Source organism: Saccostrea cucullata, unplaced genomic scaffold, assembly GCF_032062105.1.
Source record: "Saccostrea cucullata isolate Sc308-1 unplaced genomic scaffold, CSIRO_AGI_Scuc_v1 ctg3701, whole genome shotgun sequence".
Classification (NCBI taxonomy): Eukaryota; Metazoa; Mollusca; class Bivalvia; order Ostreida; family Ostreidae; genus Saccostrea; species Saccostrea cuccullata.
Genome location: NW_026918355.1, coordinates 67,468 through 139,556, shown reverse-complemented (window position 1 = coordinate 139,556; position 72,089 = coordinate 67,468). Strand labels below are relative to the sequence as shown.

At 31.1% G+C, this 72,089-nt stretch overlaps 3 protein-coding genes across 3 annotated transcripts; all 3 read left to right on the top strand.

Annotated features, from left to right (window-relative positions):
• The first annotated feature begins 37,041 nt into the window (after positions 1–37,041).
• On the top strand, positions 37,042–41,116 carry LOC134263763 (techylectin-5A-like). The gene is made up of 6 exons (XM_062746146.1): positions 37,042–37,075; positions 37,645–37,969; positions 38,065–38,210; positions 40,104–40,200; positions 40,300–40,464; positions 40,847–41,116. The coding sequence occupies exons 2-6, from the start codon at positions 37,669–37,671 to the stop codon at positions 41,092–41,094; spliced, it is 957 nt and encodes a 318-aa protein (XP_062602130.1). The 5' UTR covers positions 37,042–37,075; positions 37,645–37,668; the 3' UTR covers positions 41,095–41,116.
• A 3,397-nt stretch (positions 41,117–44,513) lies between these two features.
• LOC134263742 (ficolin-1-A-like) lies at positions 44,514–47,071 on the top strand. The gene is made up of 5 exons (XM_062746129.1): positions 44,514–44,580; positions 45,001–45,146; positions 45,481–45,577; positions 45,787–45,951; positions 46,707–47,071. Exons 1-5 carry the CDS (start codon positions 44,514–44,516, stop codon positions 46,952–46,954), a joined length of 723 nt encoding a protein of 240 aa, XP_062602113.1. The 3' UTR covers positions 46,955–47,071.
• A 3,367-nt stretch (positions 47,072–50,438) lies between these two features.
• On the top strand, positions 50,439–53,631 carry LOC134263732 (techylectin-5A-like). Its single transcript, XM_062746118.1, has 7 exons — positions 50,439–50,499; positions 51,006–51,303; positions 52,058–52,214; positions 52,298–52,314; positions 52,472–52,507; positions 53,102–53,266; positions 53,358–53,631. Exons 2-7 carry the CDS (start codon positions 51,021–51,023, stop codon positions 53,594–53,596), a joined length of 897 nt encoding a protein of 298 aa, XP_062602102.1. The 5' UTR covers positions 50,439–50,499; positions 51,006–51,020; the 3' UTR covers positions 53,597–53,631.
• The last annotated feature ends 18,458 nt before the right edge of the window (positions 53,632–72,089 follow it).

The following is a 72,089-nucleotide window of genomic DNA, read 5'->3' as shown; positions in this document are numbered from 1 at the left end:
GTAAAAATATCCTTGATTCTCTAACTTTAGAAGGACATACAATATCCTCCATGAATTAAGAAGAAGAATTCCAGTCTTATACTTGGTCTGGATTGATGGCATCCATGACAGTCTTATCCTTTGACTCTCGCACAAGCCGATCATAATCATCATAACTGTCGACACGAAGATGCGTGCAGTTGGTCTTCCCGTCTTGAGAAACCAGGACCTTAATAATATATTCCGTCTTATTATCTGTTGGGTCATTGCGACTGATGTAGCAAAGCGCACGCGGAGGATACAAAACCGATGTGAAAGATTTCCTCCCACGATGTAAGTCTTCGACAATCCTTTGAAGATGTTTATCAGCATCCAGAACAGGACCAAAAGCCATTTTCTTCACCTGAAATATAAATCAATAAAGACATACAATAAACGTTAAAAAGAATTTAAAAATAGAAGGTAATACAACATTTTAAAAATAAACTAAATTGTTTGGTTTCTTTTTCAATTAAGCATGACATTTTTGCAAAACCGCATGTGATTTAACTGCCCTTAAATCAATTTAAGCCATAAGATCTTTAAAACTCAAGGTAGTTTATTTTACATTTTGCAAATCATGAAATTTATAAAATCAGATGAACGAAAAGAATAAACTTTATTTTCTTCAAGATTGTGCCATACAGTGCTAATAATGATGAAAAGCGAAAGCATTTTTACGGGTCCGTCAAAAAATTCTTCAAAAAAATACTGTCATATTCCTTGATTCGGTAACATCATTTTAAAATGTGACGTTATTGCTCTATCTTTTACAAACCGATTATCATGTTTATTGATGTTAAAATTACTTTCATAACAATCAATTGAAAAACAGATTAGTTAAAAAAGAAATGTTGTAGTTAACAAATTGTATGATGTGATCATTAAATAAATTCTAAATAAAAGCAGTTTATAAATATATTTTCTGAATTCTAAATTCTAAATAAAAGCAGTTTAAAAATATATTTTCTGTTAACGTGTAGCATTTGGGGGTATATGATAAATGATTTTACTGACTTTCTGCTGAGGTAAGAATATTTTAAACTATTAGAAATTATTTCAATTCTTTTAAAAGCATATATCGTAAACCTGGCCAGATTAGTAATATTATATATATATAATATAATATATAATAACATTATTATTATTATATATTAGTTCTAATGCAAATTCTGCAATTTTTACTAAAAACGAAACCATCTTCATCTCAGAATATGACAAATGGGATCAAATAAGAAAAAAGTGATTTTTTAAAATATATTTTAAAAAGAACAATAATAATAATAGTTACTTTTTCAATGTTCTGTAACCAAAATGAAATATGCAAATTCCAAACTCTGGGTTTCTTTTTTTATCTATTAAGCTTTACACCCAGAATCCTTTATATAAAGGGAAAAGGGTGTTTATCATCGTTTGTATTTACTATGTACATCATTGCGGTGAAGGGTCTAGTGGATTTTCGCTGAAGGCAGCTCTTCTTAATCGTTAGGCAAATACGTGCACTAAAAGCACATGGGGCGGCAATAAATGTATCCGTTGCAATTCATAGAAAATAAAAGAAAGTCAAGGCCACTGAGTAAAAAAATTGAGTCATTTCTTCTTCTAAAGTGTACGGACTTTTAAGATTCGAATCATCGTGAATAACTGTAGTAACCGGTTATAGAGTAATAAACAGGAACTATCATCAATCTCAAATATGCACTTTTACGTCGGATTCCAACCTACGTTTTCAAAACGCATCTCTTAGGAAAAGATCAACATGTATACTCTTAAACTTTTTTAAATACATGTATTATCCGTTGTTTTTTTTTGAGTTAATTTAGAAATAATTTTTGTTGTTTCATATCTTAGTAAGTGTGAAACAATTTCTCAATCTAGCTCAAGTATAAGACTGGACTTCTTGCTAAATTAGGAGGAAATTGTATGTCCTTCTCAAGTTAGAAAATCAAGTACATTGTGCCTCTTTTGAACTATGCCAAAGGTTTTCAAAGTTTTTTTTTATCAATTAGATAAAAAAGTATTTTTGTCTGTGCAATAAGCATTTTGGCAGCCCAGTTACCTAAGAAATTGCTGACTTCTTTCCATAATCTTATAACATTAAAACACCTCATTTCATCCTCCACTCATTATTTTGTTACTTTTCATAATTTGTTTCAAATGTCAAAATTATTATTCACAATGATATATAATTTTAGCAGACACAAAATCTAAAGATGAGAAATAAACCAATTATGTTAAGGGAGATTATCCACATTTCCAGTAGTTAGTACCTAGATTTTACGGAAAAGTAATGAAAATGGGTCTGAAAACTATAAAATATAAAATTAAAAACAAAACACTTGTTGGAGGCTTGATGGAAGGATGTAAATAATAGATTTGAAAAAAAACCCACCCGTCCTCCAAGGCTGCAGGTGGGAGAAGAGCCAGCAATCAGAACCTAACAAATAAAATTCCGGCCAAGCACAGTGGATGCTCATAATTTTATTTGTAAAGTTCTGATTGTCTAGTCTCTGCCTCCCCTAAGACATGAAAAAAATGACTATTTTAATACATTACTATACAATATTCCAGGTTTTAATAACCATTCTCTGTAACCACTTTAACTCCGTTGCCACGAATGGTCACCGAATTTGATGAAACTTCACCCATACTTAGTATTTGACACCAGAAACAAATATCAAACCACATTTCTTTGCTAAGTGTCTCGGTTGCTATGGCAACAGCCGGAAAAGTTTGAAAAATGGAGATTTTCAGCCCCTTTAAATCTTGACTGTGGCTTAATAAAAACTAGAGAAAGCAAACGAACCATTCTCACAAAAACATGACACATTGATGTCACTTATACTGAAAAGAAACTGTTTTAGAATATATCTCTAAGAAAGTGGTAACCAAGGGTACATTTGGATTACATTTAAAATGCTGAAATATGCTGAAAAACTCTCCGTATTCACTAATGGTAAGTGTTACACGCTCAAACTCAATCAACGACGTGAGAAAAACAATGAAAATGTTTGACCTTAAGTATATGAGTATACCCCAATGCAACTCTAAAAAATGATATTTTATTTCTTATATTTATATTTTACGTTTTCATTCATTTTACAAACAAACATAGGCATTATTTAGACTTAGATTTTGAAATGCAACTAAACGTTACTATGACGTTATGTGACGTCACAGTCGGAACTTTCCAAATTGCACGTGCAGTTTGCTTTTCATACGCAAGAAAGTCTGATCATGTGACCGACTGCATGTCATCGAAAATTGAATTTCATTTTTTAGTACTATCATATAAGGAAAGACATTGGCAAATGTAAATATATCAATATTAAACCCCGTGTACCACCTCCTTGCATCCACTTAGACATTGGATGATAGTCAAAATTAAAAGTCAGGTTAGCTTTTAATAAATATCAATCATAAAAGTTTTAGGAAACTACATTTAACGGTATGTATCCAAGGAAAGAAAATATTTTTCAGGTTTTAATTCATATATTTTCTGCTTATTTCCATAGCAACGCTCTATTTAAAGAATCTAATCTGAATTTTTTTTTCAAATGGGAAAACTAGGAGCACACTGACATCTTTAGAAATTGATCATTAGTTATGAGGAAATGTGCTTTTTTTAAAAGATAGGATCAGATTTAAACATACAGAGTGTTACTTTGACGGCTCTCTGTGGTATAAAAACCTTGGCAACCATTGCCAACCAAAATGAGATATCATATTTTGTTCTTGGTATATGTTCCAAGGCTCTTTTTTCTATTATTTGGTCAGATTTCATCCTATAATTGCTTCTCATTTTTACGTGTATGACATTATAAAATTCAATGAAATTTTTTTTTTTACTTTTGAATACTTTGTTACCGTAGTAACGTATGTAATAGTTGATTTACCAAACATGTTTATCATGCATTTGAGACATCTGACCTTCAACTTTTGGAAACAGTAATTGTCATTTGTTTGCTTTGCCGCAAATGTTAACTATGGGGCTCTAAACATGTTAAAAATTTTTTAGAACTTTTAGACATGTTGCCATGGTAACTATAAAACATAGCAACCAATTTTTGCCTGATTTCAGTTTAGGGTATCAATGACTTTTATCATAGAGAGTTTGGAGAAATTCTGAGACTATGCGTGCCACAGCTCCTATATAAAATTTCAAATCATTAAAGAGAATGGCTCTTAATCTTAAAGAAAGAGACTTGTTGATTACAATTATTTTTTTTATTTTTTATGTATGAGAAAAAATATCTACTTTTAGGCCTAGTGTATTATATAATTTAAAATCATGTACGCAAAATTAGAAATAGCACTACATGTGTCTTTGAAAAAAAAAATCATAGCAGCTAGATAAAAGATTTTTGATTTGAAAAAGCTACCACGTTTTACAAGTAGACGCTAAAAAAGAGTATTCCATGCAACCTTCAAATAAAACCCTAACAATTTATTAAATTATCATAAAATAAAATTCTCCCATAACATAAACAATGTGAATAATTATTGGGGAATACAGGAATGAATTAGCTTTCAATCTATACACAAGTTATTTAAAGAGTGCATTTATTTTAAAAACAAACAATTGAAAATACCGGCAATTGTGATTGATTACTATTTTGTTTTTGTTGTGTTTACTTGGCCGATTAATGTGTATAAAATGGTATGAACACCCGTGGTTTCAATTGCTTTGGGCAGAAAATCAGTGCATGTTATTGGGTACATCTATCGGTGTAACGCATTTTTGAACATGAACTACACTGACCCTAATTTCAATCTATCTAATGCAAAAAAAAAAGATAAATGAAATGTGTATAGTTAATAATTTTGAACATAATCTGATGGTTTCAATGTGGTGACGTACAGATGTACACTAGAACAGTTACAAATAAAATACTAAAATTGAGTATTATAGAGCTAGAGAAACTAACGTTAATTAAATTGACATGTCAGTAAAAATAATCAATTAAGGAAACTAGATGCTGTCATGCAGCTGTAATACCCACTACAAGGTGTTTGCCCATAAATGCACTCTCCTTTATCTTTGGCTTATCAGGTCAAAATAATTCTACGAATTACATAGTATATGTATTCGATTAATCAAGTATAAAATGCTCAGGTGACTCTGTGACCTATGAGCTTCTTACAGGTATTCCCTACAGCATAACTTAATTTCTAATGAAATGACATAAATCAAAAGAACAGTTATAAATTTTAGCTGTAGAAAAAATGGTCAATTACAATTCATTTCCTTACTTCACAAAATGTAATTAATTACAGACAATTACATTTTTTTTAAATTATCCCATCCCTGGACTTATATGAAACTTTACTACCTAACTTCTCATTCTGAATATGTAAATGATAAACCAAGAACAACATAAGTTTATGCTTGACTTACAAAATTTATAACTTTATCGCTTATGAATAAAATTTTTTGATACTTGCCTCAGAAATTTTCAAAGATATCGTTTATACTGAATTTATTAACACCAATAAACAGAACAAGTATGGCACTTTTCTCAAATATGACTTCTTGTTTGATGGAAGTCTTAAACGAAGATAGAAATATTACGTTTTTAAAAAGAATGCCAATATGAAAAGAAATATAAAACAAAAAATCTGATTTTTTGAGTCATTTAGCTGTAGGAATGATTCTTTTCTTGTGATAAAATAGTGGCATCTACATGTAATAAGCATTTATTTTGTAAATATTTTCCTGTTAATTTACTAGGTCTCTGGGGGTATTCTTAAATTAATGCAAGCAGTCGTTACTGTACACGGATTATTTTACCCAACATGTACCTGAAAATGTTAAAAAATATTGTCGCATGTAACCTTATATCTATATATATCGGCTGTTTTTTAAGAATTACTTTAGAGGTAATTCATCGCTTTTTCATATCTTATTAAATGTAAAACAACGAATGCCTACTATTCTGATTAGTGCATTGATTCATTTTAGAGAAAAGTAAACTTTTCTATTATAATCTTCAATGAAAGCGTGATTAAAAATGACTGCCATTTTACATGTAATCTTTGCTTATCCATGTGGACTTTCTTTGCTTTTTTTAAATCTTAAAAAATTCTTTTCTCAAAGAAATTTTAACAATTTGAAAGGGATGTTAAACAAAGTATGTTTTATTTGATGCCTAAGTTCGATATTCTCTTTCTATCATATTCTATTCTCAATATTCTATGTAATGATTTTTGTGAGAGTAGTTTGTTTGAGTTATTGGTGTGCAAAAAGATCAAAATTGAAAACAGATCTCAAATTATTTAAACTTTCTGGTTGCTTACATTTCAACAAGGTATAATCGTGTACATAACTACAAAATACATGACTTTTGCATCTATCTTTGTTGATTTATTTTTCTTTTTTAAGTCTAAAATTTGTCAAAGATCAATCAAATATTTATGACCAGGTGTGTTAATAATTTAAGAGTATTCATGTAGGTCTTTTCTCATACAAACTACGTGTTAAAAACGTGGGCGGGAATTCAGAACGTGTTAGAAACATTCATGACGAAGTACGGTCCGTGTGATTAAAGTGCATGTATTTTTCTAACTATTACGAGGAGCTGCCTTCAGCGAAAATCCACTTGACCCTGCACCGTAAAAATGTACACATTAACTAAAAGCAAGGTAGGCGGTGCTAGACTTGCATAATTTACAACCTTCTCCCTTACAAATAGGATTTGACTGTTTGTAATTGATTTAGAAAGAAATTTACGAAGTTATTGCTTATCCTGAATTTATAAACATCAATAAACAGAACAAGCACGTCACTTTTCTGAAATATGACTCCTTGTTTTATGGAGGTCTCAAAGGAGATATGACTTTTACATGTTGAAATAAATTATCCTTAACGCCTCATACTTTCAGATGAAATCAATAATTCAGAGGAAAAAAAAGAAAGTGTGAATATACATGTAACAGTCAATCTCGTCCACTGAAATTCGTACATGTAAGGACACACAAAAAATATAGATGTTATGGGCCAAACGATATCTTGCACAAGAGAATACAACGACAACAACATGTTGCTGTGTAGTTTGTTTTCAACTTTTCAACCAAAAAAGTTTTTTTCGGTTGTCAGGGAGTAACTTACAATTAAAAGGTTTCTAACCAACCATGACGTTGACGTTAGCGCGTAACAACGGCACATCAGGTTAGGAATTTTCATCATCCCACCTCGATTATAGTCAAGGCATTATCACTGAAACCGATATTTAGACAACACACAATCAAACTAAAATTTTTCACCCTAAAATTTACAGAAATTCTGCTCTAAATTGGTCCGCGAGCTTGGCAACTTTACGTCGATTTTACTCTCACACGCGAATGTACGCTTCGTAAGCGTAATGTTTTTAGCATGTTCACAATGGGAAAGTGTAGCCAGTGTTTGTCGAGACTTTCTTACAAACATTCAAGTATACCAAATAAGCTGGATTCTGAAAAATTCTATACTAAGTCGAAAATTTGCAAGATTAATTGGAATGAGGGATTTGTTGGCTTAGGAATGTTAGACTACTCTCAACCATAAAGACTACCGTCGGAAGGGTTGAATAAATATCTCATGAATAAATGCTCTGATGAACTCAAAGCACGGGAGATTCAATGCTGTTACTGATGCGCAAGGGAGATGATGAGAATTTTTATTTTCATTTTTTGACATATCAATTTCAATAACTCATGAATTATCAGTAAAAAGCAAAAAGATTTTAGAAACTTATTGCTTAAATGTGAATTAAAATATTTAATATCGATACTGGAAAACATATACGGAAAGGTAGTTTCAATTTAATTCAAAAGTTTACTATGCGTTTCCTTTTCCTTTCAGTATATGTATGACAAAACATTCAAGGCATAAATATCAAAAGCATATGCTTGTACAATAATCATAGATTAATTTAGCGATATATTGCAATGTAAAGATTAAAATGGGTTGCCGAAAAGGTTCCAAATGACGTACTAAAATGCACTCATTATTTTTAGTGCCCAGTGTATGTTTCCTGTTCCTAACAAAAAAATACTAAAGTAAACCATTGTAAACTATAGATTACTATAGTTAACTATAGTACCAAAGTTTAAACTTTAGAACTTTGATTTACTATGTCGAAAACTTTGGAACTTTGATTTACTATAGTGAAAACTTTGGAACTTTTATTTACTATAGTAATAACTTTGGAACTTTAATTTACTACAGTGAAAACTTTGGAACTTTGATTTACTATGGTAAAAACTTTGGAAATTTGAATTACTATGGTATAAACTTTGGAATTTTGATTTACTATAATTAAAACTTTGGAGCTTTGATTAAGTACTAAAAACCCTTGGAAATATGTTTTTGCTTCCCATTCAGTACATTTTATGAAATTTCAAAAATAAGATTCATTAAAGTTTCAGAGAACGTTTTAAAAACCCGACCTTTCCCCTTAAAAAACAAAGTAAAGAAATGAATTTTAATGTAAAAATTGTCTCTTGCACCGATAAATAAGCAATATTTATTATTATTTATGGATAAAAAATTCTATAAGATAAACATTACGTCATTTAGAATAAAAATATTTGCTTCCTTAACTTCAGATAACATTTTTTCTACTGTTAAATGTAAATACATGTCTTGCATTTAAATTAATTACTTTGCATATTTAAATTAAGATGAACAACAAACCCAGCCTAAACAAACCAATTCCGTCCCCCTTAAAACAGACTATTAATAAAAAGAAAACGTAATAAACCTAATACAAAAACTTTAATACTTTGATTGACTATAGTAAAAACTTTGGAACTTTATTTACTAAAGTAATAACTTTGAAACTTTGATTTACTATGTCGAAAACTTTGGAACTTTGATTTACTATAGTTAAAACTTTGGAACTTTGATTTACTATGGTGAAAACTTTGGAACTTTGATTTACTATGTGAAAACTTTGGAACTTTTCGTTAAGGGTGCCTCGTAACGCAGTTGCATATAAACTTACAAAAATAAATAAGATTCTGAAAGATTGATTGATTGATTGCATATTGTTTAACGTCCCTCTCGAGAATTTTTCACTTATATTGAAACGCCATCACTTGCCGATGAAGAGCTGCAAATTTTGTCCTATGAATATCAACTCTCTACTACGCGACTCTAAAGCAGACGCTCGTACCACTGCGCCACGCGGGCGACCATTATCTAATGAATTATTCTCCTCGTATCTTATCATCCCTGCATTGATTAAATGCAACATAAATTTAATCTGCTCTACAGACAATAAGAAGTTCCTTTGTTAAAAATTTCAGCTCCACCCTAATACCCCACCCCTTAAAAAAAGAGAGGAATAATGTTAAGTATTTATATAAAGCGGAATTTGGCCAAAATTTTATACATGAAAATATATAAAAAGCAATTGTTATGGCCTTCAGGTGGACATCCAAGGGATTGCTGGGCCTGCTTTTTGGAGCAGCCCTATAACAGTCCAAAATTAGTCCTGAGAATTATACTTTCTAAGACTGCTTTGGAGTCAGTTTGGTTCTGGTTTGTACTGTAATTGTCTGTGTTTGGATTGACATTAAAGGACATTTCAAATTTACCAAATTACAAGATTTTGTTTTATATTATTGAAAAGAAAACTGAAAACTTTAAGTAAACATTAATTTAATTTCTTCAAAAGAGACACAATTTCCTTGGTTCTCTAACTTAAGAAGAACGTACAATATCCTCCTGATTTAACAAGAACAAGTTCAGTCTTATACTTGATCTGGATTGATGGCATCCATGACAGCCTTATCTTTTGACTCTCGCACAAGCCGATCATAATCATCATAACTGTCGACGCGAAGATGCGTGCAGTTGGTCTTCCCATCTTGAGAAACCAGGACCTTAATGATGTATTCAGTCTTATTATCTGTAGGATCATTGCGACTGATGTAACAGAGCGCACGTGGAGGATGCAAAACTGATTCGAAAGATTTCCTCCCACGATGTAAGTCTTCGATAATCCTTTGAAGCTGTTTATCAGCATCCAGAACCGGACCAAAAGCCATTTTCTTCACCTGCAATATAATTAATAATAATAAACCTAAAAGAGAATTTAAAAAAAAGAGGACAGTGCAACGTTTTCATTATAAATTAAATTGTTTTTCTTTTTCAATTTAACTGACATTTGTGGAAAATGCCATGTGATTTCCCTGTTCTAAAATTAATGTGAAGCATAAAATGAGATCTTTAAAACACAGTTTAGTAATGCTAATGTTAAAATAAATGATATGTAGAATAATCTTTATTTTCTTTAAGATATTTTTATTATAATTTATTTATTTTATTTTTTATTATAAGATAAGATTCTTTTCTGCCAAATATAGTGCAAAAAAGGATAAAAAGCAGAGTCATTTCGATAGGTCTGTCAAACAGGCTTCAAATAAAATACTGTCAATTTCTTGATGTCGGATACATTACTAAACAATCATGTGACCTAATTACTTCCTACTTATACAAACTGACAATCGTACATATTGTTGTTAAGATTACTTTTATGCAACCAATTTCAAATTTAAATTATGCATGCATTATTTATAAATAAAAGTTTAATAATTGACAAAATGTTATATTATTATATAAATAGATACAAATTATTGACAGTCTGTAGAGATTTTCTCACAACTTGAATATCTGCTACTTTTCTGAAGTTAAGGGATCTGTAAACAACCAGAGTTTTTTTTTATTTTCTTTGAAGCATTTTTGGAGAGATAACACAAAAAATTTAAGAAATTCTTTGCGGAAGTAAAATTATTTCATACAGAGAATAAATTTAGACCTGCCAAATTAGTTATCAGTTCTAATGTAGATTGTGAAATCAATGCTAAAAACTAATTTAAGTCATAAAATATAACATAATCGAAGCAAATGTGAAAAAGATTTTACGTTATATATCTTATAATAATAATAATAATAATAATAATAACAATAATAGATACCTTATCAACTTGCTGTCGGCAAAATGGAAACTGCAAATTCTAAACTCTGCTCTTTTTACTTAAGTTTAACTTTCAGAATCCTTTATACAGAGGTCAAAGGGTGTTGATCATCGTTAGTGGTTAATGTGTACGTATTTGCGGGGCAGGGTCTGGTGGATTTTCGCTGAAGGCAGCTCTACTTTATCCGTAGGAAATGCATGCACTAAAACCACACTGTAATGAATAGATGTATCCGTTTTTCATGGAAAATAAGGGAAAGTCAAGGCAATGGGTGAGAAGTATGGTGTCCTTATTTTCAATGAAATATATGGAGATAACAAACAGAAGTCAAGTTCAAAGGTTTATTTAGCAAAACAAAATAGGAGCAAATCATACATGGATCTAGAATCATCTTAGATGGGCTTGGATCAGGTGCCATGGAAGAATGAAATGCTAATGGTTTTATTTTTTAATGAAATGTACAGACTTCTAAGATTCAGATAACCGTAAATAACTATAGTTACACATTTATTGAGTAATAGCCAGGAATGGCATAGTCAGTACTATCATTAAGGACATACCCAACGTAGTTAAAGAATCTTCGTCTTTTTATGGAGTTGAAGATATCTAATACTTGAATAATCAGTGTTCTATATTTAATTATATATTTCTTGTATAAACAAGTTTTGAGAAAAGAAACAACTAGAAAATATATCAATATTATTGTAAATTTCTCTTTGAATTATCCATGAATTTTCTTAAATTTATATCTTCAAAAACCTCTGGCAATGTATGCTGATTTTTCCCTATAAATATTCGCTGCCACTTTAATCTAAAAGTAGGAATTTTTAAAAAAAATTATCAGTAGGTAAGGTTTTTTTACTCAAGTCCTTAGTCTATTAACTTTGTATTTTTACTCTGGATTCCCGACTACTTTTTCAACACGCCTTACTAAGATATATATGTACATGTATGCTCTTAAACTTTTAGCACACTGGTCAGAAATATTTTATCAAACTTTGCCAAATTTTCAGCTTAATACCAGAGAAATAAATCAACTAAGATGCATTTGTTGTTGTTATGTACACAAGTATCTTGGTTGCAATGTACATAACCGGAAAGAGTTGAAAATTTGAGATTTTCTTTCACTTCTAATCTCATTTTTTGCACTTCATTTAATCAAACAAACTACTTTCATAAAAACGTTACACAGAATATCAGGAAAAGAATAGAATAAAAAGTACCGAACTTAGGCATTAAATGAACATACTTTGTTTAGCATATCGCTTTGAAATGGTTCAATTTTCTAGATAAATAATTATGGATGTCAACGAATATTCGAGTACTCGACTATCGTTCGATCATCCCGACTTTCGAGTTAAATTTCTTTAGTCGGTTATTCGTTAAAAATGTGTTTCATCAAAGAAATTTTGAATTCAATGCAATCAACCTAAATTGGCCCATTTCATTAAGATACAGATCAATATTTTCGTATGTTAAGTTAAGGGTATGGTTTAACTGTTCAAAGTAAATCATTGACGTTGATGAACAGGTATGTTCGGGAAACATGTCTTCAAAATCTACAGTTTTGGTATAGTTGGTGATTTTTCTACCTTTTACAGTTTTAAATGGAGAAGGCAATTGTTTAGTTTTGTAGATTAAAACTATGATCTGACATGATACAACTATTCAGAAAGAATATTAATAAGACAGCTATTACAAAATTGTAAATACATGTAAATTGGGGTCAGTTAGGAACGTTATTAAACCGTGTTTTCTTTTTCTGATATTAATTTCATAATTAAAATCAGCGATTGTTTGCACAAAATTTCATAATTAAAATATATCCAAAGCTCTCGCTCTCTCTTTGTTTTTATAAGAGACAAGCTTTAAATGTTTACCAGTCAAAAATCATTGACAGACACGTAGAAATGGCTTCAATTATGGGGTACATGTACTACCGTTATGTAAAAAAGGAAAAATGCGAGTGTTTCACTTTGATATCCTTCATTTAGATAAAATGTGCAGCTAATATATATTTTGAAATTAAATACATTGGATACATATTGTACAGTTTTCATTGTACTACGTAAATGTTTACACTTCAGAAATTTGTTGCATAATAGTGATAGCGTAGGTTAAATATTGTAAACTTGTCTGTAAAAGACAAACAGTAAAAATGACATGAAAAATTAAATTAAACGAATATTTGACTATCGTTCTACTAAAGCATACGACTATTCGACTAAGCTGTCCGGATAAAATTGACATCCCTATAAATGATCAATTATAAAGAAATTCCACATTGAAAAGCATAGACTATAATTCCAGTCATTTTCTTTAAATTACACATTATTTTAAGGAAATAATAGAAAACATCTTTTTTTTTTCTTTTCCTTAAATGAAACAACGCAAACTATGCAAAAATCAGAAAAGTACCCATTCATTGTTTTACATTTAGTGAGATATAAAACAGCGATATATTTTTTCTAAATTAACCCTAAAAAATCCAGTCGATCAGATTTAAGATTAAATTAAGTGTACATGTAGATCTTTTCTTGAGAGAATGCGTTTTGAAAATGTAGGCGGGAATCCTACGTAAAAGTGCATAATTTTTAAGATTAATGATGGCACTAATATGCCGATCCTGTTTATAAACCTGTAACTGTTAACTGTAGTAATTTACGATGAAAGGCTGTGCATTTCATAAGAGAAAAAGGACTCCGTATTTTTCACGCATTGACCTCGACTTTTTTTTTATTTTCCATGAATTTCAACGATGCATTTATTATAGCACCATGTGCTTTTAGTGCATGTATTTGCTTAACAATCAAGAAGAGCTGCTTCAGCAGAAATCCACTTGAACCTGCACCGCAAAGACGTACACGTTACACACTGTAACCACAAAAGATGATCAACACCCTTTTTTTACCCCTATATAAAGGATTCTGAGAGTAAAGCTTAGGTAAAAACCCAGAATTTGGAATTTGAAGTTCACGTTTTGGCGAAGAACGTTGAGAAGGTAATTATTATTTTTAAGATATATTACAAAAATCACCTTTTTTCATATTTGATCCCATTTGTCGTATTTTGTAACAAAGATTAATTCGTTTTAAGTAATTATTTCAAAATCTACATTAGAACTACTTATTAATCAGTCCAAGTTTAAGACATATCTTTAAAAAAAAATTAGAATAATTTATATAGTTTAAGATAATTTCACTTGGGCAGAAAGATTGTAAAATCGTTTATTTTTTCTCCCTAAAATGCTGCACGTAAGCATAAAATATATTTTCAAAATTGCTTTTATTTAGTATTTATTTAATGATCTTATCATGACTTTTCAATAATTATATATATAAATATATATTATAATAATGAATACATAATTTGCGTTTGAATTAATTATTATGAAAGTAACCTTAATATCAATATACATGATAATCAGTTTATTACAGAAGGAGCAATAATGTCACATCTTTTAAAAAGTAATGTTACCGAAATCAAGAAATTTGACAGTATTTTACTAGAAGCCTTTTTGACAGACCCATTAAAATGATTATGCTTTCTATCATTATTAGGACTTATGGCTTAATCTTAAAGAAAATTAATATTATACTACATATGACTGCCGTCATGAGAAAAGGGCCTTTATATGCTCAGAAAACGACGTCAAAGTCGCGGTATTGTCAACACGGAAGTAATTTTTGTTGACTGCGTTTTGTTAACGTAAACAAGGAATAAAATTGAATTTCAAAGCTTAACAAAAATTTGAAACTTGATGCGAACATTTTTAATAGGTATATTATATCATTACAATTGAGTACTTTTGCTTAAGTATTTACCGGTAACTTAATGTTATGCATTGGACAAGTACATATTGCTAGCTCAACAACAGCGACTAAAACCATGTCTAAGCATGACTAAATTAAAGATGCTGCATATTTATTTTCTGAGCAATTTACAAATGCTTAAATTTGAATTTATGTTAAGAAGTCTTAATATTAAAAGGTATATTCATATACATGTATATTTTTTTTAGAGAGAGAGAAAGACAGAGAGAGAGAATAGCGAGCGAGAGAGCACATATATAAATTAATTACTGTTCTTATAAGCGCTACTTTTTTTCTGAAAATATATTCGGATTATCTATAATTTCAAACGTATTTAGCCATTTTAACTTTAATCCAAAGTTAATCATACTGATATACCCCGATAGCCAGCCTTCGGTGAACTGTAGATTTTAAAATGTGTGCAAAAAAAAAGGGGGGGGGGGAGACAAGCGAAAAAAAGTTTTCGAATAAAAAGACCGGTAAAAGTTAAAGCTAAGAAACATAATCCCTCTTTGATTGAATAAATTAAGATACTGGTAGCATGGAAAATCAAAGCATTCTACATCAACAATAATTTTTTTTACTAAATTAACGGTTATAGAATATGCTAAGGAAAAAGTATGGATGATGGGGATGCCACAAAAAAATTGATAAAATAAATTTTGTTTCAAAAACTAATTTAAAATGATCAAATAAATACATTCAATGGAATTGTGTGGTAGAAATTACTATAGTTTCAAATTTCTGAAATTGTTCCGATAAAATAAATGAATGAAATCCCACTGGAACCTATTTTGCAATATGTTAAGATATATGGCTACATCTCTTGAGAATACATCACTGAAACAGCAAAAAGTATGCGACAAATTGTTATGGGTGTAATTTCCAAATGTTATGAAAATGTTTAAAATCTTTACAAACTTTAATGAACATGAAATATATATCCCTTACTACTGAATTCATGATATGAAATAAATAAGTCACATTTTGCGTTGAAATCTTCAACTCTGGTACATGTATCAAATTACCGCATATCTCGACCTTAATTTTTTTTATTTTGATATGTTTGGTATGTTCTGAAGTAATAGCTAGCGAAAAATGGTTTGCCTAAATATTTGAAGCGAAAGATAATCAAATTAAAGCGGTTTATTTTTACTTAATTAACAGCATCGCCTCATACAAAAAGCATTAACGTATACTGGACGTACATGTAATAGTTCATTATTGGATAAGACAATCGCATCGAAATGTGAAAAGATTATAATGTATGAAGTGAATTACCATTGCCACAACGGAAAAGAAATAGATGACCGTTCGAGGCCATAAAAATATGTTTTGTTTGTCAAGGAAAATTTGGTGGATAAAAGTGCCCACATCTAAAAAAAATATAGCTGCCCCCCCCCCCCCACACACACACACATAAGACTGAAAGGGCTTCCTGAGGGCCTGCCGTTCTTGCGTAAAGATATATTAGTATTCATTCAGTTTCAAATAGATTTCTTCAAAATTTTAATGGAACTGTAATTCCGCACAGAAAAGTCAAGCACCTTTTAGTGTACATATCATAAAAAGAGACAAGAACAGTACAAATTCCATCTCTTTGATTAAATAATACAATATTATACATAAATCATTTTTTTGAGATCATAGTAGCGGTTCTTGAAAGAAATATACAAGTGTTGTGTTTAAGTGAAACAGGGTATAGGTGCTACAAAATAAAAAAAAAGGGGGGGGGTAATGTGCAGAAATATTTGCAACAGATTTTAATTGTGATTTACTTTCTTTTAAAAAATAAGAAGTTAAAAGACGGTTTCAATTTGAGATATAAATTCAAAGAAAGTTTCAATTTAAGGCACAGTACACATGTATATAAATCACTTGTCCCTTACTTGCCTATGTACTACGTTTCTACTCTATAACCAAGACAGGCAAAGAAAACTTATTATATAAACAATGGAAACTTAGAGCTTTAAACATTTTTAATAGGATATTCAAAAACGTAAAAATTTAAAAATCCGCTTGCATGGAAGAAGGGAACGTATATTTTTTCGTGAATGTTTATAAAAGGAAAAAACGTTTTTAAAAACAAGTTTACATATCTTGGCGTATCTGATTTTATTTCTCAATTGAGTTTTTCGGTGATACAGAAAATACATGGTGTTTTTTATCGTAACAGTTATAGGGAATACAGCTAAATGCGCGTGTGTTGGTTAGTAAATGCTGTCTCATAAGATTTTTTAACATCGGGATTGGTGTGTTTTTTTTTGCAAGGGGTGCCCCGTTTTGCGCACCTTGAGTCCTTCTGCATGAGGTTCTGGCTCTCTCTCTCTCTCTCTCTCTCTCTCTCTCTCTCTCTCTCTCTCTCTCTCTCTCTCTATATATATATATATATATATATATTCTTTTAATCTTTATGTGTTACAACTGCTTTATTTATTTTATAAATTGAATAAGATTATCTTATATAAAAAGAAATAATTTGTATGGATATAAAGAAATATTATTTCCCTACTGATTATGTTATAAACCGTTCCTAGATTCTGTCTAGAACCCCCTCGCCCTATTACGAAATAACTAGATCTTCTTTAAGATTCTCATGAAAAATAGTAATAACATACAAACTTCCTTGGGAATAGTCACATACTAGTCGCCTGGAAAAAAAATTAGATACTTTCTGAAGTTTTTAATTCCCAAAACGGATGAGGCTATTTAAATAACATGTACTTTTAAGATTTTTTGAAAATTGAATTAGACGCAGGCGACGTCATTACGTTTTCAGTGAGTAACGTCAGAGTTATTTTTGGCTCGCTTGACTAAAATGCTCATAAAATACCGAAAAAGTGAGATATTTTCAAAATTTATGTATACTTTTTTTTTTTAAATTTATGTATACTTGCATTCAGAAAGAGTACGGCTATCAAATTTTACCAAAAAGTCATTTTGTGAAAATTTGGCCTTAAGGGCCCTTTCCTCGTGACGGCAGTCATATAATATATTATTACAGAAGCATATAATCAATGTATTTACAATTTTAATTAATCTAATATAAACTATCTTGGGTTTTGAAGATCGAATCTTAAGGTTTACATCAAGTTAAGACCAGTGGAATCACACGGCATTTTGCAGGGATAGTTTTTTAAAGATGTACAACACACCTACCCCAAAAAAAATCCTGTCGTTTAATTTTCGTTATTTTTGTATATTTAGTACATGACTATATTTACTGCATGTATGCACATTTTGGACAAAATTGTTCGAGTGGTTTTTGGACAGGAACTTCCAAAAGTTACCCCCCTTTAGTAGTTTACAAGAAGAGAATTTTTTTTTATCGATGAACTACTTAAACCTTGATTTTCAAAAAAGCCAGGTTAGATATAAATGTCAAATTTCATGAACTTATTCCTTTAACCATTTAACACAAAAAGATAGTCATCTTTTTGATATACATATCATCAAAACAATTTTTAAAGACGTTAAACTGAAAAACTATGAATTATCTAAGCCTTGAAAATTGTGTATTTTTCAAATTCAAAATTTTTTTGTTTAAAAAACCTGTCGTTTAATTTTGGTAAAAAACTTTCTTTAAGCAGCTGAAAGTAAAAAAAATAATCTTCATATTTTTTTGTATAATTTTTGTACGACCAGTTTTGATTTAATAGTGGAAAATTACCCTCTCCCCCTTTCTCAATAAATCACGTTCCCGCGTGTCTTTCAGACGGGGGTCGATCACTTTGCTATGAATTACAAATACACAGTTTAAAAAAAAAATCAAACTAGAATATTGCTTTTGCTTCAAAAGTATATTAACTTACAAATTTAAAAGTTCTCATATGTAAAGCCTATTTAAATGTAGATTTTTAGGCAATTTTTGAATACCCCTACCATCCCAACCCCTTCCTTTTTTGCGTCGCAGACCATTAGCGTTTGACAAAACGTCTTTTACAGTGCAAATATACTAGTATTTCGCGGAGGTATGCATTAGTTTTTAAATCCTTGAATGCAGAATAAATATTGACTACTGTTTTTATATGGATCAGGAAAAAATTACTGAAGGATTTTAGTGTTTAGTCCATATATGTATGCGTTATGCATTCCATATCACAGGAAACCTGGATACGAATTCAAGTATGTTGAACTTGAATATGTTGATTTTTAATTTGATTTCTTTAATATTATTTATAAATCAAAGTACTGAGACAGTACTGAAAGACGGGGTCAAAATAATCTTCATGATAGATTTCACAAATCTGATTTTTTTTTACGAGTTTAAATAACAACGTTATTTTTTCATTAACATACTAAAAACAAAACTATGAATAATATACATTCACATTTTTCATTTAATTTGATTTAATATAGAAATTGTAATAATTGCTCAGTCTGGAAACCTTTCTGAACTGCTCCGAATTTCATCATGTACGAACTAATAATTTTTCCGGAAGTAAACAATGGATGATACGTACACAGTCATAATAATACGCAGGATAGTACTTTGTCTACTAGTGTTATTTACAGTTAATATTTTCAGTTTTAAATTATCAAAATACTTTATTATAGTTGAGTTAGACAAAGGTTCATATCAATTTCTTCAGTTTGATACAAAATGTTCATGTTTTGATCGAAAAAAATTTTTGCACTCTTTCGTATGCGTAGATTTAATTCATGTGTTATCACCACGGCTTCCGTTTTCTATTTTAAGGCCTCTGAGAGTAAACTAAAAGACGGGGTCACGTGACCCCGTCTAAAAATGGTGTATGTTCAACTGTCCTGTGATATAAATGGAATAATTGTAGTTTCTTTCATGTTATGATTTCAAACGAGACAGTATCACTATGTGGCCGTGGGGATACATCGACATTTGCTTAGATGTACACCCCTCATGATATTGTACGCATTCTTTCAATGTCGTTGCTTCTAAAGTTAAAATGAGAATTCTGTATTGGTCCACATTAACTTCAAAATATCAAACATTTAACTCTTCATCTATTTCAATATATATCAAATCGCACATTGATATTTTTAAAAATCTTATAGGCTCCTTTTTTTTTGATTCGAGGAAATGCGAACGGACATTGTTGACAATGACAGAAAGTCAAACGATTTGCTGCAATAGGATATTCATAAATGCAGATAATTTCAGTACTGGTGAACAATTCTTTTCAATTCTATACTTACATTGTGTATATGAGGTCTAAAGTATTCAATTCTCTCGGATTTATCAGGTCTTGCTGTAAATGTATCTGATTCTATGGAAAACTGTGAATGAGGGGAGGAAAATAAACATCTCCTACATTTTCAGAGTTTTTCCTCTTTCATCAGTAAGGGTCTGAGAACACTATCGATTTTACATTGTAAAAGGTTTTTTGTTTGTTATTGTTGTTTTATTTAATTAAAGAAGAAAAACAATTATATTTATATCGTAAATACAAAAATTGTAATAAAGACCATTAATCGGAATGTTATATAGCCAATTGTACATAATGAGAATTTCGGCAATGTAAAATAAAATTTTCAGAATAAAAAAAAAACGCTGCGCTTTGATCAAGAATACAATTTATTGTATTTGAAATGAAATGAAATAAACATTAGGGAATGGTATTTTATGTCTTGCTTTTTACGGAGTTTAATCGGGTTAATTAAAAAAAAATACTTATTGATTGAATATGGTACGCATAATCACAGCCAAGCCCCATATTCCATTTTTCTTTTATGATTGATATACATCGGGATTGTTTTACTCGTCATTTTGACGCTTTATTTTTGACGTTAAATTTTACGTCACGTCAAACGTTCAATTGAAATCGCAAGAATTATCTCCCCCAGTGTGTTGTATGTCTTTAAATAGAAAAAGAAACCAAACAATATAGTTTGTAAAAAGTTTTCTTTTAGATTGCTATTTTTTTTTGTCTTTAATACTTTATATTGCAGATGAAAAGGAAATTTATTTTCAAAACGTTGTACTACTCTCTATTTCTTTTTAAAAAAAGTTTTCTTTTAGATTGTTATTGTATGTCTGTATTGATTTATATTTCAGGTGAAGAAAATGGCTTTTGGTCCTGTGTTGGATGCTGATAAACAGCTTCAAAGGATTGTCGAAGACTTGCATCGTGGGAGGAAATCTTTCCAGTCGGATTTGCATCCTCCTCGTGCGCTCTGCTACATCAGTCGCAATGATCCAACAGATAATAAGACGGAATATATTATAAAGGTCCTGGTTTCTCAAGATGGGAAGACCAACTGCACACATCTTCGCGTCGACAGTTATGATGATTATGATCGGCTTGTGCGAGAGTCAAAGGATAAGGCTGTCATGGATCCCATCGACCAAAATCAAGTTTGAAACTGAACTTGTTCTTGTGTAATCATAAAGGGAATTGTATGTCCTTCTAAAGTTAGAGAATCAAGGATATTGTGCCTCTTTGACAAAATAAAGAAGTTTACCTAAAGTTTTATTTCCTTATCTTTTTTAATGTGAAATTAAAGCGTGCTAAGTCATCAACCTAGTATACGCAACAAGTCATTTTAGAATAATATATTCCTAAATATATTAATAAAACGTAACAACCCCCCCCCCCCTCTCTCTCTCTCTCGTAAACATGTACGAGCGTTCGTCCTTATATAGGATTGTTTTTAACGTTTCTTTGAAGAAAAGAGAATACAAAGATAAAACATTGTAAAAGGGAATAAAAATTTTGAATGAAATATTAACTTTAGGCTTAAAAGCAAACATACATTTCTTGAATAACTTAGATAATTTACTAATGCCTACAATTTCACCATGCAGTTGTGTTATTGGTTTGCAGTGAATTTTGCTTACAATACTTTTCTGCAAATTGAAGAATTTGAAGAATACCCTAGATTATATATAAATCTTTAAAAAAAAAAAGATAAATTAAATAACTTTTAACCCCTTTGTCATTTTATCCACCCCTCATAATTTATTATGTATACCACATGATTAATCGGAAAAAAGTGAAAAATAATCGTTACATACCAAAATAACCTACTAAATATAAATTATAAGAGAGTATATATAGTAAGGTATAATTGTATGGTACGATTATTCTCTCCTTTCCTCCTCTTTTCTCATGTGGTATGCATAGTAAATAAGCATATCAAATATGGTAAATAATAATAAAATATGATAAATTAAAAATATGCAACAAGCCCTGTGACTTATATTTTTCCGGGAGGGGAGTCCTGTTAACAAGTACCTGTGACTCTGTGGTATCTTTATTCTAGCTCATAAGGATATACATGTATCTGTATAAAATATAAGACATTAAAAGAAAGAATTAACCATGTTGAAGGTGGGCCATTACACGTCATTTTTTTTTTTGTTAAAGGTAGCATTTTTGGTTATAGGATCAACAGTATAATAGCAATGGTAATTGAAAATGGAAAAAATTGAAAGGTTTACACATAAACGTCCAAGGGAGACTCCACTGAAGTCATATACCCAAACTATTTTTGTGCAAGTCACTGGTAATTTTTTTTGTCGTTATTGTCAAATAAAAAAAGTTTATTTAAAATTTAACCAATTCATAAGGATGTATGTCAAAACGAAAATTACAAGTCATTTTTAAAGTATTTATTAAGCTTTTAGAATAACATCTGCACATTTATTGAAAAAGAGTAAACTTATTCAACATTTTTTTTAAATTGAAAAATCTGGCATTATTTCACAATTACATGTTTGACATATTTTCTTATGCGTTTAAATAAGAAGATGTACATCTTTTCCACACATTTATGACAAAAGATCCACATCTTTTTCTATAATTCAAAATCGATAGCTTAAAAACGTACCGGTAAGTGTACTCCATATAAAAAATATCGAATCTGGCACTACACTGATGAAAATGTCTCACAATATATATTTAAAATAGAAACTTCATGTTTGGTATGCATACTTCACTTATTAACTACTTCCATATGACACCAAGGTCAATGACCTTGTGACATTGAATGTGACCTGTATGCTAAAAATAGCTTTTTCGAATCTTTGCCCTTACTTTTGAAACATTGGAGAAGAAGACTTCATATTTGGTATGCAGTCTCTACAAATAAGATTCTTTCAAATGAGACCAATCTTAAGGTCATTAATCTTGTGACCTTGACTGTGACCTTTATACTCATCAGAGCTTTTTCGAACTTAGTTGCCGCCGGGTGCATAGTGTTTCACTAAAACATCTTGTTTCTTTTTCTTTTTTTTTGAATTTAATATATAAAAGTAGCTGCGTAATAGACATACATGTACATGCAGCAGGCGAAATCCTGAAGGTATTTGTAATTTATATCACATTCAATGATAGAAATGTTGTCAACAGAATTCAATTAGAGCTGTGATGATCGTGTTATAATATTTCATTGCATATACATACCAAATGCAATATCGCTCCTTCAGGAATGTTTCGGGAAGCCAATAAACCATTTACTTGAGTTTCACCAAGTCCTCCATGAATTATTGTTAAAAATGCATTAAATTTACATATAAATATTTCATACATAGCAAGACTTAAGGTTATTAATGATTTTTTTTGGAAAGAGTGTAAAATAAAAAAACTGTAAAATAACCTGCTGCTAATTTGGAATTCACATTCTATGTGTATCCACCACTTGTTGTCTTGTGTTTTCTGCCTGTTGTTACTTCGTTTACTTTGTCCTAATTACAAGTGGGAGAATGTAAAGCAGAGCAAATTCTAAGAAAACAGCATTATTTCATCAACAGAGCTTTAATTGGGCAAAAAGTTTTAAAATTGTTGTTAAAGACAGAATTCGAGTTGCATTTTGATAACGGAGAATGTACTGACTATCAAATTCATTTGTCGACGAAAAGATAATTGAACATTCAACGTTCAAGCATCATTATTGGAAAATGTCAATTTTAGAGAACAAAACCTGATTTTGTCGGTAAACATCTAAAGAATGCCTTTTCTACGATACAATGGTTTATGGAATGATTAGAAAATAATTTAATTTTCTATGGGTAGAATAGTGTATTTAAATACACTGTAACGCACTACGTTTAAATTTCGTGTCATCTCCATTAATTAATCAAGTTTGTCAAAATTGAAAACGATTAATGCGACAACAGGGTATCTCTATTACATGCTAAATTTTTATCAAGATAGGTTAGAATTTTATTTTCGCACTTTCAAAGGAAAATCGCAAATTATTTTGTTTGTTCAAGTTATGTTAAAGGAACCCCAGGATTTGATTTTGAGGTTTAGAAACAGATACTTCAAAAATCTGGATTGGAATCAAAATTGAATGAAATTCTTACTGGAGGTAGTTGGGTTACCTTGGGATTATGTTTGCATATAATGCAACAACATTATATGATATTTCTAAATAGCCTTAGTAATATGAGTCAAAAACTAAAAATTCAATATTTTATTGGTTGACAATAGTTGCCATGATTTTGTTATCCAAATGAAATTCCTACAGTACCCGCATCGTTATTCTTTACAGGTTACACGATACGATAGGATACACGCACGATACGATAGGATACACGCACGATAGGACAGGATACACGCACGATAGGATAAACGCAAAACACGATAAACGCAAAACACGATAAACGCAAAACACGATACACGCAAAACACGATAAACGCAAAACACGATAGACCTGATCAACCATCTTCACGATAGGATAAACGCAAAACCTGATAGGATTGTTTCAAAATGCGGAACGTTTTCTGACAAGACGAAAAGATTATTTTGTTTAGTTACTGCAATATTTTAATTTATAATTGAATACTTGCAAAGCTTCAAATCTGAATTATAAAGTACATTTAATTATTATGATAAAAGAATTGAGATCACTGGTACTTTTACAAAAGCTGTTTATTTAATATATAAATTTTTTGGCAATGTTTAATGGATTATTATGAAATAAAAACTGTATTTTTTTTTATTTGTACTCAAGGATGTGGTTGTGCGATTATTTGAGTAAATGTTGAAATTATCATCTTAAGGTTGAACTATGACTCCTTTGAATTATGAATATTTTAACATACAGGTAAGTGTTGCACAAAAATCCCTTACATAATTATGTCCCTTTTCTCACGGATACTATTATAAATTTATGAAACTCTATAAATGGATTTATTATTTATGAAAAAATATACATTTGTACCTAATATATTTATCTACAAGTACTAAATTATTTCACGGATTAAATTTACGCAATGAATTAAATATTTGTTTTCAATGTCTAAAGCTTACAATCTGCGGTGTATCCAAAAATTGCAATTAAATATTAAAATAATAGGGAAAGCCGAAAGAAAGATCCAAAAAAATCGGTTTGAAAGAACTATATAGTTCAAGAAAATTAAATTCCTGAGTAGAAATCTAAATACTAGTAATTGTTAATATAATGGCGCTTTGCATTAATACATGTAAACTGTGTCACAGAATGTGAATCTGCTACAACTGAACATGACTTGTACATGTACGTTTACGCTAAGTTCTCACTTATATACATGTAAACATTCATATATCAGATACTTAAAACCTTGTATTAATTAACGAACATTGAATGATAAAATACTTTTTTTTCTTCATAATACAAAACACAAAAAATTATAAACAAATATTATTAATATTATTAAGGGTGAGATGCGACTTTTCCGACTAAATAATCATAAATCATTGCTATTATACTTTGTATGTACTGTTTCTAATGCAAATGAATTAATCTATTGAACCCTGAAAATTATTTTAGACTTACCGGTAATCTCATATACGGCATATTCAAAGGGCGGGATGTTGAAAGTCCGTAACCAATTTAAATTAGACAAACATAATCTAACCAAATAGCCAAAAATAAAATTAACTTCTTTAGTAAAGTTATATACATATGGAATAAAATCGATTAATATTATAAATTGATTGGGTGCAATACATCTTTGTCAGTAAATTTACTAGTCGTGCATGCTCACGGCGGAATCAGTATTCTTTTTTATTATTATAGTAAAATACCGTAGTAAAAAAAATAATGAGAGCAAATTTTCATAGTTTAGAATATTAGAATTATTCTAATCTTTTCTACGATAAAAAAAATGTTTCCTAGAAATAATTCTGTTTGTAACCCGATGAAAACCCGGTGATCCGAAAGAAAACCTGATACCTGATGATCCAAAAGTTCATGTTTACGGTGAACACCCACGGGCCGAGCTTTCATTTAGGGGGATAGGGGAGAAGGGGGAGGGGTGTTGACCGCACAGGAATGCAGTGTTTTGATTAGAGAGGTACACATACGTGTCAGTTTTATGGCAAGGAAAGCTCTTCGATTTGACACTCAGGTGCATTATATTTTCAGTTTATTTCCACGCCGAAAAGGTAAGCTGTTAAAAGTCATCATGTTTTTTTTTCCTTTTTATTATTTTTAGATTATCTAATGCCAAATAAAAATTTATGATAAACTTTTATTTAATAGTAACTGCCATGATGTGATAAATCGGGTACAGCATTTTCATGCATTACATTTTATAATTTTGATTTTTTTTAAATTCAGACAACTAATTAGATAGTGATAAAAATAAATTTTAAAAATTGAGTTTATACGGACAAAATCAGTGTTAAAGTTTTCTGGATCAGTGTCTTAAATGCTTCCTTATTATTTTTTTTTAAATCAAGATTTTAAATAGTTATGCATACATACATGTAAAGATCAGAGGCGGAAACACATTCTTAATAGTACCAGACAATTGATCGGGAGAAAATGAATATTGCATTTAAAAAAGCTACATATCAATCCCCTGCTAATTATTACTATAATATTTCGGGGGGGGGGGGGGGGTTACGTATACACCGTGACTTAACGAAAATCATCCTCTAGTGACTCTGACTAATTCTAGAAAATCTTATTAATATTTAATTTTGACCAAAAATCATACGATTCGATGAATCAAAAAAAAAAAAAAAAAAAAAAAAAAAAAAAAAAAAAAAAAAAAAAAACAAAAAAAAAAAAAAAAAAAAAAAAAACAAGGGAATCGATTATTTCATTTTCAAAAAATAATTTAGATTCTCTGTTTAACTATGATATGATTATTTTCTTAATTTGATTATCATTATTAATTATTTAATCTTTTAATAATATAATTTATATATTTATTCTTTTCCTTCCACGCTTTAACATTTCTTTTAATGGTGAAAAACTAAGGGATAAAAGTATCTTTTCTCTTTCTTGGTTAAAATAATCTTATTTTAGTTAACAAAACGAAAAAGAAACTCGGAATACCTCGGTAGTTTCTTCCTGTATTAAAGATAAAAAGCACGGGTATCCGAATATACACAATAAACGCAAAACACGATACACTATAGAACCTGATAAACGATCTACACGATAAACGCAAAACACGATAAACGGAAAACACGATAGAAAACGCAAAACACGATAAACGGAAAACACGATACGATAGGATACACGCACGATAGGACACGATAGATTTGTAAAGAATAACGATGCGGGTACTGTAATTCACTTTTCACACAAATCTAATCCTGTCTTCTAAAAAACCAAGTTTCTTTTTTAAGTAATAATCAATTTTTGATAATCATTACTGGAAAATTCGTAAACATTTCAGTGTTCACTAATGTTAGGAGATACATGAACTTCAAAAACTTTTTTTTTATATTGCTTTATACATGTATTTACATGTTAGTAACAGTGGGGGATATAAAATGAATCCAGAAGAATGCATCTAATTAAATCGATTTAGTTACGTAATATGTTTTAAAAATGTTTTATCTATAAGTTTTATTTCCTCAATTAAAAAAAAATCTAAAGCAAAATTATGCAATGTCCAAGAGTTGATAAATCTAATTATTTTGAAAGATTTATATCAGTTATGTTTCTGATATAAATAATTATGCCCGGAATAAATATTGTTAAACCTCAATCAAACACGAACAGGAAACGTAGGAAGCGTAATCTTTCTTCTCTAAGGACAAATCATATTTGAAAAATACATACAACTGGAACAAACATTTTTTGTCGTCTCTCAAAGAAGAGTCAAAACCATTTTCATCTATGGATCAGATCAATGGATCAGCGACAGTCCAGAATGTAACCCATGCCCAAACATCTACAACAATGTCGGCAGGATCTCCTAACAATCCATACCTTGGTATCTTATTGCCAGTAGCCTTGATTGACCTTGCCATAATGATAACTTTATTCTGCTTAGCACGGTTTATTAAAGGCGATAAAGAAAAAGAAGAACTGAAATCAAATTCGGATCAAAATGGCGTACTAAAAGGGCTGGACAAAAAGCGGATGTTAGGAACAAAAATGGCAGCAGAAGAGGGTTGTCTGCAAAATTCTCATTTCATTGAATCCAGCAGCACAGAGAAATACAAGAATGATTCTGGATCAGATTTCATAGAAACTGGATGTGACAAGAACAACAATATTTTGAAGAAATTTTGTGCAAAAATGAACAAAATAATGAATACTTTTCGACAATGGTAATACGTCAATTTGAATAAAAAAGAAACTAATTCTTTTGTTTAAAAAGTCATCCGCGTTATACAGCTTGTAATATCAAGCAGTGTTTTAATACAGTGATCAAATTATGTATATGTCTTATATAGATATAAGGGTATGTTTTGATCAATTAGATAAATTACACTATTGATTGTGTTTCATAAATTAAGTTATATCTACAACTTTTCCACTAATAAAAGTAAATCTCATAATGTGAAAAACCTCTCCGTAGCTTGTTCTTGTTGCCTAAACCACCAGAGAAAACATGAGAACTTGAGTTGAATGAGAATGTCATTTATTGACCAGATAAATGACGAAAGTGAACAAAAGCACATAAATATACAATATTACATACAACTATGTAAATTATAGCTGGGATAAGGCCAAATAATGAATAGTTTAAATTTAGATATAATATATTGCGACTTAGTGCTTTTCCCAGTTATTGGTATATCACACCTCCTAACCTCATTAGCATAAATTGGGAGAATTTGGAGATAAACGTAATAAAATATGAACAAAATCCTTAAACGTCCGAACAGCTTTCCTCGCAAGAATTCAGGGAGACCAACATGCAAGAGGTGAAAATCGAGAGAGAAATTCAACATGAAAAAAGAGGTAAAACTTTATGTTATCTCGATTTATAAAATTTATAAATTGCAAAAAAATAAAAAACAAAGGTTTCTTTACCTAAAAAGTGAAAGTAGGTTTGCAGTTTCTTATTCTGTCAAGTGCTATTGCACTTTAAAGTGTCAAAACAGCACCTCTCCATTTTGTAAACATGTTTCCAAGTGGAAGGGAGTAGACTTTGTGTCGGTCAAGATTAACCCACATACATTGATTTAGTGAACAAAAACACTCGTAAGCAGAATTTCGTTTATTTTTTCGATTACCTGTAGCACAAAATGGCTAAATATACTTGTAAGGTAGTCTATTACAGTGTATGCATGCATATGAGGAGTTACACCAAAGTCATTGTTCTTACTTTAGTTATCAATACTTAGTGATTTGTTAGAACCATATGTGTGTTTTTTTTTAAATACCAAGAGACTAAAATTTAATTCTATCCTTACTCGTGTGTATGCACAAGAAGTTCTTCCGAATTTCCTCTACACATATACATGTGTACCTGGATAAAGGTTTGTTTACATTTGTTTGCATTTTTTATATAGTATCAGCTGTTCATATCAATAATGCAGTTTTCACAAGAGCCTACTGATCAAAATATGGTTGTTACTTTTCTAATTTAATATCATAGAATTTATGATCAGATGATATGTCAATGCAGTTCTCACATACTTGTGTATATATATGTTACAGTAAATAAGTGTAATCAGGAATTTCATGTATTCCCTGAATTTTAGGAAATACACGAAATTCCTATTCTCCGTAGGGAATACACGTATTTACTTATTTCAGTTGGGAAATACACGTATTTACTGAAATTTTCAATACTTTTTACAAGTATTTACTGCCTGTATTTTGGTGAGATTTAAAATATTAACAGATGCATAATATATTTAATGTTAATACTAGTTAGCACATTATGTGAAGAATTTATATTTGAAATAAACCTCTATTTATTCATAAATTCAAAAATGCACTGTTTGTAAATATTAACAGAACAAACACACAAAAACATAATGATACGATACTTTCATTTTCTGGAATGTGTTTTCTTTATCACTGCATACTTTAAGAAAATTATTTTTATATTTTTTTTTTATACTTTTTTCATTTTAGAAAAACTAATCAAAGTCACTTACTGACATTTTCCTTTATTAGATATTCATACAATGCTACTTTGCAATTATTGACTGTGAATTTAAAACTCTGGATCATGTGCAATTAAAACAATTTTTATGCTGTCTCTTGAAGAATTCAATAAACAAAAAATACATATACATTTAATGTAACAAAATTAAAGTCAGTAATTCAAGATGAAACTTTACTATCAGGAATTTTCAAACCTCACAATTTTAATGGCTCAAAATAGAAAATAAATGTTTATCTATGTTACAATAATTTTAGAGATGCGAGACTCGAATAAACAGAAGTACCGTATACAGTACAGGCAACGCGGATCCCGTATTTCCCGCGTCCCCGCCGCGGTATAATCACAACGCGGTATTTGGCCAGGTAGACAGGTAAACCGCGTTCCCTCCGCGGGAAATTCATCACTTACCTGTCCCCGCCGCGGTTATATCATCGATCAATTACTGACAATTATATCGTAAACAAACGGGAGTTATCTCCCCGAATCGTAATTTGCGAATTTTCCCTGTAACAAAAAAAAAAAAAGAAAGAAAAAAAAACAAACAAACAAACAAACACACAAACAAACAAACAAACAAACAAACATGTGTTTATTAATTAATTTTGCTATGAAGAAGAAATCTGAAATTTGTTTATGTTCATAGACATGATTTTAGTAATTTTCGAAAAGAGCAGAAGATAGAAATACATTCAAATACTAGCTATGATATTATTGATATTCTGAATAGAAATACCTGTGATTATTTTATTAAAAAGAACCCCCCCCCCCCCAAAAAAAAAAATCGTCGATATTTTGTTTATAGTCTTACAGTGGAGCAACGGTATTCCTATACACTTAGGCGTGTTTTGTTAAAATTTAATTGTAATTATGTATGACTATCTATCATCGTTTTTCATGCTATTATTTATAACAGACATGTATACAGAAGTAACGGTACTTTTCTAAATGAAACCAAATGACTGATATAATCTCGCAGATAAATAAACACATATCTACATGTAACTGCAACTGCACGGGCTAATTGTGAACACCGGATTACAGTGCACATAAACAGAAGCGATATCACGGCATTCTTTAAATTTTAATTATACCTTTTTAGCAATTTGAAGATCATTTGGGGTGGCATTATTGATTTTGAAAATAAACTTAAGTTAATATACTGTAAATCACTTTTTATTCGCGAGAACTTTATTTTCGCGTAATTACGCGAGACAGTGTGCTCGCGAAAATTTAATTCTCGCGTATAATAGTATTCCTTAGGATTATATAGAGCAACAACCACAATTCGTGAAAATTTTGTCTCGCTAAACAAGAGCCAATGGCTATCTCGCGGAAATAAAGTGTCGCGAAAATTTAGTGATCTACAGTATTCGATAAATTATTCGACTTTATTTCATCCTATACTGTACATGTATTACTGTTAACAGACTTTTTTTGTTAAATCAACCAACAAAATTTAAGTTAAACAGCTTTAAAACTTGAAGGATAGGAAATGTTTCAGTGCGATGTAGAAAATTCTGAAGTATGCATGCCTGAGTAGCAACGTTTACAACATCAAAAATGTACAGATTCAAGTTTTAAATTGACAGTGAACACAGTTGTATTTTAGAAATTACATGTTGAGAAGTGCGTATTGACTACTGACATGTTTACATTTGGAAAATTACAACAATTGCAGGCTCTAATCTACACACTTACAAGTTTGGATTTTTGAACACGATTACCCTCCATACTAAGCTGAAGAATAACGGTAGCGGGCCCCGCCGCGGTGTAAACACGGTCTCAGGCAGCACCGCAATCAAAACCCGCGACGGTGTAACGCGGAAAGGATTAATACACCGCGGAGGGGACGCTGTCTAATACGGGATCCGCGTTGCCTGTACTGTATATCACCATTTCAAAACATCATACATTTTTGATAAAATTTTATGATAAAAATTATGTTAAAAACTAGTTTTAATGCACCAATCTGATGTTAAAAGCTCCACACCTGAAAAACATTCTTCCAAAAGATATTTTTGTATTAGGTATAAATTGAAATTTATAAAAGTTTCTGTAAAATACCTATAACATCACAAGAGGATAGCAACGTCCTTAAATGGAATTTTAGAAAAGCAATGCACTGAGTATTTAAAAGTAATGCATAACGTCAGCTTTGTAGAGACAATGCTTTAAAACAAGCATATTAATATCAATTTTGTTTTTCCTACTGATATGTTTAAAGGATATGCATATTCATCCAGCTTAGTTCAGTAAAAACGTGTAAAATTGGCTAAATTTTTCAGTAAATACACGAATTTACTGGTTATTCAGTAATTACAAGTATTTCCTAAAACGGCCAGTAAATATGTGTTTTATTTTCATAAATAATTTTTTAGAAAAAAATTAAAAAGTCTAACCAGTCTTTCTTTACATATTTGTTTAGGTATTCATGTGATGCATTCATTTACAGCAAAAATTTTACAAGAAAGCATCTAATTTTGATGAAATTAATTTTTTCCATTTTCTTTGAAAAAATACAAAAAAATTCATATAAAATAATTAAGAGTTAATGTCGGCCTCTCAATGCTGAAACCATTGTTTAAAAAGGATGACTCGGAGATCTATAAAATAAAAAGTTGGTGTGGCATTCCTCCTTAATACACCCTCCCTCTTTTCAAGCAGGGGGTATAATAAATTTCATGCATGCTCGCATCAATCTGTGTAATGAAAAGATATTGCTTAAGATAATATACATTTATGTTTTGCAGTTTGGTTTTTAAGAATACATGTATTTAATTTACATATTGTTTAATTATTTCAAGCCTGTGAAGTTACTCGCCCAACTATAATTGTATTTTGTTATACATACATAGGACTGACCAAAAAGACAGATGCCCCCTACCATATACTATGCGAGATAAAAAAAAAAAAAGATCACCGACCCCAGTCACGTGGGCCTTCAATTATTTTTTGCCTTGCATTGTAAAGTCAGCTATCGAGACATTCCGTCCTTTTTTGTTGTTTGTTTTGTTAATGATATGCACCATCCCACACAAATTATACACACAAGAAACATTTTTTCCACTTTTAAAATATGGGCTTTACTGATCTTTACATGTATACAATCTATATCTTTTCTTTTGAAGAATGACATTGTTGATTGAATTTAAAAATGGTCTTTCAATATGTATGCACATGATACTGTACATGTATTAAATGCACAAAATTATAATGTCATTAAAATAAAACAAAAAAGCAAATATATAAAAAGAAAATCAAATCAATTCAATTATAATGTTCAATGAATGTTTCTTGCAGGATATACTCTGAAGACTGAGTGATGTGCAAGTTCAAGGTTTGCCTGTTGTGAGTATTGTATATGTAACTATAAGGATAAATTTATAACATATTTAATATGAAACATTATTATTTAATTATTATCATCCTGATCGTGCTGATTGGAATAAACAGAGAAAAATATTAAACATGCCCAATTACTCCAATATCTACATGTACATGTATATCAATGTATAATAGAATCCTGTGTAAAGTAATAGAGAGAGAATTTATGAAGACTAGCTGGGATGAAACAGTACTTTTCTACTCTTATGAACCATATCTAAACATCATTTTAGGATCCCTTTCTCAGAAAAAAAGAATTTGCATATTCCAAGACTTCATAGTTTATTGTTTATTTGTACGTTGTTTAACATTCTTCTTGAGAATTGTCACTCATATGGGGATGCCAACATTTGCCTGTGGTGAGCTGCAAATTCTGTCCTTTACTTGGCGCATATGGCTAATTGTGCAATGAGGGATCTTTTTGGTGCTAGCACCTGCTGGAACACAGGACCTCTGTATATACAGTCTCATCTCTATATGTTCGACTGTGGGATTTCGAACCAGCAATATACCAGAGTAAGGATCAACTCCTTACTCATGACTCTCGAGCAGACGCTCTTGCCACTGTGCAATGCAGGTGACTTCATAGGTTATAAAATAATAAGATAAGATTTATAACTTAAAACTGATGTTTTTAATTCAATAGTGTAGAAATGTTTGCAAAAAAGGGAGGTAAAAGCTACATGTAGCTCTCACTGGTATTGCATGCTTAAACTAGATGAATTTCATATTTTAATTACACATGTATTTTAAACCAGATCAGTGAAGATAGAAACACTTGAATATTTTAACTATGAATTTTATTATAAGGATGATTATCTTTAAAAAATGGAAATTTATTTTTTTGAGTAGGAAGAAAAACATGTACATGTGCACTTACTTTTTATTAAATATGTTTATTAAATATAGTCAAAATTTGGAGATCTTGTGAAAGGGTATCTAAATATTTATTTACAATTTTTTACTTCATTATTAAACAGCATAATATTTATTATAACATATGCCTGTGATATACAACTTATTTGTCGTTGAACATTCCGTTGTATGTCTACATGTAGTGCTTAGTAAATTTCTTGTAAATACAAAAATGATTGCATGCTGTTTTTATCTATTTTATTTATTCAACATAAAAATTGACCAGAAGTGATCTTGAAGAAATAAAAACATATATCTCACAATATCCCCCCCCCCATTTTATCACAATTTAAATTATAAAAGAAACTGACTATACCATTAAAAACAACTTGAGTTATCTTTTCTTGTTTAAAGAAAATATCTGATTCAATGCATGCTCCCTTGGGTTCATGACCCTGAATATTAATAAGGTTAAGAGGTGTGATATAATGATTATCAAGATTGTGTAACAAGAAGGTGACGTATACTACAACCTCGTGTTTCCGCAAAATTAAATTAATTGAGCACTCGATCCCGATCAAGCCGAACCCGATTAAAAACATCACTTCGATCCCGATCCACCCATCTGCAATACCAGTATTTTGAAAACGAAATACTTGTACTCAGTCATTTGCACAGACAAGAACAAGAACTTTAGTCACAAAGGTCTTAGTACACATAAAAATAATATTAATTGATTTTTCGTTACATTCAAAGAAAGATTTCTTTCGAAGCGTTGTTTATTATGAGATTCATGAAATTAACCAATTGCATTACACGACGTATATATATTTGGATTTTTTTTTCTTTTATTTATATTTTCTATTGAAATTATATACACTGATATGAATCTCAGAGGCTTCTTAAAGCTGAAAACTACTTGTAAATATTTAGAGGACACATTTGCTTCCCTAAAATAGATGTTCACTTTGGGGCATACCATTCCCGCTCACTTCAAGTGTCTGCTTTATTGCAAAGGGAACTTGCGTGGGATGGACGATTCGTGTCCCAGCTTGTTATCTTACAATACATTTCTTTACATCTAATTTCACTAAGTTTTTGTTTCATTTATTTTTTGTGCTCCACTGACCAGTTTAAGTGTCTTTCAATTGGTAACTTTCTCCTGCTGATGCAGAAACATACTGTTCTGTTAAAAGTACTACTTAAAGTATTTTACGATAGCCATGTTGCCTACTTCCCCACACAAAAAAACCTAATTATACTGTACCTAAGTGATTAAGTGAAAGCCTTTATACTTGAAAAAGAGCTCTCAGACATAATGACTTAATTAAAGAATTTGGCAAATAAAAATTCTTTTACTTTTAAGAAAACAAAGTAGCTTACAAGGCAAAATAGAAAACCGTTGCTATAAAACACTAATAATACAATTTTTGCAGACCTGGTCATAATAGCCTGTGTAGATTTATGCAAGGCTCTGGGCAAAAACACACAAGAAGGTGGAATAAAATCACATCCAACAACAATATACAATTAATTACCCCCTGTGAGGTCAACATGGTGAAATAAGGACCCGAGACCTGGCCCACGAGGTGACCTGACCTGACCGAGGCCGCGTAGCGGCCGAGGTCAGGGCAGGTCATCGAGTGGGCCAGGTCGAGGGTCCTTATTTCACCATGTTGAACTCACAAGGGGTATTAATTGTTTTATTATACCGATATATATTGAAAAGTATGAATTTCTAACCGTTATCAATTCTTTCTTTGATCGGGATCGGGATTCGCTACAGACCGGATAGCGAAGTTGTTTACATTGACGTCTGCAAGTCGTGAAAGTTTTTGCATCATGATTTACTGATTAAAACAATATTTAGTTGATAGCGACATACATTGTTATAACTAACGATTACTATACACAAAATCTAACACAGAATTCAACTCTTTAAAGAGCCGCCTCTACATTCTTTTGAACTGAATTGTAACGATATATTGAAACGATTATATTCAAAATATTGTAACGATAAATTTTTACCGTATTCTGTATGGTATGCAAAACAGACCATACACAATTTTAAAATTTAAAACATTTTTTTTTTTCGAATAATTATTATTTTAACTTTAACTTTATTTTAACTTTACTCAAAAACGAATTTTTGATTAAGCGGTCATTTTTTGCGGTCATTAAAAATAATGACCGGGTCATTATATCCCACGTGCAATGATTCCTAGGTCAGTATTGCTGTAAACGGTAGCATTTGGAGTCATTGTTGTGTTTTAAAGTTTTCTTACCAGCCAATCAAATTCGAGTATTATCAATAGAGGTATAATAAATCATTTTTTAATCCAATGTTCATACATCACATATAAGTTTTACTCTATTTTTTTTTCAAAGGAATCCACATTGTTTTATATCATCACACTACATGTATCACTTCAAAACAATTCTTACATCAGGTTATATAAAATCCAATGAATGTTAAAAAAGTCAAAACAGGATAAAATTTTTCATTTAATTAAAATTTTAATTGTCATCTCATCAAAAGAGAAATGTATAAAAAGTCTCTTTAATGACAGGAATAAAACTAAAACACAACCCTTTTCAAAGTTTAACAGTTGATTACTGTTTAGCGTGACGTTAAAAGAGTATCACATTTTGAACATATGTTGCAAGTTTATTATAGTTAGGGATAGTACAACAAACATTCTTCCTTTTATTCACGTTAGTATTTATATCTTATCTGCATCAAATTAACTCTCTTTACATTGGACAGGTAAGTTCGCATTGAAAACAATTCCATTTACTGATAGCAATTATTTCACGATTTTATTTAATAAAGTCATACATGTAAGAAGTGAACCGAAGAAAGAAATAAATTTCCATAAGATTCTATTTAAAAAAAAAAAATCCTTTATTCAAAGTTTTTTATGCTGTAAATATCAATGAAAAATCTAATGGAATATTTTACAAATTAATGAAAAGAATATTGAAGAAAACTCAACATAATTTATTTTCAAAATATAAAAAAAAATATTGAAAGCTTATCCGGGAAAGAAATGCCTGATTTAATTATAGTTTCAGATCCCTGAATATTTAAATATTTATATTCCTTACAAACAAAATGGATACCTGTTTCTTGACTCTTAATTACACTTTTATTTATCTTGATTGTAGTAATATGAAGTTTTAAACTTATTTTATATGATTGAAAAATGTGAAAAAATGTAAAGTACATGTAATATATAAATGCAATTTTTGAATATATCAAAATTAATCCATTGGCAATTATTTGCTCATTTCTCAAAGGCAGAAACAAAATTTATTAATTCTTTTTGCATTAAGGTCATCTTTGAAAAGACAATCAAGATGGAATTAAATATTGTACTACTTGTACTTTTCCTGGTGCCAATAACTGTTGAATCAATGAAAGATACATCTAAATGTAAACAACCAGATCAATGTATGACGGAAATGAACTCGTTTAGTACACTGCTTAACCTTGCCTCTCAATTCGTTAACCTACAGCAAACGTGCTGTAATAAAAGTGAGACAGTTACGGACAGTAAATGTAAGGAAAACAATACAGAGTGGGCTACAAAAGAGGATATCATAGATATACAGCAGAAATTAGCATCGATTCATGACTTAATACAGAACTGCAGTCACGGTAAAAAATATTTATCTAAGATATGTCAGATTTTGAACTCAGTCCAATCTCATAACATATGATGTAATTAAGGTCAAATTGCATCTTTTTAACAGACATGAAAAATAGATTCTATCCACAAGACTGTCAAGATCTGTTGTTGAGAGGTTACAGAGAGAGTAAGGTGTACACTATTTACCCGAATAGAGGAACTGGGATCCAGGTCTACTGTGATCAAGAGACAGCTGGGGGCGGATGGACGGTAATAAACACTTTTATTAGACTTAAACTTGTAATTTTTTTTTGAAAATGCTGATACTTAATTGATATCAAATTCAAAAAGGAAATATGTTTTCTCTTATTGTATTCTTTGATCAAAAACTTTATATATAAAATTGAAAATTTAGAGTTTTTTATCATTATCATTTAATATTCAGATTATGTTTGTCTTTTTTCTCGATTACCTATAACTCAATTTAAACAGTTAAAGCATACATTCAATAGAATTCATGCCAGTGCCCAGATTAACAAGTAAAATTGAAGCAAAACATCAAATCAGCCGCAAAGATGTATTTGCATTTCAAAAAGTACTTTCACAAGTCTAAAGCGCTCTGGCATGGAAAGCGCAAGATATTGAAATCTGAAAAAGTGATTTTTTTTAATTGTCAGACCTCTTCAAATCAACCTAAACAATTTTGAACTTTGAATAAACAGAAATTTTAGCGCATCTTTTCTGCGCATCAGTTGGGTTCATCGATGTTATAAAGTCAATGATAATTGATAAGAATTTATTGTCATCAAAATGAAGATGTGGGTCTCTCAGGATGAACCACGTGGAATAATCTATATCTTTGTCACTTGATAATTCCCATGGTTTCTGTGAAATAGGCTAGGCAGCAAGGCGCCGTACAAAATGTAAAAAAAATATCTTTGCATCATAACAACTGTAGTTCATGAAAAAAAATTTACTAGTTGAAAAACTTCTGATTTTTTTAATTCGCCATTCACTTGAACCACATCATTATCATTAGGAACATTATGAATATTTGCTTCCATATCTTACACACATTAATGATGGGGTGTCCTTATTGTAAACTCTTCATATAAACATAAATTATCAATCGAATTAGAAATGATAATTTAAATTGAAACATAAAAGAAAACAAGTAATATTTAGTTTTTTACTCACATTATATACATTTTATCTTTTAAGAGTTATTTTACTGAACTTAATATCCATTAATTAATATAATGACTCATTTTCCCTATGTGCATTTTCAAACACAACCATAAATAGATCGTCTACTGCAGTCGATCATAAAAACGTTCTGCCAGATATCATGACCAAAAAAGAAGAAGAAATAAGTGGGTTAACGGAAATACAAGTTTTAAAGTAAAGGCTTTATTTGTTGTATTTTGAAAAAAGCATCGTCAAATTTCGAAAAAAATTATGTGAAGATGTACGTACAACTTGAATTCAAAAACATTTTTTTTATTTTAATCCAGACACCTCTAGTGAAGTCAAGGCAAATGTGAACGGACAGGAAGGGAAAGGTGTCATAAAAAACTTATTTTGAACCTCGTCGTGTTATTATGAATATGAAATATCTTCAGTTTGAGCCCGAATAAATTAGTTTTTATTTCATATTAAACACTACGCTGTTTCATCTCTGGGATGAAGTTAGATGTGTTAAAAAGTAATGTAATAATTTGAATTTGAATTGCTTTCGTTTAAAAAAAATGGTAGTTTTGAATAATTTTTTTCTTAATTGCCCTACCCAACCCACCCTAGAAAAATGTTGAGTGAAGTGACATAAACATGTAGATCATTGTAAAAAAAATCATTAAACTATCTTAGCTTTTGAAAATTAATTTGGAGGTAGGCCAAAAAATAAGAATTATATTTCAGTATTCTTTCAATTTGGTTTGCAATACACGTACATTTTTTCTAAATGTTTGATAACATTTTTTTCGATTGTTGTGCAATTTTCGAGAAAGGGAACATGCAGTATTGGAATAGTTTAGTCTTGAAATAAGATAAATTTTATTCCATAGAAGCATTTATCTCGTTAACCATTGAGTGTACGTAGTTCTGTATGAATATACTGAATTTATATAAACTGAATAAATATTTTAAAAAGATTTTTTTCTCTAGGTTATACAAAGGAGACAGGACGGATCAGAAAATTTCTTTAGAAACTGGAATGACTACAAAAATGGTTTTGGGAATCTGTCAAACGAGTTTTGGCTAGGTACTTGTAAACTTACTTTACATTTTGCAATCTCTAACACAACTGAAATTAGTGTAATTTGTTTTTAAAAGCCTCACCTAGAAAATGCTGAATTTACAGGAAATGAGAAAATCCACACCATTACAAACTCAGGAAAGTACACTTTACGGATAGATTTGAAGGATTTTTCAGGAAATTCTCGATATGCAAGCTACAAGACATTCAGTATCGGAAATGAGGAGTCAGAATATATTTTGAGGGTCTCAGGTTACAGTGGAAATGCTGGTAAGTTTTCCTAGTCATCATTCTTTTGTTTCTAATAAATAAAAAATCAATATTTACCATTTATATCTTATAAGAATCAATTCTCTTAATCAACTCATACATGTAAATTATGCACCAGGTAGAATCTGTTTTTCAAAGCCAAGTGTTTTGAAAATTTCATGAGAAGTGTACTTTTTAATCAATGAATTATATAATTATTTATAAATTCTTCAGTATACGATTATTTTTTACAGATATAAATAGAAACATTAAATGCCATTTTGTTAACGTGAAAACAATTCAAAGAGCTGTTATCATTACATTAAAGATATTTCTTTAGAACGGAAAACATAATTTAATTCCCGCGCTAGTATTTTACTGACTAAACCATTTCTTTCCCCAGGCGACTCATTTATGTCCCGACATAACAACGTCAAATTTATCACTAAGGATCATGGTGATATAGAAAAATGTGCAAAGGCCTATAAAGGAGGTTGGTGGTACAAATATTGTCACCTTTCTAATCTGAACGGACTCTACCTAAAAGGAAAGCATAAATCCTATGCTGACGGTGTGGAATGGTATACCTGGACAGGATATCATTATTCCCTGAAGTTTGCGGACATGAAAATCCGGAAATCACACGTCTGAGAATCGTTAATAGAAAATAAAAATCGAGAGAGTGTGATTATACGTATCTTTGTTGAAATGTTAAAAAACACAAATAAATGATTATCCTCACATGTAGTTTTCTTAGTTTATATATATCTACGTTTTCAAATTCATAGCATAAATCTTAGTCCGAAGAAGATGAGGTAGTTTTATTTGAGAGATCGTTATGCTTTACAATTTTAATGTCTACATAAATGAAAAACTCCGAATTCATATTCTTTTTCAATATTTCATTTACAACAGTGACAAGAAGCGAGTGTCTTTAATTTGTACGTTGGTTGATATGCCTCTTTTCAATTTTCACTCATAGTTGCCTTTCTATGGAAGAAATCCTTCAAAAATAAAATTGTGTCAATTTTGAATATATCTAATATCGCAAAGAACCAAAATCAATAACTTAAAAACTTACTAATGTTCAAATATATATACATAACCACCCCAAGGATGAATTAAAGTGGGTTTTTATGTCATTGACAGCTACTTTTTCAATAAAAAACTCGTAAATTTACATACCTTGTCATTGGTCTTTGCCAATTTATTTTGTAAAAAACAAGAAAAAAGAAAACATTTGCTGTTGCATTCAACTCCACAATTAGATGCATCGAAGACGTACTGTCAACTAGCAAGTGTTTTACTTCGATACGATATATCCTGGTGAGCTTGAGATAAAAAATACCACGGAGTCTATCATATCAGTTTCGTATTTAGATACTTTACCTGAAAATGACGCTAATTGTAATCTAACAACAACGTGATGACTTTAACTTTTCTATTTTGAACTTCCTTTTCTTATGCAGCTATATACCTTCATCACGTGTATACGAAGTTTATATATTTCAGTTTATTCCATACGCAAGAGCATGATCTATGTATGAACAATGTCTAAAACAAAGTAAATTATTGACAAACAAGTGGATTACACAAGAATTTCAGCAGTCTCGTTTAAATTCATAATTTCGAAAGTTCTATGGTTGATATATTTATAAGGACCTTGTCAGAAAATACAATTTATCATTAAATGAAATGCAGACTGTCGTTTTCTTATAAATCTATTGTTAGTCTATTATTTATACACTGAACTGACGACGAATTTTTCTTATTTCCCTATTATGACAAGGAGCAAACGCGTACCACGGGTATGATCGGTCGGCAGGGGATGCTCACTCCTCCATGGCACCTGATCCCAAATCCGATGTTTTGGAGGTCCGTGTTTGACCTGGTCCTATTTTGTATTGTTTAATGGACTTTTAATATTTAATACTATTTGCTAAAATTATTTACATATGTCTCATTAAGGATATATAAAAAAGTTTATATTGACTATAAGGTTCAAATGTACATGTAATCAAACTAAACAACTGATGCAGAATTAGGAGAATCATTCAGAAGGTTATCAGATGGTTGATACATTTTCTAAATGAGTATAGCGTATGGTTTTTGGAAAAAGCTAGAAAGAAGGGAAAAACCTTTGAAAATACTGAATTCAAAAATTAATTAAGTATGAGGTGATTTATTAATTTAAAGGACATTGCACATATTATAGATGACCCCTAATTTAGACACAAGGTTTATTTGACGTAAAATTTAATTCAATTTAGAACTAGATTGATAGATTGTATATTGTTTAAGGTCCATCTAGAGTATATATCTCACGGGTTACTTTCCCACAAATGTCGACAATTGCTTACTGATATACATTAAAAATCCCTGACTTCAAGGCATATTACTATGTGGCATTGACATAACACTTCTTGCTTAGGGAAGTTTGCAATGTTTCTGGCTTTCATACATATTTCCCCCTACCCCATCTTAGATTTCAAATCAATGCTTACAACTCGCAGTGCATTGCCCCCCACCCTTCTTAAAAACTACATTTTTTGTTTTGATAACATTTTTCTATACCACATTAATTTCAAAGCCGTTAATTATTTTGAAAATATAGTTAATTTTTGTATCTTCGTTTCCAATTCCATTTAATATTTGGCCAAAAATTCTTCTAAAAATACATTTACAAACATCGTTCTTTTTAAAATGCATTTCCCTCAGCTTGTAATTTTCATTGAAACTATTCTTCTATTTCTTTTATTATATTTGTGTTAACTCTATTGGAAACATGATGTCAAACAGATATTGGCATTGATTTGTAATGTATTTTTTTTATCATTGTTACTAGCTGGCACTTCCTTCTCACGACCTATAAGAACAATCCTCCGTATCCGTCAATCATTCCTAGCACAGCTAAGATAATTACCATTCCTTGTGTGGTTGTATCCGAAAAAAACAATGTTCACCGACTTCGTCATCGCTTTTTTCTTTTTGTAAAAATGATTTTAGCTAATTGAAGGACGCACAGGTGCGTTTTGTTTACTCCTATAAATTAGACTTTTGTTTTTCTCCGTATTATTGTCAGTCACTTTTGTATCATTCAAAAAATATATATGCAGTAATTTTTTCCCCTAGAAACAGAGCCTTGTCAGTGTTCTTAATTTGATTGGATGTTAAATCTGTAGGGTGAGAAAAAAAACAAATGTTTTTTTACTACGGTGCTTGCTCATAGAGTCTAAAGCGAGACGTCAATTTCTACAAAACATGAAGAATATGTCACCAGGTTAATTTGTTTGAGTATATCAATCAATTTATCTGCAATATCCAAAAGGTAAACGTGATGACACCATCCATCAGAAGCAATGGCTTTCAATCAGGTATTACACGATTTTGAAAAAAAAAACATGTCTTTTACCACCTGCCACACGTTAGTTGCTCATAGATGAGTCTAGAAACAGCATCATTTGGATGAAGTTGAGAATAAAACGATCCTTCAACTCGGACCTCATCGGAGTCTTGTTTGCTACGGTTTGCAAGCTTTACTTGCTTTACTTGGAAAAGGTAAGTTTACAAATTTACCATTTCCATGTTATTTTATTACAAGAAACATCCCTTTAGTTGTTATTTGATTATTTTATTGTATGTATTTCATTCAGCAATATCTATAGAATTATTATTTACTTTTTCAGTTTTGAATATCCATTCTATTCTAACAGGTTAAAGAAAATTAAAATGAACACCTTAATATTTATACTGTTTTGGGAGCAATGACAACTGCGAGTATACTGCGAGTATACTGGAACCAGCTGATCAATGTGTTATAAAAAAGACTTCGTTCCATTCGCTTCAAAATATTGCCTCGGAAGTCGTTCAACAACAGGGCGGTAATTGCAATGGAAATGGAACTATAACGACGGCGATAAACCAAAGAACTGGGCACAGCAATGAGTTCGTAACAAAAGAAGATATCAAGGAAATTGAACAAAAATTGGTCTTAATGCACAGTTTATTCCAAAGCTGTTTAAGAGGTAATGCAATTATTTCTTTAATTGTGAAATTTCGAATCCCCTGAAATGTCACAGCGTATCAAGGGAGAATCAAGAGAAAAGACACAGACACATATTGCATCAAATTCACCTGGTATTCTTTAATTTACATCAATAACATACTAGTAAGACATTTCTAGTTCTAATACAATAAAGTATTTTTTTTATTTCTAATTGCATGCCATCGTAGAGGGATTCAAATTTCATATATCAGACATTTTATCTGGTCTTTAAAAACAAAAGATCAAAAGTTATCTAGACCTGAAGGTTTTTAGAAAATAACTGGCAAAGGCATAAAACAAGTCATGCATTAGTGACACAAATATGCCATTAAATTACATTGTAGACGTACAAATGTTTAAATAGATTTTTTTTTTCATGAAACTGACTTTCTAATTTGTATATTTGAACATAATTTTTTATTATATAAACATATAACTTATGAATTATTTAAACAACTTTATTTTCAATCTGATTTTTTTTCATAAAATGCACTGACGTTATTTTTTTTTAGACACGTGTAACAGGTTTTATCCAGAAGACTGTCAGGACCTCTTGCTGAAAGGATACAGGGAAAGTGAGGTGTACACCATTTTCCCAAAGACAGGATTGGTATACGAGGTTTATTGTGATCAGGAGACAGACGGGGGTGGATGGATGGTAATAAACGTTCTTTTGTATGTTTTAAATGCAAAGGACATATAGTCTCATATTCTTACTCATTATCATTATATAAATTAGTTTGATGCATGAAAGATTGAGGTAAAATTATATATTTTATATCGGAAAGGCCTATCTTTCAATTTGCTCGACTTTGTTCAGCTGAATAATAAAGATAAGGCAACCCAATTTACATTTCCATGATTTTAAGTAGAGGAAAGGAAGGTTACAAGATAAAAATAAAGAGGTGACAATTATAATTAAAATTGTGATTATTGATAAATAAGTGAGTTAAATAAAAAATGATTTTCGTAAATTTTTGTTTGTACTCTAGGTTATACAGAGAAGGCAAGATGGATCAGAGGATTTCTTCAGAGCCTGGAATGAGTACAAAAACGGGTTTGGAAGTCTGGGAAATGAATTCTGGCTAGGTATAGTATTAACAGACAATTTCATTAGAAAGACCATATGATAGATAGTATTAGTAGGCAATTTCATTAGAAAGACCATATAATACTAAAAAATTTCAAAAATGATTCTTTATATTCCTTTGACACTACAATTTACCTCTCTCTCTCCACATCTATATGTTAAGTCACTTTCTGAGAATAAAAAGGAAATCCTATTCCATCTTCTACAGGTAACGATAAAATCCATACAATTCCATCATCGGGAAACTACAAGCTAAGAATCGATATGAAGGATTTCTCCGGAAATTCCAGATATGCAACCTACAATACCTTCAGTATCGGAGATGAGCGATCTGGGTATATTTTAAACCTTGTAGATTATAATGGAGACGCTGGTAAGTTGATGATGAATACTTATAACTGATTAATAGAATAATTAGTTTAATTTTATTAACCCCACTGACTAGTTACTCCTCTAATTTTTACATCAAAGACAGATGATACAAACAATGTTTTCTTTGGAGGAGACTTAAAGTCATCTTACAGATTAAAAAAAGTGAAAAATTCTTTGAATCTTTTCTCTTTAGTCATGGAAAAAATCCAGATTTGGAAAATATCAGTTGATTAGCTTGCAGAGAAGAATATTCAATTGTCTTCTTTTCTATACTATGTTTACAACTAGTCTTTGAAATGCCCTTCTGTCTTCCTGTGGCCTATTCTTACATGTAAAAAAAAAACTCTATCTACCTTCACGAATAAGTGTACGAAATAATTATACTGCTTTAAATTTTCTAATTGCTTATTACGAAGAATGATTACATCTCTATTCAGTGTGTTAGGGCAATAGTTTTTTTTCTAGAATCTAAAACACTTAATTGATTCCTAAAAAATCGTAAATGTGCATTTAATCAATGAAACGTGCTATAACCTAGAAATCATACATGTTCATATATGTATACACCATGTAATAAGTATAAGCTTGTTGATAGGAAAATAGTTAAAATACCAATTTACACTATATCGATTAAAGTAAAAAAAAGTATAATAATAACAGAAGAAAACATAATTTTTCAGGCAGGTTAGATGAACGTCAACCATCATTTGTTTTTTAAGACAGTCTACTAAATCGAACATCATTAATTTTCTTCAGGAGATTCATTGATGACTAGACATAAAGGATCAAAATTTGCCACAAAGGGTCGTGATGATGCACACGGTTGTGCAAAGCAATATAAAGGTGGTTGGTGGTATCAAAATTGCCATCGAGCTAACTTGAATGGTCTGTACTTAAGAGGAGAGCATAAATCCTATGCTGACGGCGTGGAATGGTATTACTGGAGAGGATATCACTATTCCCTGAAGTTTACTGAGATGAAAATCCGGAAAACAAATGCCTAGAGTGTAGACTCAGAAATAGAGACGGGCAATATAAGAAATTGTCGGAAATTCGGTAAAGAAAATTTAACAATGATGGTGAGCTTTATGCCTATTTTGTGAAAAAAAATAGACACACAAGACAATAAATTTTTTCCTTTACATGTCCTTTATTTTGTGTTGTCAATGATTCATTATCATACATTACGTATTTACTGTATACATGGTTATTTTTGCCCCGTTTTCATACTTTCATACTTGCAAATAATTTTGTCCCGTTTTAAATTCGCCTAGCTTATGTTTTTTTTAAATAAAAGAATTTATACTCTTTTTTTTAAGTCGTCCCGATTGAATTCTACTAAGTGTGGATAGGGCGAAAGGGACGAATAATTCCCTGTATACAGTTTTTACATCTGATATTCATCATCTGAAATTTGTGTCAATATCTTCACATTTTTCTAGACCAAATAAAGTTGGAATTTTACATTTTTCTTATCTTTTTCTGTCATAATTAAAATTATTTTCAATAGTTGCAATAGACAATTTAAACTTATTTTTACGTCACAAAACTCACAATGCTGAGAAAAATATGTCATATACCGTATAAGTGAAAATTTAAACGAGACGGACATTTAGCGATTTTTTTCTTTAAATTTGGTAATTTATTTTTAGCAAGAAGTATTTTTATCTATTTCATCAAATGTCACTATAGACGCTTTTACATATAAAACGCAATTAATTTTTAGCGATTTCATCAAATGCTCACTATAGAAGCTATTAGAAATAAAACGCAAATTTTTTGCGATATTCATTTTTATCGATCGCAGCACCCTCGCTAATAATGCCAAACTAAAGTCTCGCTAAAATTTCAACTTAAACGGTATTTCAATTACCTCTGTTAATGAGCAAAATATCTGATAAAAACGTTCATTTGATAAATAAAGCTATCCCCGATCTTTAATTCTTTGGATGAAAACGAATTGTTTTTCTGGTTAGTTTTAAAAAAACACTAGAGAAACAATGGAAAATAAAAAAATAAAAAATAAAAACGCAATCTTTGATTGTTCTAATTTCATGGTTAAATATACCAAAGGTGTTTCAATTCTCAATTTGTAAAATAATAGGCCATGCTGAGAGATGGGAAAATAATTAAATAACCCTTATTGCGCAATGTTCCTATGTGCTGAGCAAAGGTCTAAATGTGAAGTCCTTCACCTGTACATGGTTGACCTTTTTGCAGACGTATGTATAAAAGGTATCTTCTATGTTTGGCCAAAGCGACTTCCCTTGCATCTGCTGTTTGCAATTGTCAAGCAAAACCTTAAAATTAGAAAAGAAAATATTAACGGCTACAAAGATCGAAAGAGATAAACAATATACGGAATGTAGGAATCACAGGCTGTGGTATTTTTTTTTCAAGCTCACCGGGATATACAACATCGACATAAGAAAACAAAAGCAATTATGATTATTATTGAATTTATGTATTAAATGCGTTGTTTATGGAAATTATATATTGTTTTCACATGTGTGTGGTGGTTAAAGTAATAAATATAGCAGGATAGGATGTTACGCCGGTGGTATGTGAAGTTCCAGCCAATGATTAGCGGGCTAGGATCACGTGGACAACTGAGCGGATCACTTGTTATTTTATTCCCGCGCTGTCCACAGTATTTTGGGAATCACTTATATTTTGAAGACCCTCCACCGCCAATGTAATCCTACCTCTAGCATTTTTATAAATTGTATAAGATAGGATTCTTGTAATTATCGTCGCCAGCGTGGTGCAGTGGTTAGAGCGTCTGCTCTAGAGTCGCGAAGTAAGGAGTCAATCCTTACGCCGCGGGTTCGAATCCCACTGTTGGATGTGGAGACCGGTCCTTCGGATGAGACCGTATAAACCGAGGCCCCGTAGCAGCTGGCATGAAAAAGATCCCTCACTGCTCAAAGGCCCTGAGTGCCGAGCATGAACAAAATTTGTAGCCCTCCACCGGCAAGTGGTGGCGTCTCCATATGAGTAAAAAAATTCTCGAGAGGGACGTTAAACAACATACAATCAATCAGTTAATCTTGTAATTATCGATATGTTTGTTTTGATGTGTCACCCTTTTTCTTTTGATGTGCCATCTTTTTTTTTTTAATATTTTTTTCTTGAAATGTTTGATCTTATTGTTTTATAGGAATTTTTCATATTTTACGTCATTTCAATCGGAGCTTGTGAGTCTGATCCCCATTCTTTTGTATTAAGTATTTTCTTTAATATCGTCATTTAAATAAATGATATTATTCATCTTTGTGAATGTGTTTGAGTTTATCTTTAACAAATTAAGCAAAAACTAGCTGCAGTGAGCCTGCCGAGCATTTGAAGACATAAAAGTGATTATTGGTAATTGACACAAAACGTCAGCGATATATTCAAATATCGAGTTTAAGGTCACTGCAATTGTTTTTCTTCTTTTCAAGTATAAGATTTTGCAGTAAATCAGAAATTAATTTTTGAAAAGTACTACTGTAACAGTAAATGACACTTACAACTAATATACTAACAATAATTGCCATTTTTAGCGAATTGATTTTATTTCCTCGAGTCCTTGAAATATAATGTAATCTTCTTAATGGCAATATAAAATTATCCTGACAAAGAAGCAAATATCTTCCGTTCTTGGTCCTTTTTTATAAGCGTGTTTTATTGTGAAAAGATATACGAATATATTACATAAAAGAAACAAAAACTTTAAAAAAGATGTCAGCTGATTAATCAATGCATCGTCCTTAAGGCAGCCTTAGATGCTTTATTACATTGGGATTTTATTGAATTAACTTCATTTTATATTACAACTTAATACATGAATGTCTTTACTTTGTAGTGAAATTGCGATTTCTTAGACGATGTTAGATAATCTTTAATGCAATCTCAATTAAAATTAAAGAAAAGATTATTATCCCTTATAATTTATGAAAATAATTCTTTTTCAACAATTATTAAAAAAAAAGACAAAATATTTCTTGATTTTTATATTGATAAACTTTTTGATTTTCTCGGTTCTACAACATAATTAACATAACATTGTTTTTTCCTTTGAACAAATTTTCAGGAAAACGTCAATCATTAGACTCAAAGTTTTGTGCATGAAAAACTATAATGATAATAATAGAAAAATGTGAAAAGTTAAAATTTGCAATTAATGCATAATGAGATTATTAGCAAGCATAAAGTGAACTTGAGGTCCAAGGTTTGACTCCAGGTTGAGACCTTTTACAAAGGTAAAAATAATGTCACCAGATTGATTGATGGTTTAATATCAGCCGATATATCTTTTTGTCAACAGCTCAGAAGTTGAAGTTTTGGCATGAATCACCAGGGGCCTTGAGTGGGAATAAAGGATTAGACATGATTTTAGAAATAAATCATGATATTGCACCATCTGTGCAGGAATTTTGCAAATCAAATTTAAATCTTACAAAGTCACGATAATTTGGGTGAGAGAAAATAAAAGAAGCGTACCGTCCATATTTTATTTTAAGATATCGTGGAACTATATTGACAGTTTACAACTTTCCATAAGAAGGTAGGTGAAAATGAAGATTTTGATTGTTGATTTTATTCCCCCGGTTTCACTGTCATATTTTCACCTGATTCCTTAAATTGAAATTTTGATGAGACAAATTATTACATGTACTTATGGTCTAGCAGAGGTCATATTTTACTGAATTTTGATCAGACAAATGATCGCATGTACGTATGGTCTAACAGAGATCATATTTTACTGAATTTTGATCAGACAAATGATTACATGTACTTATGGTCTTGTAAAGATCATTTTTTACTGAATTTTTATCAGACAAATAATTTCACGTACTTATGGTCTAGCAGAGATCATATTTTACTGAATTTTGATCAGACAGATGATTACATGTACTTATGGTCTAGTAGAGGCCATATTTTACTGTGAATTATCTCTGTTCAACAGCCATATTTATATAAAAGAGCTGAAATATTTTACATATAATTCTGAACATTATTGGTTGAGATTTAATCTACTGTTTTTAATTCTACTTTTTCTCTAATTAACAGACGACTTAAACTAAAATGAACACCATACTATTTGTACTATTTTTGGTACGAGCTACGAGTGCGATTTTACCCGAGCCAATAGATCAATGCGTAATAGAGACGACTTCATTTCATACGCTTCTTAATTTTGCCTCAAATATTGTAAAAGTGAAGGACGCTATCTGCAATAGCAATCATACACTGAAATCAGGAGGACAGATTTCTGATTATAACACAGGATTGGCAACAAAAGAGGATATCAGAAAAATAAACACGCAACTGGCAACAATACTTGCATTACTACAAAGTTGTGGGAAAGGTAAGACTGAAATTGCTAGTCTTTTTCTATTTATTTAAAAATCAGTTATGTTATCAATTTGAAATCAAATGTTTTCTTTTATATAAATTTGCAAATCTGTTCATAACCAGCTTCAGATAAATTATTGATCAAGTTAAAATTTAGCATAAATGTACATAATTGTACTTGACCTATTATTCGACTTTAGACATTTTATGTTCTTTAAAATATAAACTTAGGGTTGATCAAAAAATGAAATTTATGGTTTAAAATTCCAAACATATCGTATAGAAAACCTTAGAAAACGATTTTTTTTTATTTTTTCAAACAAAGATATTATACTAAAATATTGTATGTTTAAATATTGTATCTTTAAAAAGTATAATCTTAGAGTTGATCTAAAATAAAATTATTTAAAAATTAGAATAAAGAACACAGTGGAAGGATTTCCCAAAAATTGCCAGTTGTTTTCATGGGTCGAGCAAATAAAAACATGTCTATGATTTTTTCCAAATATGTTGTTTGAATTTTTTTTGAAGCAAACATTTTCACTGCTTGTATAATCATAAATATTGTTCATAAATAATACTATTTCATATGCAGATTTGCTTTTAAAAAAAGAACACGGTCATAAAAGGTTTATTTCAAGTTTGTACGATTTTCAAATATAAAAAAGGAAAGACTTTTCCGACTACTATTGTAATCTATTATTTTCAATGGTTCTCTTAAACATTCACTCATGTTACTTGTAATCATTGTTTTTCCTGTTTGACAGACGCATGTCATACGTTTTATCCACAAAACTGTGAAGACCTGTTAATGAGAGGTTACAGAGAGAGTAAGGTGTATTCCATTTACCCAAATAAAGAAACAGTATTCCAGGTCTATTGTGATCAAGAGACAGCTGGGGGCGGATGGGCGGTAATGACCACGTGACATCAAATTGAAATTGACAACATTTACAATTTTCTACTTCTAAGTTGTTGCATGATAATAATTTTATGTTATGTTCTAGGAAAAAAATAACAGAATGTTTAATGGGGCTGAAAATTTAAATTTTTATTTAAAATGATTGATTTATCCATCTTAATTAGTAGTTTGTGTATAAAATGAATTTTAATCTAGGTAGGTTATACAAAGGAGACAGGATGGATCGGAGGATTTCTTCAGAACCTGGAATGAGTACAAGACGGGTTCGGAAACTTATCAAATGAATTTTGGCTAGGTATTTATGCACACGTGTACTAGTGGTAATTTATTTTAATACGAGAAAAAATTGGGGTCTGAGTAAAGACGTAATATTTCATGCAAATTCTAACTTTGTAATTGATTTAAATATCATACTTTTAAATGTCACCTCATGTTTTTTTATGTCATTAGTAAAACAAAATCTTCAAAAACGTAAAAGGTCAATAAAAATAAAGTATAATTATGCATTATATACGTATCATTCTGGAAAATATTTAATGGTATAGAAAATGTTATTGGTGATGAGTAAGAGAATAACAGAGATTGATGTAACCATGAGTTAATTTTGTCACCTTTCTTAGAATTTTAATACTTATTAAACCTTGGTTTCTTTTAATGAGTAAAATTAAAGTAGGCATTGAATAATTTTCCTATATTTCCTCGGTTATTTCATTCATCTTAAGAATAGAAACCAAGGTTCTATTATCTTGATGTTCATGATACATTGATAAGCCTTAGTAAAGGTTTTTATCGTAATTTTGTTCTGAATTTCTTGTGGAAATCCAACAAATTTCTAATAATGCCAAAAAGAAAAATCATTGATTACAACGACAGAGAATCTTTTTGACAGGGAATGACAAAATCCACACACTTACAAATTCAGGACGATACACTTTACGAATCGACTTGAAGGATTTTTCAGGAAATTCTCGATATGCAAGCTACAGCACCTTCAATGTTGGAAATGAGGAATCTTGTTATTTATTGAGAGTCTTAGGTTACAGTGGAAACGCTGGTAACGTGACATGCCTCATCTTTTGAATTTTTTTCTTTTCTTATTGCATTTTAATATTTCTAAAATTGCACGGTATTTTCTTTATCTTCAGGCGACGCATTTGGGAGTCGACACAATGGCGCCAAATTTGTCACAAAGGATCGTGATGATGATAAGACTTGTGCCCATAGATTCAGAGGGGGGTGGTGGTACCGAACTTTTCACCTGGCTAATCTCAATGGTCTCTACTTGAGAGGAAATCATTCATCCTACGCTAATGGTGTTAACTGGCATAACTGGCTAGGATATCACTACTCCCTGATGTTTGCTGACATGAAAATCAGAAAGTAAAGGAAGTTAAATGAAAACATACTAAAGGCATACAATCTTACATGAAATAATTTAAAAATATAAATAAAATAATTCATAATTCATTTGTTTCTATGCCTTTTTTGTCTCGAAAATATGTTTATATAATCACTTGGTAGATTTGAACGTTGTATCGCCCAAAAGCATAAAATGATTCCATGAAGTACTTATATAAAAAATTGAAAAGTTTTCACCTTTCCAACTGGTCCCAGTTCTGCATTTTCCTCGTGACCTTAAGCTGCGTTTCATTATTGAACCTAGCATTGTGTCAAACCGAACGATATTACTCAGTAGGATTTTGCTTGCTTGATCGAATCTACAACTTACCATCACATATGATATATCCACGATAAATCTTATGTCAGTTCTTGAAATATCTGCTATTTTAATTTAAGAAAACAAATAATTGAAATGTATTTTTTACAATAAATGTAAATGATATTAATATCGAAATTAAAACAGAAACCGTCGTCCATATTGAAAGATATTCATTCAAACCTGATAGACATAGACTTGTAGCCACCAGTCACATGTTGTCTGGAATCAATGAATGTACACATTTCAATCCGATAATAACATATGTTGTGACTGTTTCTTTGCCAAATGATAATTGATAAAGTGAAACGTCTTCATTCAGTAATGAACTTCAGTTCACAATCAAATGTTTTTCTCAAATAGTAATGATATGAAATTTTAACTAAATAATGTTCCAAGTTTGTGTTCTTAGAACCGAAGTATGTTAAATTTTTTTGAACCGAAGCCAGCTCCTGACATACATTTTATTTTTATTAGGTCACCTAAGTAAACTCAGGTGACCTATTGCTATCTGTTTTCGTCCGTCGTCGTGCGTTGTGCGTCGTGCGTCGTGCGTTAACATTTGAACATTTTCAGCTTCTTCTCTGCAACCACTAAACCAATTTCAACCAAATTTGGCATAAAGCATCTATGGGTAAAGGGGAACAAAAATTTTGAATTTCATGATCCCTGTCCCCCTGGGCCCTGAGGGGTGGGACCAAAACCACTAAAATTAATGCAATCTTTAAAAATCTTCTTCTTTACTCCTGGACATCAAGCAGTCAAACTGTTTGCATGATTGTAATCAGCAATGAGTCCTCTACCAAAATTGTGAAATTCATGGCCCTGGGTTCAGGGGTTCTAGTGCTAGGGCGGGGCTAAATAAGTAGGCAGTGAAAATGCATTATTTCTCTGCTCCTGGGTATTAAATAAACCAGCTAAGTACATAGTTATGATGAGCAAGAGTGCCTCTACCAAAATTGTGAATTTTATGGCCCCAGGCTCAGGGGTTCTGGTGTAAGGGCTGGGCTCTATTGATTATATAGTGAAAATACATGAATTCTTTAAAAATCTTCTTCTTTCGCAGTACAGTTAAGGTGCGCAATGGAAATATCGACTAAATTTTGTAATTAAAAATGTATTCGTAATCGGAATGGCGATTATTTTTAGTACATTATTTATATCGGATTATTGTAATAATCATTAATAACTACATATCGAGGACGATTATATTTTATATTTAGCTTAGTCACGTGATGCGGCAGTCATGCGATTTTAGCACATTGACTTGAAGTATTGTTGTTACATATAAATATCACTAGTGCAAGGGCATAACCAAGTTAAATTTCCAAGTTTAGCATATAAATATTTTCAACACGTATTGTACTTTCTAAGAAGTCATGCGATCTTGTACAAATTCTGCAATTTCATTTTTAAAATTATATTTGTATGACCGAATGCTATATTTTTTGCTGGTCAGCAGCATGAAATATTGATATAATTAAATTGTTTTTAAGATTTCATCAGGATCGCAGCACTTTTCAGATACCTTAATAGTTCTATAATTGAAATGTAAAAGCTTACTTTGATCCGTAGAGTTTATGCCCTTGCACTAGATCGATTTATTAAGACCCCCCGGATTACCCTCCGATGTACTTGCATACAAATATACGGCAGTGTCAATTAAATACGTAATGTACAGAAAATATATTAATTTAATAGCGAAGAAGACAGTAAATTCAAGTTGTTGGCTCATAAAATGTCTGTGAATAATATTTTATTTAATAAGAGAATACATATTTTGTTGAGAAAATATTACTTGATCTATGTCTCACTGCATACAAACTACGTCACGTTGTGAAAAATGACGTCATATTGACAAGTGTATTGCGATCAGTGACTTGTTTATAACTTGTTATGTGAGAATTAACTAACGACAAAACAACACGCTGTAGTAAGTTTTTTTGTAGTTTGAAGATTTCTTACTGGTTAAATTAGCAGATAAACTCATTTTGTAGTATTATAAAGAAATGTTGTATGACGTATATTGTGTATGATGTCATAGTCGAGTTTTCCCGTAAAAATTAGGCTCCGCCTCCTTTTTGTAACCTTAACTGTGCTGCGCTGCTCCTGGGTATTTAATAAACTAACTAAGTGCATATTTTTGATGAGCAAGATTGCCTCTACCAAAATTGTGAATTTGATGGCCCTAGGGTCAGGGGTTCTGGTGTTAGGGCGGGGCTCTATTGATTATATAGTGAAAATACATTGATTCTTTTAAAATCTTCTTTTCTGCTCCTTGGTATTAAAGAAACTAACTAAGTGCATAGTTATGATGAGCAAGAGTGCCTCTTCCAAAATTGTGAATTTCATAGCCCCAGGGTCAGGAGATCTGGTGTTAGGGCGGGGCCCTGTTGATTATATTGTGAAAATACACTAATTCTTTGAAAATCTTCCTTTCTGCTCCTTGGCATTAAATAAACAATCTAAGTGCATAGTTATGATGAGCAAGAGTGACTCTACCAAAACTGTGAATTTTATGGCCCCAGGGTCAGGGGTTCTGGTGTTAGGGCGGGGTTCTATTGATTATATAGTAAAAATACATGAATTCTTTGAAAATCTTCTTTTCTGCCCCTGGGTATTTAATGAACTAACTAAGTGCATAGTTATTATGAGCAAGAGTGCCTCTTTCAAAACTGTGAATTTTATCGGCCCAGGGTCAGGGGTTCTGGTTTAAGGGTGGGGCTCTATTGATTATACAATATAGTGAAAATACATGTACATGAATTCTTTGAAAATCTTCTCCTCTGCTCCTAGGTATTAAATAAACTAACAAAGTGCATAGTTATGATGAGCAAGAGTGCCTCTTCCAAAACTGTGAATTTTATCGCCCCAGGGTCAGGGGTTCTGGTGTAAGGGTGGGGCTCTATTGATTATATAGCGAAAATACATTAATTCTTTGAAAATCTTCTTCTCTGCTCCAGGGTATTAAGCAGATGAACTACCTATATAGTTATGATGGACAAGGGCCCTAATCTTCCAGAATTGTGAATTTCAAGGCTCCAGGGTCAGGGGTACCATAGAGGGGGCTGTACTTATATACTGAAAATGAATGAATGGTTTGAAATCTGCTCCTAAATTGGTATTAATCAAATATCAAGGCCTAAGGGTCAGGGGTTAATGTGTGGTAGGGGCACTACTGATTATTGCTGAATATTACTGATTAATTGAAATGCATTTTTTGTTCCCTTACCCTGCATATGGGTATTAAGTAAACAAACTGAGCAACTGCTAATTGTATTGTTATGATGATCAATGGTGCCTCTTTTAAAATTGTGAATGCCATATCATCTGACTTAAAACATGAATCAAATTCAATAACTGGAAAGTTGTTGCATAATATTAGCTCAGGTGACCTATAAGGCCCATGGGCCTCTTGTAAAACAAAACCTTTTGTCAATTTAACGATCGTAATAATGTTTTTTTCTCGCTAATGCAATCTACCAAGGATTATATTGTGTTTGACATTTGTATTTGTAAAGTAATTGTTTGTCTACTAGATTTTACTGCGAAATAATTCATATATCTGATCATTAAATAGCTTATGTTGGTATCACAAGCCGACAAGAGACGCCTTTCCTCCAAAGTTCTTAATCCCACCTATTCTGCTGTTTATAGTGACCCCTTTCTGCACTGTTGTCGATATGATATCAATCATTAGATTGATGAGGTTGATCCCTACTTTTCATCTTTACATGTATTTCTTACACGTGCTTTGTAGAGGATAAGCGAACATTTCTGAGAGTTATGTTAATCCTTATTTAATATGAAATAGCCATGGGAAAAATACAATGTATTTTCAAAAGGGTATATAGCATGCACACATACATGTATATGACAAATCCCTATGATCAGCCTTATCAATCTTTGACTGAATTTTATTCAAAATGTAAATGAAATACCATATTTGCATTCATCTGACATCATATTATGTCTTGATTTTATTAAGGAATCACTGTCTAGTTTGAAGAGTATGCCAGGACATCAACAATAGTTGGAAACATGGGATTATTTGCATAACGGGCGAAGCCCCTTATGCTAAAAATTATCCCATGTTTCCCACTATTGTTGATGTCCCTGGCATACTCTTCAAACTAGACAGTGATTCCTTATATTTCCATTTCATTGTGAAATAAAATTGTAGAAGTAGACGTTAAAAATGTAGACTTAAATAGATTTAAATTTAAATCACACGAGGACTTCCATGCCAATCTCAATAGTCCTCACACACTGACGTCAAGCACAAAGGCAGCTGCACGAGATTTACATGCATATTTGGCCTCCTTAGCGTCAGACACAGAGACAGATGGGCTATAGATTTGCATGCGTATAAGACATCCTTAGCTGCTGACCTATCGACCTGCCTAATTTACATTCCGGCAGAATTATCAAGAAATAAATTCCCCCAACTTTCAAACAGTTATCACAAAGAAAAAAATAGAAATGGAAATATTTCGAAATAAAAAGCTATTTGTAGTCAGTTACAACGAAAACGCGGACTTTATTTCTTAAATTATTCCATGTAAAGCTGTGTACAATGAAGAAAGGTTCAAAGTGTTATCTTTAAAACAGCTTTGCTACAAAAAAAGGAAATGAAATTAAATACTGTTCTTATCAATAAAGTTTCTTTTTTCATTACTGACTTCAAAATGTACACATACATGTAATATATATCCAAAGAATGAAGATATTTCTAAAGGATGGGTTTGATATGCTGCTTTTTGTAGGTCAGTAAATAAATGACAAACAAACTCACCAGGGGAAAAGTGACAAAATGTGAAAAGAGGTTTCGTCTTTTCATAACACAAACATTGAAGATTAATTGTTGTTGAATGTATGTTGTTTATTGATTATGCAAAGTGAAGCCCTTATTTAAATAAAATCAAGTACTCTGCCTGTAAGAAATGAAAGACAATAGGATTGTTCGATTAAACTTTCAGTTAGTGTATATGTTTAGATCTTTTGATTATCACACATTTCTATCTGTAGCAATTTTATTCTGTTGCACAGTGAGCATTATTAATCAGTGCAGATAACAAATATAATATCAAAAAGAATGTGGTTAGAAATTGCTTTTGAAGATAGACATTCAATGATGAATCCACTACTTAAAATTCATAATGTGAAGATGATAAATGTGCATATTAAATAATTATATTGTAAGAGATATTCCTTTTTTCTTTGCACGAAACGAAGAAAAGCTGGTATTGCTTAAAACTTAATTGAGGATACTGGTTGTTTTAATATATACTTTTTATATTATCTGTTTATAGAAATAGTTATTTTTAATACTAATTTATTTTCTTTATTATCATCTTATATTGATATTCCTTATTTATGATAAGACTCGTTTTTGTTCCTTTTAAACATGTATATTTTTGTTAACCTTGTTAAATGTTTTATGTCTATTTCAAATTGTATGGATGGGAGAGGACTATCAACCTTTCAGGAACTTCTGTTCAAACCCTCTGACATATTGTTAACAAAAATGTTCAAAGCAAAACGTAATATTAGATTAGTATATCATTAAAATCATGATCCACAACACGTTAAGAATATTATTTTAAGATTGAAATGAAATCTATGCAGGGGAAATTCATTTTAAATTGTTGGTGAAGTTTTTCCTTCCTACATACTTGATTTTATCTCCTAGTAATTTTTTAAAGGGACAAAATTACGCGATTCAAATATTGATTTCACATATTTTATCAATTTTTGTTTCGTTCACTACCTAAATGTTTTTTATTTGATAAACAATTCAATAAGAAAATTCGTTTGATATTTACATACAATGAATACGTTTAAAATTGGCAAATATATATGCAATAAATAGCATTTAAAAGAAAATGATGTCTCTTTTCGTTTTAACATAATTACCAATTGAAAGCTTATTATTTCACTAAGATGTGTGGGAAAATGTGCGTGAACTTATTTGTTGGTCTTCAAAATAATTGCTAAAATGCTTGACATACTCTATCTGTTGATACTTTGATTCTTTATAGTTAAGGAGTTCTTTCCTCTGAAAACTTTGACAATTGAATAATGTCCGGAAACTTGTCCTCTGCTTGATATAAAGTGTGTTTCTTATGGTACATGTATACACTTAAAATTAATAAAGTACTACTTGTTAATTTTTGTTTTTTATCTGAATTGAACATATGCCGGATTGGCACTAGTACATATAATATGTCATTATTTCTAAAATAGTGGGATTAAAAAATGTATTAGTATCATGAAAAGACACTTGAATGACCTTTTAGTCCAAAAACCAATTTCCTGATGTGCATTGCGCACCGGTATATTTTTGCCCAGATATGAAATTCGTGACCAGACTAAAGATGATCTCTGAGGTTGCCACAGAAAAAGCTTCAAAGATAAAGATAAAATAACAACCATCGACTATTATATCGCCTAGTAGTCATCTAATGCCTTAGAATATCTTAATGGCACGGTTTTAATATTTTCTGTGAATTGGTTTCCCTTCCATAAACATTGTAGTTAATAAAATTTGAAATTCGTATGCCTTTAGTTATTATTTTTTCCATTAACATACCATAATTATATTTCAAATAAATTATACACAAGTTTTTTAAAGTGTAAAACATTAATTCCTTTAGGTTGTGCGTTTTGAATTCTGTCTATTGTATAATATATGCACGAAGGAGTATAAGTATCATAGAAATATTATGAGTGGTTTACAATTACACGAAAACAAACATGAGCGCTTTTACTATAAACTTTCTGCTTCACGTAGACATAGGAGTGGGCTATAAGGGTTAAGCGTCCAGATTGTCAAGGAAAATATCCCAAAAGAAAGACAAAATCTACTTCTTTCAAACGCACCACATATCAAAACCGCTGTTATTACTAAATAATTTTTAAAAAGCCTACTTAGAAATACTTACCGGCAAAATTGTCGTTTTAAAAGGTCATGTAGCCTGAACAAGAATTCAGCACAGCGCTACACGAAATTTTACGAATTCTCACTGAGCCGCCATGGCGCTTCAGACTTTTTTGACTTTAACTCCAATGTCAAGGTCAAAATGTCCTATTTGGTGAATATTCAATACAAATGTGAAATAAGAATATAAATGCCATTTAAAAGTTATGGACAAGATCAGAGTATTTACAGACATCCGAGCAAACAGACCGACATACAGACATGAAAGCTATCAGTAAAAAAAAAATTATTTTAATTTTTTTGTTGAAGTTTTACCTTCCTACATACTTGATTTTATTTCCCAGTAATTTTTGAATAGACAAAATCACGCCAAATCAAAATTCAGATATTGATTCAAAATATCTTATCAGCATTTGTTTCGTTCCATACATAACTTTTATATTGGATAAACACGTCATGAGAAAATTTGTTAGATATTTACCATGAATAAGTTTAAAATTTACAAAAATACGAGGGTTGTCCCGTAAAATTGTGTACAAGTTGTCAAGCGTGAAAAATAAACATCACTGCATTCTGAAATTTTCACTATTATTTAATACATATTTTAGTAATATCCATAGCAAATTTCAGATAAATATATGCATAGATAAACAAATTATGCAATTTTATGCCATGTATTGTATTACCTTACGGCGCATGGATTATAACGTCAAAGTGTCTAAAAAGCGTCACGTTTTATTTTTGCTGAAAATGAAGTTGGATGAGTCCGACTTAAATTTAGGAATTTCATTTAAACACATTCTTTAGTCTCCATAAACAGTCGAGAACCAATTGGCACCCTCATGCGATCTTCTGAAGATTTATTAGTAAGTCATGGACAATATTCTCACCATCATTCAACTAATAGAAAATCTCATATCGGTGGTCTTCTGTGTCATTTGCTATTAAATTAGGAGTTTGTCCGTATGTTTTGTACTCCCCAGGGACTTTATCCAAAAAGATTCCGCTAAGAAAACATCGAAATAAAACTGTACTGCTCTGCGGTGCGCCGTAACGTCATAAAACGTCGCCATTTTTCGTGTGCTGTGTTTACTACTCTCCCATTTCGAATGCTCGAGAAACTGCAAAAATGAACCAAATGCCTTAAAATTTTTACAAAGACTACAAAATTGATTGTGGAATTGAATAAGGATATTTTTAATTCAAATCTTATGTATTTAAAACTTTTATTTTGAATTCAAACTTGTGTATTCTTAAATAAAACCTTGGCTTTTTTACCGTGCGCCGTAGGACAATATCCCGTGCACATTCAAGCATATTAAAATTTTCATTTTTGCCTACATTTTATCAAAAAAATATCACGTACTTAAATATGATTAATAAACAGTTACTAAAATTTTCAGCTTAGTGCGTCTATTATTTCTCAAGAAAAACGCCTTGTCCACGATTTTACGGAACAACCCTCGTATATACTATGAATAGCATTTAAAATGATTTTTATTTCTGTTATAACATAATCACCAATAATTATTTCAAGCTTATTGTTTGCAATTGGTTGTGTGGGAAAATATGCATGACTTATTTGTTGTTCTTCAAAATAATTGCATAAATGCTTGACAAACTCTATCTTTTGATACTTTGTATCTATATAGTGAAGTAGATTTTTCCTCTTCAGACTTTGACAATTAAGTAATGTCCGAAAAACTTGTCCTCTGCTTGATATAAAGTGTGTACTTACGGTACGTGTATACACTAAAAAATTACACAAAATCTTTCAATTATTTATGTGAATTGAACTTTAGACAGACGTGTACTAGTATATATGAGGGTTGTTAGAAAAGTTAGTTGACAACTGTCTTTTTTTGGACGTCAGGTGTTATCCAAATTTGGTAGAAATATTTTAACAATAAATCCAAACGAATTGTTTACATTATTTTAAAATTATCACGATTAATTCAAAACTTATCCAGATATTAAAAATGGAAAAATCCGGCCAAAGAGCAGGTAAAAATTTAGTGCGTTACAGATAATACACCTAATAATGTCTGTAGTCATATTCTCTGTAAAATGAAGCAAAAATGAAAAACAACCTAAAAATTCAAATTAAGAATTGCATTGCTACATCGATTCGAAAACCAAACTATGACTTTATATTTTGCTTTGTTGAAAAAAAAAAATCATCTTGAGAAGATAGGTAACCCTTATTGAAAACGAAGAAAATAATGACGTTTTAGAACGTCAAGGAGCAAAAAATAAAAAAGATGCAATTTTGTGTTTTACTCGGGAAAATCCCTTATTAACTCTTAAAAATGTTTGAGAAATCAAGAAGATGTGTCACAAGCGAGTTGTGCATGTGTGCACAAATAGTGGACTTTTACGAGGAGCGCTGAGTTTTACTGTTGACGACTTACTTTTACACAAGAACAATGTACGGAAGCTCTTTTACGATATAAAAATATATATATCTCATTATTTAATTCATGGAAAATAATGGATTGATTCAATGCAGATGTGAGTTGTCCTTGAAGAAAACGACAACCACTCTTCCCTTTACCTTCAGTCTCCACATGTAATTGCCCCTACCACAATACCTATGACCATTAGGAAGGTTTTCTTGTCAATTGTGTACCTCCGTACAATACAGGTTAAAATGTCCAAGTAAACCGTCAATTGTTAAAGTTTGTTAAAGCAATATTTAAAGAGGCTGGGTGGTCGTGGCCTTATTTAGATTACTAGTATTTTGATCTCCTTTAGAAGAAGAGCTCCATATAAAGATATAATAAAATGATTAAATTTTAAAATTGAAATTATGACATTTGTCTTTGCCAAGTGTTAGTTGACAGCTTAAGATACCATATCCCAAAATTTAAGTTATATCTGGTGGTTAATAAAAACAATAATTTGTTGACCTTCTAGCCTCCTTAAGTGACAGAGACTCTGTATCCTATGAAAACAATCTGTGACGAAAAGGTTTAACTGTAAAAATCTGACCAAAAATTCTAAAAAGCGGAAAGTACAAGGAAAGACATAGACGCTTTAGAGTTGCTTAACCCGTGAAAGCTGCAGAGTTAACAAATAAAAAAACATAAAACCTAACAAAGTTAATTATCCAACGAGAGCAATTCGTATAAAAGAAAATAAATGTAAAGTATTGGAAAAAGGATTTCATTAGTGGGCTATATTGAGTGGACTATAATGAGTTGGATTAAATCAGGTCCAGTCCAAAGACTATTTCTACCTACGTAGCTATTAATAGCTACCTAGGTATTTAAAGCTACCCAAAGTAGCTATTTTTACCTACTTTCTGTTTTACTTGCATTTTGTGGCCAAATGCAGGAACGGTGCAACATGGTGAGCACAAAATTTCTTAATACAGTCACACTGATGATGGATATGACGAAAATTTGGCCAAAAAATGTTTACTTCGTATATTATCAATTTTGCATAGAAACTAATGTAAAATTGCCGATTCAGGAAGTAATCATTTTATGGCAAAATTTTTGTCGTATTCATCATTAGTGTGACTGTATCAAAGGATATGGTATTCACCATGTTGCGCCGTTTGGTCATTGGGGCATAAAATGCAGAAATTATAAAAAGTAGGTAAAAATAGCTACTTTGGGTAGCTTTAAATACCTAGGTAGCTATTAATAGCTACGTAGGTAGAAGTAGTCTTTGGACTGGACCTGTAAATTGTGTGAAATGTATATGGATTTTATTTTATTAGAAATTCTTGACCCTATGTTTTGACGTTATATGGCCGTTAAATGTGCTCCAAGGGTTAAAAACATGTTGATTATCAAATGAAGTAAATTGATTTCTGTTAAATCGAATGGAATGAAACTTCACACATCAACAAAACAATTATTTTAACATATTATTTTTAGCTTATTTTGAATTTCTAGTGAGTAGTATAACGAAGATTGACATCGTCCACGAACTTTTCGAACAACCCTCGTTTATTATGTTATTATTTCCAAAGAAGTGAGATTGACAAATGTATTTGTATCATGAAAATGCCCTTGAATGACCTTCTTGTCCAGCAGTAGTAGTACTGTTTATTGTATTTTCCCTATCATACATGTTCATAATTATATTACACGGCTTATTTTTCATACGTTTCCTGGTTTTATGCAGACATTTAAAGTTTGTTTAAGAAGTTTCTCGAGGTTTCCCGATAAAAAAAATCTATTGCTGCTCTCTGCTTCTTGACGCCCTCCAACGCCATGCATCCCCCCCCTTTTTTTTTTAAATCAAGTTCATATATTTTTAGAAACTAATATTTTTTAACGGAGCAATACATTACATTACCTGATATTTCAAGCATACAATTGAATTTGAATATGTAATAGTATTCCTTTCCTACAGCTCCATTTATTAAAGGTATGGCTATAGATACAATGAAGACAAAACAGTAAATTACTCAATTCTGACGTTGCTCCGAGACCCACCTTTTCTATTCTAAATCTTTGACAAGTTTTATAAATATGTGGATATATTCCATTTTTTAAACTCAAATTTATCTATTTTGTTTTTAAAATTTGTGTACCAAAGTGCAAAAGTGAGAACAATTACAAACTTCATGTACATACAGAATACAATTAGAGAACATGTATGAAATATTCAGTAGATTTCAAGTCAAGTTATTCACTTTTCTAACTACTTTTATAACAAAGTCTTTGGTATGAATTGTAATATGTTTTCAGTAGTTGTTTTCATCTTCTTAAAGTTTGACAATAAATGTTTTAATTGAAATAAACAGTTAAGCGAGTTTTCTGTAGGTTGAATTCAAGTCGTCTTGCTTTAGGACATCAGGCACTGTCCGTGACATGTAGATTTCCTCTGCGAGATTCCATAACCGAAGACACCACTTGTATTTGGAATCTGTTTCAAGGTTGACTGTCTATCCTGACGTCGTCCTGTGTTAACGTTGATATCCTTGGATATCCTGGGACTGAATTCCTGGGATTGTTATCCCACTTCTGACACTAATTTTTGTCACAGGGTGGCTGGCGGCTTCTCAAGATCACAAAGCAATGTATATAAAATAGTTTTTTTATTACAGATATTTACAAACACACGCGAAGTACATCTGTCTGAATGGCTCACTGGCTGAATGGCATGAATGGTACAAATGGCATAAGTGGCCAAAATGGGACCCAGAATAGGTGGACTTCTGGTCATGAAATAATAATAAAATATATAACAAAGCGGGAAAACCTAAGCTGTCTTAAATCTCGACCGCTCTCTTCAGTTGTTACGCACAATCTGATTTAGATTGCCAGGTAAAACCTACTAAACAAGCTTAAAAGTATGGTAAACATTTCGGGCTTATATTATAAGTTAAATAGTTATCACATAAAAACACATGGAAATCAAATATGACCATCAATTGTGACATTGTGGTCAAGATATTTTCAAAATCAATGCTTCAACAAGAGGCCCACAGGCCTTAAAAGTAACCTTAGTAACAACTTTACAGAAATTGAATTTGGTTTGTGTTTTAATCCAAAAGCCATGAAATTCCCAATTTTGAAAGAGACACCATTGCTCATCAAAGGCAGATTCCAAAGCAATAATTTTTTTGGGACAAAGTACCCCCATTCCAGTACCCCTGACCCCGGGGCCCTGAAATTATCCATTTTGAAAGAGGCACCTTTCTTCATCATAAAGCCAGCATTTTTTTGGTTAATTTACGAACATCAGAATGAAAAAGTCCTTAAGAGGAGGAAATAAAAAAAAATGATAAATTAATTAATAAATGAATGAAGGGTGTGGAGATAACGAATTATATTCAATCCCAAAGTCCATAAAACATACAAAGAAGGAGCAGAGCAAACAACAGAATTGGGACCAGGTACCATGGAGAAGTGAGCATCCCCTGCTGACCGGTCACACTCGCCGTGAATGTGTAGACATTGTTCTAAAATATACTTGATACCTAAAATCATAATTCCAGTCATAAAACAGGGTGTGCTGATTTTTCTATACATTGTCAAAAGTGGCGAGTGATTAGGCCCTGGAGTAGATTTTCAGGCACCTGCTCTACTTCGACCGAAACAATCTTGCGTGCATTACTGGATGACTATGTATTTCTTTGGTACTAAAATCTGTATAAAGAATGGATTTACAAAATTTGACAAGGAAACTTCTGAGAAGTTTGTTTTAAATTAAAGGAAACTCCTGAGAAGCTTGTTTTAAATTAAATACATTTACTCAAATTTACAAACGTAAGAATATGTAGCAGAATTTAATATTGTTGTGCAACCTTATTTACTTGGCATGTTTATCTTAAAACCTGAAGTACGAGTTAGTAAATTTGAAATCTCGATTCCAACTCAAATTTGGCATCGGAGAGAAAAAATTCTGTTTATTTTTTTTCTTCTGAAAAGTCAAAAACTTGAGCGGCGGGTTTTTAAACCTAAAAATAAAAAAAAAATGCTGGCCTTAAATATGCAATTACTGTATATCATTGGCATATTAACAAGGAGCATTAGGAAAATGTGAAATCATGCATTTCACTACATAACCATTATAGTCACACTCTAACACCCGAACCCCTGCCAAGGGGCCCTGAAATTCATAAACTTCGGAAGAGGCAGCTAGAGGGCTCAATGTTGAATACACTCATGCCAACAGTTTGACTGCTCGATGTCAAGGAGTAAAGAAATTTTTTTTAAGATATCATTAATTTGAGTGGTTTTGACCCCATCCCTCAATCCCCAAGAGGACAGGGGTTACAAAATTCACACTTTTTGGTCCCCTTAACCCATAGATGCTTTGTGTCAAATTTGGTTGAAATAAGTTGAGAGGTTGCAGAGAAGAAGCTGGTCCTGAGTTTACTCAGGAAACCCAAAAATAGATATATTTTTAAAAATAAATAATGAACACTTCTCAATGCTTACATAAATATTGAGTGGGAGAATTTACATGTACACGATATGAATGTCGAGTTTTCGTTTGTCAGTCTTTAGCTCTTGAGCCTACATATGAAATTGTAAGTTCTACAAATAAATTATTCGTAGAATAATTGTTAAATTATATTCACAAATTGAAACTTGGATGCATGTATAATTACGAGGGTTGTTCGAAAAGTTTGTGGACGATGTCCATCTTCGTTATATTACTTACTGGAAATATAAAACAAGCACATTATAATATGTAAAAATATTTGTTTTGTTAATGTGTGAAGTTTCATTCCATTCGATTGATCACAAATAAATTTACTTTATTTTAAAATCAACATGTTTTGTACCCGCGGAGCACACAAAACGGCAATGTATCGTCAACAAATAGCGTCGAGAATTTATAATAGATACTATACAGTGGACCCTCATTTATCCGGACACTTTGGTTCCCGGTCAATTTGTCCGGATATGTGAAGCGTCCGGATATCTGAATTACCAGTTAAACAAGACAAAATAGCATTTGAAAATTCCGATCCGATGAAAAGTCGTCCGGATACTGAAGCATCCGGATATCTGGCGTCCGGATATCTGAAGGTCCACTGTACTTATACATTTCACGCAGAATATTCCAATGCCCATTCATAAAATTTTCTTTCTAATACTTGACATTAATTTTTTAAATATTGATGTCATTGTACAATTTCCTTTGTTAATGTTTTAATTTCTTTTAGTACTTAACTCTGCTTTCACAGGATAAGCAACTCTCAAGCGCCTTCGTCTTTCATTTACGTTTCAAATTTTAAAGTTTTGTCCAGATGTTTACAGTAATACCGTTTCTTCACAGGTCATCCTCATCCGATACACAGTCTCTGTCACTCAGATACTACCTGTAATAATTTGTACACACATGCACAACTCGCTTGTGACATATTTTCTTGATTCCTTCAACTTTTTAGAGTTACTTCAGGTTTTTTTTCTGAGAAAAACACAAAATTGCTTCGGTATCTGCTGCTTCGTGACGTTCTAAAACGTCATCGTTTTTGTCGTTTTCAATAAGTACTACTTATTTTCTCAAATTGATTTCTTTTCAACAAAGCAAAATATAAAACCATAAGTTGGTACACGTATCGATGTAACAATCCTTAATTTGAATTTCTAGGTATTTTTTCATTTTTCCTCCATTTTACAGAGAATATGTCTAAAGACATTATTTATTGTATTGTCTGTAACTGACTAAATTTTGACCTGCTCCGCGATCCGATTTTTGCATTTTTAAAATCTAGATAAGTTTTTAATCAATCGTAAAATTTTGTCAAAATTAATACAAATCATTTGGATTTATTGTTAAAATATTTTTACTAAATTTGGATAACATATGACGTCAAATAAAAAGATATGGCAGTTGTCCACGAACTTTTCGAACAACCCTCGTATCTATTTAATTCATGTTAATATGTTTTTTTTTTCAATTTAATCCCCCTTTACGCACATTTTGAAATCCAATTCAATCAAAACCCACGCTTTCTACCTCCATTCATGTCCAGTTTCCTTAATCAATTCGATATTGTCGACTTCGCAATGCTAACAATATTGATACAATATCGCGTTTACATCGTCTCAATGTCATTGTTTCTACATGACAATATCAACGACATCGCAATGTAAACAATGTTGCTACGATATTGTGTTTACATCGTCTACATTGTCATTATTTCTACATGATGACATCGTCGACGTCGACATCGCAATGTAAACAATGTTGATACGATATCGCGTGTACATTGTCTACATTGCTTTTATTTCTACATTGTATGTTGTCAATGTAATTAATGTTAAAACTATTTTGCATGTACTGTATAGATGATAAACACTGTTTCCAAGGTTGGAAATCAGCTTTCAGTTCATTTCAGAACATAAGAGACATGTTTCATACTTGATGTACACTTGATGTGGACTCATAAGAGTCAAAGATTGCCCTGGTGATGATGTGCAAAAAGTAAACAAAAAATATTGCCTCATCAATATGAACTCAATTTGATTTTATGAGTTAAATGCGTTGTCAAGAATTTTACCAAAATTAAAAGACAGAAAAGGAAACTCGTTGACATGATGACGACTCGATATACATGTAGGCCAACAAAGATACTTAGTATATAAACAAAAAATAATAAAAATGCAATGTTCACACAGCATAAACTCAATAACCGACCAACATGTCGATGATGTGAAAGGGCAATGTTGACACGATATCGACTCGATATCGACGAACATTGCGATGTCGACGATGTGGACGATGTAAACAACAGGAAAGGGTAAGACAATGTTAACAAGATGTTGACGTTATATTGTTAAACAATGTAATATATAAAGAGATAAACAGAGGTATTTTTGTCATGTTGAATTTGTTATGATATTAGGAGGACTGGTATATTTACAACGATGTCGACAATATCTAAAAAAAAAAATCGTGCACTGGACATACATGTACCTCTCGACCTTTGAACCATTTCTATTCACTTTCAAACCATGACGCTCATAAACTTAAAAATCAGAAAATGATGAAATATTGAGGATCATGAAAACAGTTCCTACGACAGTGATATCACTTTTATTTTTACAGTTCTTTTTGGTAACAGGAATGACATGAACTGGTAGGATATGTCACTTTCTGAATGTTAAATGTACATGTACAATATTAGTATGTAATCGGGAGACATAATAGAACACTAATATTAGATTGCTTTGATCAATTCAATTAATATGAGGTGCTAAGTTTGCACATATCAAAACGAAGGGCGTTATAAAATTTCTGTTATCGTAACATGGATTACCTATTTATTTTTTTACTTGGAATACCTAGAATGTTTTTATCCCCCAGCTGTACGTCCGTCCGTCCGACCTTCCGTCCGTCTGTTACGCTTTGGGGTACCCATCTCTTATCCGCAACTCCTCTCATACCACTGAATGAAATTTGATGAAACTTTCACAGAATTTTTATTACATATTGCCATTGTGCACCTCCTATTTTACTTGTTGATCTAACACATATTTTTGGTTTTCTGGCAACAGCAAAACATGGACTTTGCCATAATAACTATATGGAGGCGGGGGTATCATTTAGTGAGCTCATTGCTCACAGTAACTCTAGTTTTGTTTTCGTAAAATAATTTATAAGCTGAATGACCTATTGTCCATGCTTATTAACGACGGGAAAAACAATTTCACTCTACTGAATATTTTCCTATTTTCTGATAAAAAAAAGTAATTTCTTTTATAAAATGACCCGTGTTTATCCTTTACCAATTATATTTCGTAGCAGTCTAAGAGATCAATTCAATGGACTGCTCTGAGACAGCTTTGTGTCAATGTTTTGGTCTCTTTTTGTTCTCTTTGGTACTGCATATGGTGAAAATGTATTACACGTGACTATTTAAATCTTTTTTGCTGCTGGCTATTAAACAAATGAGCCATGAACATACATTAACAAGTTCTGAAATGGTGTTTTTTTTCCCCAAATTGTAAATTGCAAGACACCTGTGTCGTCAGGGGAACTAGTTTTAGGATGGGATTCTATTGTTTTTATAGTGAAAATGCAGTAAACCTGTCTTCTGAGTAGAAAGTGGAAATGGATTGTGTCTCAGTTCTACCTTTTGGCATTCACTAGCCAACGTAATAGTTATGGTAAACAATGGCAGATTTTTGAAAATTGTGCATTCCATAGCCTCTTATCTAAAAATATGAAACAGTCAGTATTTAACTGTTGGAAAGTCGTGGCATGATACACATGTAACCTTTAAGACCTCTGGGTCTCCTGTTTATAAACCCCAATACTGATTTATTAACTGATGATCAGATTTAAATGGAAAACATTTTAATGCATGAAAGGTTGTTTACTTCTCAGAAACGAATATTACAGTGCATTTCTTATCAGGAAATGAAGAACATTTGAAGGAATGAATAAAAAGATCAATAATATTGCAACACAAGATAAGAAACTTGTGATATATATTAAATAATATTAACTCTCATATCACTTTCATATTTATAAGAAAACATAATGAAGCCTTGCTTTAAAACTAGAATATCACATGTCTGTGCATCTAAAATGAAAATACACTGTAATACATTCGTGAACCTCTCTTCAAATATTCCTTGAGATATGTCATGAGTGAAATAATTAAGGATTTGTTTAAGAAATATATTTTAGATAAGTACTCATGTAGCATGATTCGAAATCTAAAAAGAAATCTGGGAGTCAGTATACATCTTTTCCTTTACTGGTACACTTTATTTGATTTTTTGTGCAATTACT

Coding starts and splice junctions, on each gene's coding strand:
- LOC134263763 (XM_062746146.1), top strand. CDS start 37,669: ATGGAATTAAATATTGTACTACTTGTACTTTTCCTGGTGCCAATAACT. Junction 38,211..40,103: donor CAGCTGGGGGCGGATGGACG/GTAATAAACACT, acceptor TTTTTTCTCTAG/GTTATACAAAGGAGACAGGA. Junction 40,201..40,299: donor GTCAAACGAGTTTTGGCTAG/GTACTTGTAAAC, acceptor CTGAATTTACAG/GAAATGAGAAAATCCACACC.
- LOC134263742 (XM_062746129.1), top strand. CDS start 44,514: ATGTCACAGCGTATCAAGGGAGAATCAAGAGAAAAGACACAGACACAT. Junction 44,581..45,000: donor TATTGCATCAAATTCACCTG/GTATTCTTTAAT, acceptor ATTTTTTTTTAG/ACACGTGTAACAGGTTTTAT. Junction 45,952..46,706: donor AGATTATAATGGAGACGCTG/GTAAGTTGATGA, acceptor AATTTTCTTCAG/GAGATTCATTGATGACTAGA.
- LOC134263732 (XM_062746118.1), top strand. CDS start 51,021: ATGAACACCATACTATTTGTACTATTTTTGGTACGAGCTACGAGTGCG. Junction 51,304..52,057: donor ACTACAAAGTTGTGGGAAAG/GTAAGACTGAAA, acceptor CCTGTTTGACAG/ACGCATGTCATACGTTTTAT. Junction 53,267..53,357: donor AGGTTACAGTGGAAACGCTG/GTAACGTGACAT, acceptor CTTTATCTTCAG/GCGACGCATTTGGGAGTCGA.